The sequence below is a fragment of the Bos indicus genome, chromosome 5 (genome assembly GCF_029378745.1).
Source record: "Bos indicus isolate NIAB-ARS_2022 breed Sahiwal x Tharparkar chromosome 5, NIAB-ARS_B.indTharparkar_mat_pri_1.0, whole genome shotgun sequence".
Taxonomy (NCBI): Eukaryota; Metazoa; Chordata; class Mammalia; order Artiodactyla; family Bovidae; genus Bos; species Bos indicus.
This window is the reverse complement of record NC_091764.1, coordinates 20,482,842-20,554,930: the sequence shown is the minus strand read 5'-3', so window position 1 is coordinate 20,554,930 and position 72,089 is coordinate 20,482,842. Positions and strand designations below refer to the sequence as shown.

The following is a 72,089-nucleotide window of genomic DNA, read 5'->3' as shown; positions in this document are numbered from 1 at the left end:
CCTAATCATGGTGTACATTTAGAGAAAAGCTCCTTTTTGTCACCTTTTCATCAAAATCATACTTGAGAATATGAAACAAGAAAGGTTAATGTAAGCATTCACCATTTGTACTACTTACCCAAGCCAAATTTGTAGCTTTCACAGTCTAGTAAGCACTCCTTGGCTCTGTCTCCTCTTAAGCAACATGAAGGTGAAAAAGATATGCATTATTGTGAGAAATTATTTGGATCCAATAGGATGCATGTAACCAAGTCAGTAACTTAGCATCATTAAATTCATTTCTTTATTTATTCTCTGAGCTGGTAAAATGAGTGTTTGGGGAGATGTGGATCTGACATCTGTTTCATTCAATTTCATTATATAAATGAAAAAAGGAAAGCAGGGAAATGGGCTTACCAATTACAAATTGGTGCGATGTAAATGTTCTTTGGAAGTCAGTTATTTGGAATTTGACAGATACATTCACATAGACACAATATTGTACATAATGTTTATTATCCATTAGGCACAGAAAAATCTATTTAACTCATATCATGAGTCCAAAGTTTAGGACTCTATTCAAATTATTGAAAGTGTTACCAGAAAGAAAATCAATGCCAATTTTACTTTCGGGGCCCACTAAATGGGTCAAGAACTTCTGTCCACAGCCTTTCAGTCTATCAAGCATGAGGTGTAAGAAGTCTCCAAGTACAAACTCTGGTTTGTACTGACAACATGTGGGATTAAGAATTCAGCAGATAATTTAAGAATTAGCAGCTGGAGTGGTCAACCCTCTGATGAAAGAGGACCTGAGGAAAACATCAAAGAAAAAAGCTTTAAGAGAAAAGGTCTAAGGAATTAAGAGTCTCAGGGACCCCTGATAACAAGTGCCTCTGTCTTGACATTGTTTAGCAGTCACCTCCTTTCTCTTATTTCAATTGCTTTAGGCATTGGTCTAGGATGTGCCTATGCCTATTTCATTCTTTCATTCTTCCTTCTGACAAATGTTTCTCAATCAGTCTTTCATTGGAGTAAAGAAATCAGTCTGATTATATAGCTCATTTTCAGGGTTGAATTCAAGGGCCATTTGACAAAGTCTCCATGAATGAAATATTTCAAATTTAGACTTCCACTTTTATCACCAAACAAGTTTATGCATACAGTCATGAGAACACATTGAAAGGATTGAAAGATGGTATTCATAGAATTTTGTTAAATTTAAGTTTTTAAAATATATCATTGTATTTATAATATTGGCTTGTACTCCCTTGGTTTTTAATAAACTTGGATCTCAAAAGTATGCTTGAAGACCAGTTCTTTCTTAACTTTGAGAAGGCCTGACCACACCTCACCGCTACTAAAAACAAAAAGAATTGCTTCTTTGAACTTTCTTTTTGCAGTAAAAATGTTCATCCTACTCATGTTATGTTTTTGAAAGAAAAACTCTTGGTATGAATGCCATTGCTTCTCCTCCTGCAACTGAGAAACACATCCCTAAATGATGAGGATGTGCCTTCTTGCTGAGAATTATGCACTGGTCTCAAGTCTTTATAAACATAGCCTTCCAAAGAGTCACTAACAATTTATCTGGTAGCAAGTAGGGTGAACTATACTTGCGGCTTTCAATGTAATTCCTATGGGTACAATCAAATCAAGAAATTCTCTAAATTGAGTTTCTGAGTATACAAAGGACTGAAGATTAATTACATCAAAGAAGAAAAACAGGAATTCTGTCTTCCTAGGACATCACTGCAGATGGTGATTGCAGCCATGAAATTAAAAGACGCTTAGTCCTTGGAAGGACAGTTATGATGAACCTAGATAGCATGTTAAAAAGCAGAGACATTACTTTGCCAATAAAGGTCCATCTAGTCAAGGCTATGGTTTTTGCAGTGGTCATGTATAGATGTGAGAGTCAGACTATAACGAAAACTTAGTGCAGAAGAATTGATGCTTTTGAACTGTGGTGTTGGAGAAGGCTCTTGAGAGTCCCTTGGACTGCAAGGAGATCCAACCAGTCCATCTTAAGATGGACCCAGGAGATCAGTCCTGGGTGTTCATTGGAGGGTCTCTGATGTTGAAGCTGAAACTCCAATACTTCGGCCACCTGATGTGAAAAGCTGACTCATTTGAAAAGACCCTGATGCTGGGAAAGATTGGGGGCAGGAAGAGAAGGGGACAACAGAGGATGAGATGGTTGGATGGCATCACCGACTCAGTGGACAAGAGCTTGGGTAAACTCCAAGAGTTGGTGATGGACAGGGAGGCCTGTAGTGCTGCAGCTCATGGGGTTGCAAAGAGTCGGACATGACTGAGAGACTGAACTGAACTGAAGACATCAAATGAGCCAAATATGAAGGAATGCAAGATTCAGAGAAATGTTAAGGGAATATGCGTGAACTGAAAAAAAAAAAAACAAACTAGTATAGGGTATTGAATATGCTACCCTGAGAACTTGTAAGTGGGGAGGAGAGGTGTTGCGAATATACTTTTTAGTTTACTTTTATTCTCCCTTATATACTGTCTTCCAAACTATCCTGTTCTTCCCAAAGTAACATCCTTCAGGACCAGCCCTGCATAATATTAGGATATTAGGGTTGATATAAAGGTAGGGGCCACTTAGAAGTAGCAGGCAGAGGAGAAGGAAAAGAAAATCCCAAAGAGCAATGGCAAAGAGAGAAGTGTAATCACAGTGGTCTTGGGAACAACTTTTCATAGTCATTCATAGATAAATGGCACATGTTGTTGTTCAGTCGCCAAGTCATGTCCAACTCTTCATGACCCAATGGATGACAGCACTCCAGGCTTCCCTGTCCCTCACCATCTCCCAGAATTTGCCCAAGTTCGTGTTCATTGAATCAGTGATGCCATCCATTTATCTCATCCTCTGTCATCCCCTTCTCCTTCTGCCTTCAATCTTTCCCAGCATCAGGGTCATTTCCAATGAGTCAGCTGTTTGTATCAGGTGGCCAAAGCATTGGAGCTTCGGCTTCAGCATCAGTCCTTCCAAAGAGTATTCAGGGTTGATCTCCTTTAATATTGCCTGGTTTGATTGCCTTGCTTTGACCCTAACCCTAACCATAACCATAACCCTAGACGATATGTCACTTAGATAACATATACAGGAGGATGAATACTTGTAGTGCCTCGGAATCTGAATAAGTATAGTATTCTTTATTGATTTTAATAAATTTCCTAAACATAATATACTATGTGTATCTTTCTTGCTCTTTCTGAAGTTGAGGAGAGACGCCCTGGGATCGTGTAGCGTGGTCCCTGGTGGCACATGTTCATCTTTAAAGGACAGGACAATCCCCTGACACAGAGGGTTCTTATAGCTGCTGCAGGAATCTGAAAAGTACTCATTGTATCTTATGAGCACTGAAATTTCTGGCAGTTTCCACAATTGATAAATTAGGACAATACCACAACAGACAAGTAAGTAAAGAGAGAAAAAAATCTTTAAAATGTTGCTGTTATTTTAAAAAGATAATTAAAAAACTGAACAGCAAATTTGGGGTACTAACTGCTGTTAATAGGTAAAACCCAAACCACAGATGCTTAACACAAATGAAGTTTTATTAGTGGATAGCTTCCTACATGAGTATTCAGGAAACCTGGTTTGTCCATCTTGTGGAACACCATGTCCATGCTCAACATAGAGTTTCCAAGGTCACTTTGTAGGTCATCTTAGATAGCCTGCCAGAGGGGAAACAATCATTATACATTCACTGGGGAGGTCTTTATGGTCTAAATCTGTAAAGTGGTTCACATTTCTTTTGAGGCATTCCTTGGACTTAGTCATCTGAACACAACTAACCACATGATATGCTGAGAAATGCAAGCTAGTTGCATGTCCAGAAATAGGTAATAGACTTTGGTCTCTTCCACAACCTTGAGGCTGATTTCAAAATTTGGTCAATGGATCCCAAAGATCAGTCCATGGACAGCTGCAGTAAAATTATTTAAAGAGCCTGTTTAAATATAACTTGACAGGGACAACCCCTGGAAATTCTCATTCAGTAGCTTTGGGCTAAAACCCAGTGAAATATATTTTTAAAAGTTCCCTAGATGGTTCCAGATATGGGCCAGAGTTGAGGTCAGCTGTTCTAGGTTTTCCTGAAATTAACCACTGAATGGACACTCTGGGGACATGAAAATTATCAATAATCAAATTTATCAGCTTCTCAGGACCAAACTGGTAGCTCGATGATGATGTTTGAATGGTGGCAGTTGTCCATATGGGAGTGAACTGAAGGATATAGTAATTTCAAGTGACATTATTCACTGAGCAGCCCTGAAATAATAAGTTTGGTAACAACAAACAGATCATTACTCAGCTGGGTGGCATTTGAATTAGTATCCTAAAAAACTCCCACTGTTTTGTTTCCAAAGCTGAGTTTCTTTCTTAAAACACCGTGAAAATTGGTATGACTGGAATGGTTAGACAACATTTTTCTAATTTCTCCAAACTCAAAGCATACACTATACACAGCCATCTTCCTCTAGATTTGAATGGGAGTGTTACTCATGCAGTTGTGTCCGACTCTTTGCAATCCCATGGACTGTAACCCACCAGGCTCCTCTGTCCATGGAATTCTCCAGATAAGAACACTGGAGTGGGTAGCCATATCCTTCTCTAGAGGATCTTCTCAACCCAGGGATTGAACCTGGGTCTCCTGCATTGTAGGCAAATTCTTTACCATCTGAGCCACAAGGGAAGCCCTATTTTTTAGTTATACTAAAAATCCTGGAGAAATGCAGAAACTTTGTTAAAGAATATTTCCTGTTTTGAGCTCTTTGATGTTAGTGTAATCTCCCACTGTTAATCTTCACAGTATATCTGAACTCTTAATCTAACATTGTTCTGTGGCAATTCAAATAGAAAATAATTCCTTAGGATGAATTCTGTTAGTCTTTGTGAGAAGCTCTAGCAGTAAGCATAAAAATGCACCCTACAGTTTGAAATTAAGGATTAAAAAGGCTGAGTGCCGAAGAATTGATGTTTTCAAATGTGATGCCAGAGAAAACTCCTGAGAGTCCCTTGGGCTGCAAGGAGACTAAAACCGTCAATGCTAAAGGAAATCAACCCTGAATATTCACTGGAAAGACTGATGCTGATGCTGACGCTGAAGTTCCAATACTCTGGCCACCTGGTGCAAAGAGCTGACCTATTGGAAAAGACCCTGATGCTGCGAAAGATGGAGAGTAAGAGAAAAAGTGGCTGGCAGAGGATGAGATGGTTAGATAGCGTCACCAACTCTGTAGTCATGATTTGAGCAAACTGCAAAAGATAGAGAAGGATACGGAAGCCTGGTGTGCCGTAGTTCACGGGGGTCACAAAGAGTTGGACATGACTGAGTAACTGAACAGAAACAACATATGTAATGCATATACATATATGAATGTATAGATAGACTCTAAATTGCCAAACATAAATATATTATTGGAGAGTGCATACACCTTGAGATTATCAGCTATTCCTTAAAATTACTTTAAACTTATTGAGCTACAAAAATACAGGAATAGGAATAATTTACATAGTTCTCTCCATTTAATTTCAAAAGGGTTCAGCAAATTTGGAGGTTTGCTATAAGACTCACTCAGCACACACATACGTGTGAGCACATTTCGGGAATACTTAATATATGCCATTATTTGAAATTACAGATAGCTCAGTTAATAAAAATGCAAAATCTGCTGTTCTCTTTGTCTTTTAAAAATTATTTCCATGTGTTGTAATTTAGTATGGTGCAATTTGTTTGGAAAATTAAAGTAATAAAACCTTAGTTTGTTGTGTGTCAGAATGGTGGCAATGATTGTCTCAGTGGGTGGCTGCAAATGTGGGGAGAAGTCATTGTCAAGATATGCAGACAGAATAAATACTATTTACTAAGGGCTAATGTATAAGAACTAATAATAGACATATTGTTGCATGAAAAATTACCTCCCTAGGAGAGCTTGAACAGTTAGTGTCAGTGCAATTAGCATGCATATGTTTTTCCTTCTAAACCACTAAAATAACCTGCTGGAGAAAAGAATCCAGAGCAGCCATCTCTTTGTCACCTTTTTATGTCACGCTATCTGGGGTTATGTGGTAGACTATGAAGCTAGTAGTAATTAATAATGATTATAATTGTTGGATATTAATATTTTAGAAGCATGAAAATGATTATTGTAATCATAGGAAGCACCATAAATACATGTAATTGTGATAATGCTGGCTATCATTTTAGTAATTTAGAAAATTAGTGCATAAAAAGAGATTAGTGAGGGACAATTCAGAATGAGCGTGTGAATATGTCTGTAAGAGGAAAATTATTACAGGGAAAAGCTAATCAGCTGGACAAGAAATTTTCCAGAACTGTTCATTCTCAAACTTTCTTCAGTAGGGAAATTTGAATTTTCCCAATGTATGATCCCTTAAAAAGCATGATATTTTTGAAAAAAAAAATGCTTTGGATCTATAAAGTTCTAATTACAAGGCACAGAAATTAGATCCTTAGTCAAAAGGATCTAATGTACTGAGATTTTAAAATATCAGCATGGATCAAAGACAAAGATGTACTGCTCTAAGTGTATCCCATAAATCTTTTTTTCTGTGATGAATTCTTTCAAAACTTCAAATGAGCTTGTCTTTGCTTTGAAAGAATCTCATCAAAACTGGTTATCTTGATCCTCTTGAATGGTGAATACGTGAAAGTGTCGGACTCCTCTAATAAGCAATTTATGTTGAATTTTTCAATTAATACAATAACCCTATGAGATCAGTAATATTACTATATCCATTTTACCAAAGGAGAGCGACAAAGAGATGTTGAGTAGCTTGTCCAAGGATGCACAGTTGGCAAGTAGCAAAACTGCTATCAAACTCAGGATGACTCTAGAATTCCCAAGCCTAAGGCCTGCTGCTGCTACTGCTAAGTCACTTCAGTTGTGTCCAACTCCATGTGACCCCATAGACGGCAGCCCACCAGGCTCCCCCGTCCCTGGGATTTCCAGGCAAGAACACTGGAGTGGGTTGCCATTTCCTTCTCCAATGCATGAAAATGGAAAGTGAAAGTGAAGTCGCTCAGTCGTGTCCGACCCTCAGCAACCCCATGGACTGCAGCCCACCAGGCTTCTCCGTCCATGGGATTTTCCAGGCAAGAGTACTGGAGTGGGGTGCCATTGCCTTCTCCGACCACTTCTCTATATTCCTGTGCATGGAATTTAAAAACTACATAGTCAGGGAAGCATATATGAGTTTTATAGTTTTTTTTTTTTTGTCTTTTTTTAAGGGGTAGGGTGTGCGGTTATTTTTATTTACTTATTTTTGGCCATGTCGCGGGACACAGAATCTTGGTTTTGCATGTCCCCTGCAGTAGAGGCAAGAAGTCTTAACCTCTGGACCACCCGGGAAGTCCCAGTTTTATATTTTTCAGCTCCTTCTTTTGCAAAGGCCATACGTGGATAGTGTCCCAGATTATAGGGCTGGTTCGGATTAAGATACACAATGGATATGACATGAGAATAAGTATTGGAATATTATATTGGAAGATGATTAAGGATTAGTAGCATGATATTTGTAACATACACTAAATCTGAGAGGTTAAAAATAAGGATCCAAGACAGAAGCCAAGAACTAGAAGAACAGAGGTATGTGTAAGCAAGATGCAATGGGAGACCAGGAGAGGGGGTTTCTAAATGATTATGTATCATAGGGGCTAGTATGAGAGAGGAGCATACTTATAAAGTGTACTCTTTAGGTGATACATAGGTGCATTAATAGCAGTGTATAGTAAAATAACAGGTAGTTAAATACATGGTTAAACATTGCAATTCATTTCTCATTATTGATATGTATTCCAAAGTTATCCCTGATATTATATATATATATGCTGCTAAGTTGCTTCAGTCGTGTCCGACTCTATGCGACGGCAGCCCATATATCAGATGCTTATTTTAAAGCACAAAACCTATGATTGTATAATTAAATACTATGAATACTAGAAAAGCAGGACTTAGCAGTTAATTCATGTGTGTTATCAGTGGACAGCTCTTAGAAATCTGCAAAATCATAAGTAAATCAGAAAAATATAATTTTTTACTTTTATTCTTTTTACCTTTAGTGTACTTTTGTTATTGGAAAAAACTGCATACTCTTCCTTTAGATAATCTATTTATCTTCTGCATCCTTCTTCACAACTATTTCCTTACATGAATGTTACCTTCCTTCCTCACAGAATATCTTTGTCCCTGCTGTTTCCAGTTTCCAGATCAAGTTAATACTTTTCAGGAGAATATTCCCTTGATTATTCCAATGCAGACTAACCACTGTTTCACATGAATTTTAAAAGTAACACCAACTTGAAACTTAAAAAATTAAATATTTGTATAATTTATCTTTTCAACTGAATTGTAAGTCTTTGAAATTAGAATTTATTAGATTTCTTTCTTTGTGTGTGTGTGTATATATATATATATATTGATTGATTGATTGAGGTAAACTTCATCGAACTACTTTAATCAACTATCATTTACTATCATTCACCATACACCAGTGTTTAGATGCTTAGATTAGAAGGAATAAAGAATTAATGATTGAACAAATACATGGTCCTTTTCTCAACCATCTCATCATTTGCTGGAAGGAGAGTAACAGTCTGCATAAGCTTAAGTTTTGCTGCCACAACAAATGACTACCTAATTCTGCTGCTGCTAAGTCGCTTCAGTCGTGTCCCACTCTGTGCGACCCCATAGACGGCAGCCTACCAGGCCCCTCCTCCCCTGGGATTTTCCAGGCAAGAGTACTGGAGTGGGGTGCCATTGCTTTCTTCGACCAAATTCTAGCTTCTGACAGATAAAAGTAGTTTGTATATCTCACACAGTACACATCCATTGATATTTAGCTAGTCTCTGCCTCATAATCTGCACTCCAGGATCCAAACTGACAAAACAATCTGGTCACGACACAGAGGTAAAGGAAATCGCAAACCATGTTCTGGCTTTAAAGCTTCTCCCCAAAATCACACACCAAACTCACGCCCACATCTTTTTGGCAAATGTTAATTACATTTGTGCTGCTACATTCTATAAAGGTGGAATATATCTTCTCGGATCGGGGTGGGTAACTCAGAGAACGTTTAGTGAATTGTAGTACAAGTTACCTCAGGGAGAAAGAGGTAACACATTAATGATAACCGTTGTCAGAGAGGTTATCTATTTTGCTTTCTGGAAGCTTCCCACGGTAGAGACTGTCAAATCACCTGCTAGCAGCATTGGAAAGGATGTTAAAACTCATCTAATTCACCAATCTAATCAAGGCAATCAATAACTGCATGTTGATGGAGATTAAATAAGTGGGGAAGTCAATAAATATGCAGTGATACCATGGGATCATTTCACCCAGAGAAGATAAATTTTTGTGAATATGAGAAAACAATATGTGAATGAATAATCTACTCCAGGAAATTGTTTCAGAATTCTACACACAATAGGTATAGATAGTGGCACTGTGAAGTTTTTTACCCCACGACATCTTATTGGATCACTGTTTAGATCTGAAATTTCTTTACAAAAGCACAGATGATAATTTAATAATTCTGCCAACACATAAAAGCTTATGTAGCTGAATTTTAAGGGACTTACTAGTACCTTTCTTATGCTAAAATTAATCTGTCTTTCAAAGAACAGAGTTAAATCTGAGGATCTATTTTTACTATTTTTCTATTTTATTTCAATCTTACTACCATCCATTTTATATAATAAAACAAGCCATGCTTTTTATATGATATATTACTCATCTGTAATCTGTTCGTATTAATTTAGTGGATCTTTCCTATTAATTTGCTAATAGTTTGTCCATGTAATATAATATGACAAGTTTCAATATGTGTAGTAAAGATATTTCTTTTTATAATACTTATTTTAGCAATTTAGTAAGGGCTAAATTAAATAAGAAAACAAACAAGCAATAAACAATTGCATTTCTATATACCAGCTAAAGGAAATGAAATTTCTAGGAATAAACTAGTACGAGTAAGACTTCAGTACAAAATCTTTAAGGTGTTATTAAGAAAAATCAAAGACAGAAAAAATAGTGGAACATACCATATTTATGTTTGGAAAACTGTTTTAAGTATGCCAATTCTACTCAAATATATAAAATACAATGCCAATCAAAATGCCAGAAGTTTGGGAGAAAGATGATGATCTAATTCTAAAATTTATATAGAAATGCAAAAGCCAAGGAAGTCAAGACATTCTAAAAGATGGGCCAAGTGGAAGTACTGTTCTGCCAGATATTATAAAACTACAGTAATTAAGTTAAGACAGCACATAATTAGGCAAGAGACGAATACATAGACCAATAATAATAAAGAACAGTGAAAGGACTCATGCATCAGATGACTTTTTTTCTATATGAAATTAGTTGAATACTTAAGAAAGGCTCAATGAAGTTAGATTTCTAAAATATATTGATACTGATTTAGGTGTAGGTGGTGGTGTTTAGTTGCTAAATTGTGTCTGACACGTTTGTAACCCCAGGGACTGTTGCCCGCCAAGCTCCTCTGTCCATGGGATTTCCCAGGCATGGACACTGGAAGAGGTTGCCATTTCCTTCTCCAGGGAATCTTCCTGACCCACAGATCGAACTCATGTCTCTTGCATTGACAGGTGGATTATTTACCACCGAGCCACCAGGGAAACCCAGGTATAGGTGAAATACATATAAAAGATATGGGAGAGGGAGAAGGTGTGATGACGTGAGAGAGTAGTATTGACACATGTATGTTACCATATGTAAAGTGGATAGCCAGTAGGAATTTGCTATGTGATGCAGGGAACCAAAGCCAGTGCTCAGTGATAACCTTGATGATGGGATGGAGAGGGACATGAGAGGGAGGTTTAAGAGGGAGAGGACATGTGTATACCTATGGCTGATTTATGCTGATGTATGGCGGAAGCCATCACAATATTGTGTAGTAATTTTCTTTCAATTAAATATAAAAATTTTTTTAAAGATATGGAAAAAATAGTTAAAATCTGGGAGAAGTCTGTCCTAAGATTATTTCTTGTCTCTTTACATTCTGGTTTCTTTTGAGTAAAACCCACACTGCAAATTATACAGAATGGATTATGGCTGGGTTTATAATTGAAAACAAAACCAAAAGACCTGATGTAGAGCTTTTGTCAGAAAATTCATACATATTTATATTCATTCATATTACTTTGTCAGGTCAAATTTTTGGACAATAAATACATAATTATATACTATAAACTAATTGTCACCCTGTTTATTTAACTTATATGCAGAGTACATCATGAGAAATGCTGGACTGGAAGAAACACAAACTGGAATCAAGATTGCTGGGAGAAATATCAATAACCTCAGATATGCAGATGACACCACCCTTATGACAGAAAGTGAAGAGAAACTCAAAAGCCTCTTGATGAAAGTGAAAGTGGAGAGTGAAAAAGTTGGCTTAAAGCTCAACATTCAGAAAACGAAGATCATGGCATCCGGTCCCATCACGTCATGGGAAACAGATGGGGAAACAGCGGAAACAGTGTCAGACTTTATTTTTCTGGGCTCCAAAATCACTGCAGATGGTGACTGCAGCCATGAAATTAAAAGACGCTTACTCCTTGGAAGGAAAGTTATGACCAACCTAGATAGCATGTTCAAAAGCAGAGACATTACTTTGCCAACAAAGGTTCATCTAGTCAAGGCTATGGTTTTTCCAGTGGTCATGTATGGATGTGAGAGATGGACTGTGAAGAAGGCTGAGTGCCGAAGAATTGATGCTTTTGAACTGTGGTGTTGGAGAAGACTCTTGAGAGTCCCTTGGACTGCAAGGAGATTCAACCAGTCCATTCTGAAGGAGATCCACCCTGGGATTTCTTTGGAAGGACTGATGCTAAAGCTGAACTCCAGTACTTTGGCCACCTCATGCAAAGAGTTGACTCATTGGAAAAGACTCTGATTCTGGGAGCGATTGGGGGCAGGAGGAGAAGGGGACGACAGAGGATGAGATGGCTGGATGGCATCACTGACTCGATGGACGTGAGTCTCAGTGAACTCCGGGAGTTGGTGATGGACAGGGAGGCCTGGCGTGCTGCGATTCATGGGGTCACAAAGAGTCGGATACGACTGAGTGACTGATCTGATCTGATCTGATCTGAAGTTTATAGTGTTACTGTTTTTTCTGCTTTATTGTTATTTTTTATTAACTAACCTCCAGCACTGAATTTAAGGTATCAAAAGGTTTCTACTGTGCTTCTTATCATGTCTTTTTATATTTATAATAAAGAAAAGTTTACAAAGAACGAATTTAGTGGGTTTCTTTGGGGACATCTACATTTTGTACTTTGGACTGCATATTAAGCATACGAAATTCTATTTCTTCCAGGACAGGATAATTGGCATGGAGAAAAATATTTCCTTTGAGTTCAGTTCAGTTCAGTCCCTTAGTTGTGTTCAACTCTGGGACCCCATAGAGTGCAGCATGCCAGGCTTCCCTGTCCATTACCAACTCTCAGAGCATGCCAGGCTTCCCTGTCCATCACCAACTCTCAGAGATTACTCAAACTCATGTCCACTGAGTCAGTGAGTGGTAGTTTTCAGTAAGATATGGGTAAGATATGATTTAATTTTCAATAAAACAGTACTTTCTTATAACTAAGAACTCTAAACACATATACTTAAAGGGTCAACTAATAAGAATTGCTATTACAAAACCATTTTACTTCTCATAAAATAGCATAATCTCATGCTTCCTTTAAACCACAGTCCCCCTGCCTCCTTATATTTTATCTTATTTAGTTATATCCTCTGTTAATTAAGAAATGATTTTTTTAAATAACTTTTTTTCTAATGCCTTTACTTTTCTTAGAATGTTGAGGAATGTTTACCAGATGGAGTTCATTTTTTCTCAATACTTTTTAAATGAAATAAAATTTATTTTATATTTTATTAAAATAATGTAGGTATATGGCATACATATATAACTTGAAAAATTAAAATATGCAGAAAACTATATTATGCCTGGTTCTATGGCTCGAAGGGAGAAGGAAATGGCAACCCACTCCAGTACTCTTGAGAGCTGGACACGAGTGAGCAACTTCACTTCACTCATTTCACTCACTTCATACTTTATCACTGGAGAAGGTAATGGCAACCCACTCCAGTGTTTCTGCCTGGAGAATCCCATGGACAGAGGAGCCTGGCTGGCCATGGTCCCTGGGGTTGCAGAGGGTCTGATACGACTGAAGTGACTAAGCATGCACGCATGGCTCAAAGACAACCACTTAATACTTGCTGCAAATAATTTTAATGTTTTATTTTTACATACATTTTATTTTTTACTTTTTTTTATTTTTTGACTTTACAATATTGTATTGGTTTTGCCATATATCAAAATGAATCCACCACAGGTATACATGTGTTTCCCATCTTGAACCCTCCTCCCTCCTCCCTCCTCCCTCCCCATACCATCCCTCTGGGTCGTCCCAGTGCACCAGCCCCAAGCATCCAGTATCGTGCATCGAACCTGGACTGGCGACTCGTTTCATATATGATATTATATATGTTTCAATGCCATTCTCCCAAATCATCCCACCCTCTCCCTCTCCCACAGAGTCCAAAAGACTGTTCTATACATCAGTGTCTCTTTTGCTGTCTCGTATACAGGGTTATTGTTACCATCTTTCTAAATTCCATATATCTGCGTTAGTATACTGTATTGGTGTTTTTCTTTCTGGCTTACTTCACTCTGTATAATAGGCTCCAGTTTCATCCACGTCATTAGAACTGATTCAAATGTATTCTTTTTAATGGCTGAGTAATACTCCATTGTGTATATGTACCACAGCTTTTTTATCCAAATTTAACAACCTTTGTCATTCATGTGACATTTATCATAAATGGTTTACTTATAAATTTAAACAGAAAAAGATAATTTTACCTTTAGTATTTCAAAATAAGTGTATTCTAGGAGAGCTTAAAATAAGTTTGTGTATTGAAACATAAAGATTTTTGTGATTTGATAAATTTAAGCACAATGTCACCTTGAAAGTGAGAAATTACTGTAAAATGAGAAATTTTTCTACCAAAGATTAAAGCCTTCTTGATTGAAAAATGAATATGTATCCTTTTCAATCTTGATTAGAAAATTATGCTTCTTCTGCACAACCCCTGGCATGAAGAATATAAACATATTACATAGGTTTTGTCAGTTGAATGCTCCACTACTTATGGCAAAAGCCATAAAAGCAAGGACAGTTTAAGGTTTATTCCAGTGGAGAAATCTAGCATATTTGGTCAAGAGTAATGCTGGTAGTGGAACTGGGAGTCTAAACACAAAGATAAAATTGTCTGACGTGAGTAAAGCCTGCTCAACAGTCTAACTAGTTCTGACACTCTCTGGGGTAGTATAAGTCTATGTTTTTGGCTCACTGGAGTCATTTTTCCCCAAAGTCATTTCCTTAGCTCTGTTACACAGCTATTTTTGTTAAATCTGTGAGCTACCCCATTATAAATGTTTTTATACTGAATCTAACCAGCTTTAGTTTCTGTTTTGCAACCAGGAACCCTGAGTGGTACAGAATCACAGGGCACTAAAGTTAGACTCTGTCTCTGGCAAGTGCTCCTCAAACTGACAAAATAAATAAGCAATCTTCAACTTGAAATAGTTATTCTCTGGCAACTAAATGTCTTATATCCCTTTATAAATGATAAAATAATCTCTAGGATGGCTTCAATCTGTGTTTTAAAATGTTTAAATTACACAGTGTGGGTAGGAAAATGATTACAGTTGATATAACAACTAAGCTTCATTCCTCCCCATACCTCCTGAGTTATGAAAAGTGACTATTACATTTGGAGTTTCCAAAACAACCATTTTAACTGTACTGATGTCAAATTGTATATCTCTTTATTAGCTTCACCAATGTTTTTATTTAATTAACCTGATACATACAACCATTATCTAATCATGTTTTACAAATTAAGGGTGTCATGTGTTATGAATCTTGTAAAGATTATTTTTATTGTTCCTTATTTGTGGCTTATCATGCTCTAAGACCATTACTAGTTATCTTTCAATTAGATTTTTGACATTGAGAAAAGTATTTTATTTCTCTGTGCTGATATTATCAGGGTAAAATCATGATGATACTTTTAATCTAATTCATTAGGAATTTGTCTATCATACAAATAGTCCTTAGAACTATAGGGAAAGAAAAGATAAATAATACTTAGATTATGTCTCAAAAGATGTAGAAGAAGAGATGGTCAAAAAAATTAAGATTAAAAAAAAAAGTTAAGATGAAAGGCATGTAAACACATGCTTTTATAGAGCTCCTAAATAAGGCAAACTTCCTAGAGGAAGTATTATTTGAGCTGGGCTTCAAAGGGTAAGATTTAAATAGTTAGAGACAGAAAAAGGTGTTCTTAGAATTGGGGATTACATTTAAAAGGTGAAGATAAGAAGAGAAAACATTTTATGAACTGTATAGTGTTTGCAAAAGGATATAAAAGTATAGTTTAGAGAAACTGAAAAGAGATTAAAAAAATAACACTTGATATTCCGCTAACCAAATGTATCCAGTTAATTGTTAAAACTCTTCATCTCTCAAAGCATTTGTTTTACATAATTAGAATTACAGGATACCTGGTATTTATTAAACTTTTTCTTTTCTTAGCAATTTATCTTGGATTTTTATAACACCAATCAATGTATGAAGTGAAGTCGCTCAGTCGTGTCTGACTCTTTGCGACCCTGTGGACTGTAGCCCACCAGGCTCCTCTGTCCCTGGAATTTTCCAGGCAAGAATACTGGAGTGGGTTGCCATTTCCTTATCCAGGGGATCTTTCCAACCCAGGGATCGAACCCAGGTCCCCCGCATTGCAGGCAGACGCTTTAACCTCTGAGCCACCCCATCCCTTTTATGATAAAAATAATAATAAATAATAAAAAATAATATAATAAATGTATATCTGTTATCAAAATTTTAATAACTGCATAGTTTTCCATTTTAAGTGTGGATAATATTAGTTTACCAGTCCTTTTGGTTTCCAATTAATTAATATTAAAAATGCTGCTATGATGAAACCTTGGCATATCTTTTATCTTTCTAAATACTAGCTCCTAAGTTTAACTAGAAGTTAGAACGCTATAATATACATAGTATACATTTTGTTTCATATTACCAAACTGTCTAGTAATAAAGGCCTTTAGAATGGACAATTTCACCAAAAATGAATGAAAGAATACGTTGGAGGGCAGTTGATACTTCGAAGAAAAATTTGTGCCGTGTTTTGTAAGCTCTGGCCTTAAATTCCTTGGAAGGAAAGTTATGACCAACCTAGATAACATATTCAAAAGCAGAGACATTACTTTGCCAACAAAGGTCCGTCTAGTCAAGGCTATGGTTTTTCCAGTAGTCATGTATGGATGTGAGAGTTGGACTGTGAAGAAAGCTGAGTGCCAAAGAACTGATGGTTTTGAACTGTGGTGTTGGAGAAGACTCCTGAGAGTCCCTTGGACTGCAAGGAGATCCAACCAGTCCATTCTGAAGGAGATCAGCCCTGGGATTTCTTTGGAAGGAATGATGCTGAAGCTGAAACTCCAGTACTTTGGCCACCTCATGTGAAGAGTTGACTCACTGGAAAAGACTCTGATGCTGGGAGGGATTGGGGGCAGGAGGAAAAGGGGACGACAGAGGATGAGATGGCGGATGGCATCACTGACTTGATGGACGTGAGTCTGAGTGAACTCCGGGAGATGGCGATGGACAGGGAGGCCTGGCGTGCTGTGAGTCATGGGGTCGCAAAGAGTCGGACACGACTGAGCGACTGAAATGACTGACTGACTGACTGTAGGACAAGTTATGGGGGTGGTGTATGGTGACTGAAGTTCCAAAGAAATTCTGCTACATTTCTGGCCTGAGAAACCATAGAACAAAGAACAGGGTGTTAGTCACCAGAGAGTGAGGGTCAATACTGGGCATAAAACAGCCAGAATAGGAGCATCAGTGTAAAGTCAGCCAACTCTCTAGTTGAATCCTGAACTAGACATATTCAGAGCACAATCAGAGGGATTCAGTTAAAGACAAAAGACCTGAAGCTGATTCTCTAAACATCAGTTTCACAATTTGCATACAGAGGAACCTGGTGGGCTACAATCCATGGGATCACAAAGAGTCAGACATGACTGAGCCACTAAGCACAGCATAAGTTAATTACCTAGCAAAATAAAAAAAGAAATAACCTTCAGAAAAATACAGTGGAATGCAAAGTTTCAACAATGTCATGCTGTTAAATATCAAATATAATCAAAAGAAGGAGACACCAGGGACACCCGTATGTTGGATAAAGTTTTTATCATACAAGGACTTTAAAGGAGCTTTTACAACTAAGAAAAGGAAAATAAGTTTGAAATGAATGCAAAAGTCATAAATTTGAGCAGAAAAATAAAAGGTTCATCAGATGGACTTAAAAGCAGAATGGAGATAACGAAAGAAAAAAAATCAGTGAAATTAAAAAAGAATCAATGGAGACTATACAATGTGAACAAAAGAGAAAAAAATTATAATAAAACAGTATTTCAGAAACTTGAAAGACAATCTCAAAAGGTCTAATAGAACTACATGGAGTCAAAGGTGGAGTGGGCCAAAAATATACAGAATAAATACTAGAAAAATTTATGCTGAAAAATTTCTCAAATTTAGTGAAATAAATTTATCTATTCAAACAAAACATCAAACTTTGAACTGGAAACATACAAAGAAAACTAAGCTAATTCTATAGTTCAATTAACATATAAAAAGAAAATATTGATGATAAAGGACAAGAGAAAACATAAATAAGACCAGTTACAAAATGCTCACATTTTTAAGACATTGCCCCAAATTAATCTTGAGTAGACTGTGAAGTTTAAGAGGCATACTGTATAACCTCTAGAGCAAGTACAATAGTAGTAATGCAGAGATGTATACAAAAAAAAAAAATCTGTAAAATGTATTGTGATTAACTGCAATGTGCTAGCACAGTGGGTAAAACTATAACCAGTTAAACATAAATATCAATAACTGTAAAAACCAATTTTTTTGCTACAGATGTAGGAGTAACAAGTTATATGAAAACAATAACTCCTAAATCCTGTCTTTTTCACTTATTAGTCAACATATATAGAGACAGCTCAGAGAAATCAGATTTGGAGAGTTAAAATAAAACATACATTACCATGGTGTTAGGAGTGGTAAGGGAATTTACTTTTGTTTTCATTCTATTTGGAGATACATACACGTAAGTTTATGTATTTACATGTATTTATATGTATTTACATGTATTTACATGTATAATGTTCTGTATATACCATTTCAAAAATTAAGATGAGTGATAAGTGTCACATAAAAGACTGAGTAATAATTACATGATGAAATATACAACAATGCAATTTAATTGATTAATTGCTGGGTCATACATTTAAAGAATAAGTTCAAATGGGTCAAAGGCCTAAATGTAAGACCGGAAACCATGAAACTCCTAGGAGAAAACATAGGCAGGGCATTCTTTGACATAAACCATAGAAATATTTTTTTTTGATCTTTCAGGAAATAAAAGGAAAAATAACAAGTGGGACGTTAAAAAATTTTGCACAGCAAAGGAAACCATAGATAAAATGAGAACACAACCTACTGCATGGAAGAAATTATTCCCAAATTACTTGATCCATAAGGGGTTAATCTTCAAAACAAGTAAACAGCTCATACAACTCAATATAAAAAACAACCTAGCTTAAAAAAATGGGCAGAAGAATTGTTTAGATATTTTTCCAAAGAGGATTTGCGTGCTGATGTCTAACAGGCACATGAAAATATGTTCAACGTAGCTAATCAGAGAAATGCAAATCAAAACCACAATGAGAGATCACCTCACACCTGCCAGAATTACTCTCATCAAAAAGAACATAAATAACAAATGTTGGTAAGTATATGAAGAAAAGGGAACCCTCCTACACTGTTGGTGGGAATATAAACTGGTATAGTCACTATGGAAAACAGTACGGAGGTTTCTAAAAAAACTGACATAGAACTACCATACAACACAAAAATTTCACTCCTGGGTATATAACCAAAAAAACCCCAAAACCAAAAAACACTAATCTGAAAAGATACATACACCCAATGTTCACAGGAGCATTACTAACAATGCCAACATATGGAAGTAACCTGTGTCCATCAAGAGATGAATGGATAAAGATGTACATACACACACACACACACACACACACACACCCTAATGGAATACCACTCAACCACAAGAGAAAAATGAAGTTTTGCCATTAGTAGCAACATGGATGGACTTGGAGGGTATTATGCCAAATGAAGTAAGTCAGACAGAAAAAAAAAATGCTGTATAAAGTATGAAAGTTGCTCAATCACCTCCAACTCTTTGCAACCCCAGACTGTGGCCTGCCAGGCTCCTCTGTCCATGGAATTCTCCAGGCCAGAACACTGGAGTGGGTAGCTGTTCCTTTCTCCAGGGGTTCTCTTCTCCAGGTGATTTTCCCAACCCAGGGATCGAATCCAGGTCCTCTGCATTGCTGGGAGGTTCTTTACTGTCTGAGCCACCAGGGAAGCCCAAGAATACTGGAGTGGGTAGCCTAACCCTTCTCCAGGGGATCTTCCTGACCCAGGAATGGAACTGGGGTCTCCTGCATTGCAGGTGGATTTTTTTACTAGCAGAGCTACTGGGAAGCCCCACAATGTTGTATAATATCACTTATATGTGGGATCTATAAAACACAACAGATTAATGAATATAACAACAAGAAAACGGACTCACAGACTTGTTGAATTAAGACTCTGTGAAGGCACATATAGTAATAGGATGGCAAGCTAGAACTTCCAGAAAAGAGGAGTCCCCAATTTGGATTATTCGAGAGCAAGAATAACCACAGATATTTAAGAAAATTGGCATCTTACATGTGACTTTAAAGTATTTAGCACTTTGTGTAACAGACTATTTTACTTCAAGAAATTGCTGACTTTGGGAAAGAGAAAAAACTTGTTCTCATGTTTTCATTATCAAAAGAGAACTAAGACATATGTTTACCTATGGCTGATTCATGTTGATATGTGGCAGAAACCAACACAATATTGTAAAGCAATTATCCTCCAATTAAAAATAAATTAAAAAAAAAGAACTAAGAAATGGGAGAATTGTATGGTGTATGAATCACACCACCAAAAGGCTATTAAAAATACAAATGAGAACCAAGATATCTAGAATAACTCACAGATCCAATTTCAAGACAGTACAAAATAAATAAGGACTGCTGCTGCTGCTGCTAAGTTGCTTCAGTCATGTCTGACTCTGTGCGACCCCATCGATGGCAGCCCACCAGGCTCCCCCGTCCCTGGGATTCTCCAGGCAAGAACACTGGAGTGGGTTGCCATTTCCTTCTCCAAAGCATGAAAGTGAAAAGTGAAAGTGAAGTCACTCAGTCGTGTCCGACTCTTAGTGACCTCCAGCCTACCAGGCTCCTTCATAAGAAGCATCAAATAATAGGTAAGTTACAAGAGCAAATTCTCCCTAGTATCCATGAAAATACTGGGAAGGATGGTTGACGTCCCATAGTTTTAAGTAGGAGACTTCCCAAGTTATTTTACCCAAATAATAAAAGGAATGATAGCTCTACAATGCTAAAATATTGAAGATAAAACAGTTATTTTGGATGACCACAAAAATTAAAACTTTTAGTAGTATATAAATGGTATAATCCTACTTGATTGATAAACTTTCCTTGGTACACAATACATATTTTTAGGGTTTTTTAGACACATAGGTTTTTAGAGGAGAAAACTTCATAAAAATAGATAACAGTTGTGCTAACACTGAGTAAGTAAATAAGCAAAAATGTATTAATTGAATTCTGGTTTTTAGTTTCTATATATTCACCTAAATATGCTAGCAGAATATGAATTTACAAAGTTGTTAAGTGATTACTAAAGCTTTTTTTAGAGTGAAATCTTTCTTGAGTTTGAAGAGAAAGAATTCAGATCATGAATAAATATAACAAAAAAACAGAGCAAAATTAGCTGTCTTCAATACTTTACAGAATTCTCTGGAGAATGAGTGAAAGAATGAATGAATGACTAAATCAAAGGAAAATAATAAATTTTCAGTAGGTAAAACGTCGTGTGAAATTTCTGTTATACCTTATTAAGTGCAGATTAGGTTATAAATTCAGGATTTCCATATGACTAAAAATTGAGGAGCTATTTATAAGATACTTTTTCAGAAGAAATTAAAAATGCCATGTAAGTCGTATACATTCGAATAGAGCAGAAAATTGTAATCATTTTTTTCTAGAGAACCAACTATTTGTTTAGTGACCTTGCCCTCTTTTTAGTTTCAGTTATGTTCTCTGCATCTGTGTGTGTGCATGTGTGCTCAGTCGTGTCCTGCTATTTGTGATCCCGTGGAGTGCAGCCCTCCAGGGTCCTCTGTCCATGGGATTTCCCAGGCAAGGATACTGGAACAAGTTGCCATTTCCTTCTCCAGGGCATCTTTCCCACCCAGAGATTGAAACTGCATATTTTGTCTGTCTTGCATTGGCAGGCAGGTTCTTTATTAACGAAGCCACAGGAAGCCCCTCAATTATGCTAGTCATTGTTATCCTCAGATAGAAAGAACAGATTTTCTTATTTCTTTTCTTTTGTTTCATCACTTTACCATTCAGTTCAGTTCAGTCACTCAGTCATGTCTGACTCTTTGTGACCTCATGGACCTAGCACGCCAGGCCTCCCTGTCCATCACCAGCTCCTGGAGTTTACCCAAACTCATGTCCATTGAGTCAGTGATGCCATCCAACCATCTCATCCTCTGCCATCCCCTTCTTTTCCTGCCCTCAATCTTTCCCAGCATCAGGGTCTTTTCAAATGAGTCAGCTTTTCACCTCAGGTGGCCAAAGTATTGGAGTTTCAGCTTCAGCATCAGTCCTTCCAATCAACACCAAGGACTGATCTCCCTTAGGATGGACTGGTTGGATCTCCTTGCAGTCCAAGGGACTCTCAAAAGTCTTCTCCAACACCACAGTTCAAAAGCATCAATTCTTCTGTGCTCAGCTTTCTTTATAGTCCAACTCTCACATCCATATATGACCACTGGAAAAACCATAGCCTTGACTAGATGGACCTTTGTTGGAAAAGTAATGTCTGTGCTTTTAAATATGCTGTCTAGGTTGGTCATAGCTTTTTTTCCAAGGAGCAAGCGTGTTTTAATTTCATGGCTGCAATCATCATCTGCAGTGATTTTGGAGCCCCCCCAAAATAAAGTCAGCAACTGTTTCCCCATCTATTTGCCATGAAGTGATGGTTTGGATGCCATGATCTTAGTTTTCTGAATGTTGAGCTTTAAGTCAACTTTTTCACTCTCCTCTTTCACTTTCAATCAAGACTCTCTCTAGTTCTTCTTCACTTTCTGCCATACGGGTGATGTCATCTGCATATCTGAAGTTATTGACATTTCTCCTGGAAATCTTGATTCCAGCTTCTGCTTCATACACCCCAGCATTTCTCATGATGTACTCTGTATATAAGTTAAATAAGCAGGGTGACAATATACAGCCTTGACATACTCCTTGTCAGATTTGGAACCAGTTTGTTATTCCATGTCCAGTTCTAACTGTTGCTTCCTGAGGGCATTACATACTGAAAATTTCCATAGAGAAATTGCTTTCAGCATGTTTATTTTTCCTACATATTGTGGCTCAGCTGGTAAAGAATCTGCCTGCAATGAGAGAGATCTGGGTTCGATCCTTGAATTGGAAAGATCCTGGGGAGAAGGAAAAGGCTACCCACTCCAGTATTCTGGCCTTGAGAATTCCACGGACTGTATACTCCATGGAGTGGCAAAGAGTTGGACATGATTGAGCAACTTTCACTTTCACTTAAGTTCTACCTCTGAATAGAGACTGAAACAAGGCTAGAAATGAAGGAGTATAAGGAAAAATTTATATGGAACATTAAATAATGATCCCATAGAACAGCTGTCCAACCGATCTAGTACTCTGAGGTATACTGATTTAAAGCTCTATTGTGAAATCATTCTTTTCTAAGACATAACAGAAGAGTTTATTGGCATATAGCATTATTTCATTTAAGACTTGCTAATATTTAAAGACTGTAGTAGCGAGAATTTATGATCAATATTTATTATTTTAAAGGTGCCAAAAACATATACCTAATTTTTAAAAGTCTTTTATATTAAAGCAAATAGAGCTTGTTCTCCTTTCCATAAGATGTTAATGAGATGCTAACAAATGCTTGGCATTTTTAACATAATTAACAGTAGGTTATTTTGAATCTTTCAAGCTATTTTGCAATGTGCCTTTTGTTTTTTAATCTCCTCATAACTAGACATAATAGAACAGTTTAAAATATGAACAAAAATAAAAGCCTTTGAATTTTAATGGATTTTGAAGATATCCTATTGTCCAATGCCATAACTCTCCCAGAAAATGTAGGATGTCATGATCATGTCACAATAACAAAGAAAGTTCCGTGGTTGCAAAACTTAAAGAAGGCATCTGAAGACAATGATTTTAATCAACTGAAGCTAAAAAGCCTCTTGATGAAAGTGAAAGTGGAGAGTGAAAAAGTTGGCTTAAAGCTCAACATTCAGAAAATGAAGATCATGGCATCCGGTTCTATCACTTCATGGGAAATAGATGGGGAAACAGTGGAAACAGTGTCAGACTTTATTTTTTGGGGCTCCAAAATCACTGCAGATGGTGACTGCAGCCATGAAATTAAAAGACGCTTACTCCTTGGAAGGAAAGTTATGACTAACCTAGATAGCATATTCAAAAGCAGAGACATTACTTTGCCAGCAAAGGTCCGTCTAGTCAAGGCTATGGTTTTTACTGTAGTCATGTATGGATGAGAGAGTTGGACTGTGAAGAAGGCTGAGCGCCGAAGAATTGATGCTTTTGAACTGTGGTGTTGGAGAAGACTCTTGAGAGTCCCTTGGACTGCAAGGAGATCCAACCAGTCCATTCTGAAGGGATCAGCCCTGGGATTTCTTTGGAGGGAATGATGCTAAAGCTGAAAATCCAGTACTTTGGCCACCTCATGCGAAGAGTTGACTCATTGGAAAAGATTCTGATGTTGGGAAGGATTGGAGGCAGGAGGAGAAGGGGACGACAGAGGATGAGATAGTTGGATGGCATCACTGACTACATCGACGTGAGTCTGAGTGAACTCTGGGAGTTGGTGATGGACAGGGAGGCCTGGCCTGCTGTGATTCATGCGGTCACAAAGAGTCAGACACGACTGAGCGACTGAACTGAACTGAACTGAAAAAAGCCAAAGTAGATCAAAATATTAAATAGCTAATTTAAAACTTGGGGCCTTGGCAGTAACTCACATGCATAAGTTGACCAAGTCAGATGGGAAGACCACGAATTACAGGGTCAGGATCCCAGGAGTCTCAGCTTATTCCCTACCTCTCTGACCTCATTTCCACATCTATTAAGAAAAGGGTTTTGGGCTGCATCCTCAGTGACTCTTCCTCTCTAGATTTTACGGTTAAACTACTACAACCAAAACATACATTCCCTCTACAGGTTTCTATTTCCTCACATTACAAAAATTACATAGATCTTGGATATTTATGTTATTGGAATCCTGACATTTGTTCTGACTTACTTTTAATCAGAATACCTCTGAAGAATACTGGATTTATACACAATTGTCTTCTAATGCAATTTATGAAAGTCCATTGAATATTTACACACTGAAAAAGGATTTGGGGCTAGTGCACTGGGACGACCCAGAGGGATGGTATGGGGAGGGAGGAGGGAGGAGGGTTCAGGATGGGGAACACATGTATACCTGTGGCGGATTCATTTCGATATTTGGCAAAACTAACACAATTATGTAAAGTTTAAAAATAAAATAAAATTAAAAAAAAAAAGGATTTCAATGGTATAAATATGAAAACATTACATTTCAGGCCAATATTGGGAGATAAAGTATTACATGGATCAAGTGTCATCCATGTTGCTATGTATCGTGTTGTATCTATATCTCTAATACAATGGAAAAATAAGCACTCCCTTCTGTCTCAGGGGCAGTTAAAGGAAGATGTGCAGAAAATAGTTTTGTGAGCCTTAGGTTGTTTAAATTAAAAAAAAAAAGATTTTTGAGATGCATAAATTGGAATGCAATAGAAGAAGCTACAGATTTGCAGATGAATGGTTATAAAATTGCAGAGTTCAGATTATGGTGAATTGTAAATCACACAGATTATATTACAAATCAACCTGATGGCTTTTCCCAATCTATGGTCTGACTTTGAATGGAAGGTTATCTTTCTTTTGTTTTCCTTTACAACTAATGGTCATTAATCCATCCATATTCTTCTTAGGATCCATTGTAACCAGCAATATGCATTTCAAGAGAGGAAACAGGATGCATCTTCAATGATTAAAGAGTTATTTATATCACAGTTAATTGCATTTAAAGGACTTGCCCTTGGTCCATCTACCTCCTGTGACATTCTATGGTAACTGCTTGGATTTCTCAGAGAGAATTAAGATGTCTTTTTTGTTTTGACCTTTGGTTCCCTATTTGTTTATTCACTTAATAAATATTCAAAGAGTAACAACTACATGTCAGACTTGTTTTAAGCAATAGACACACATTGATGTACAGAGCACAAACCAGAGGCCTCCCTTACCTGGATCAATGGATGATGCTGACAGCAGTGAACAAAATAGGTCTTACTGCACAGAGCTTATAGTCTAGTGGTAGAGACTAGCATCAATTTACTCTGTCATGACTACTAGAGTTGAAAGACCCAGAAAAATGCTTCTCTATAACTCTTGCTCTACATCTTTGAGAAAAAGGCAACTGCATCCCAGGACTGTGACGATGTATGGATTGTATTTTTACCTTCATGAGTAAAAGACATTGCTTTGGAATATGGGAAAATTTGAGTGATGAAAACCTTTGGGTAGAGATTGATTAATTAACTCATAATTAATCATATTAATTAACTCAAAATTCTTCCACTGAAATTACATGAATGCAATACATTTTTACACAAAATGAAGTATCATTTTACTGAAGTGTTGACTATTCTTGTGTCTTTCTCTTCTAATTTACAATTCCAGGGGTACTCAAGAATTAATGTGACGTTTCAATATTTGCATATGGTGTTTGAGGACTATTTTACAATATTAAACAATTCATGTTACTCTTAAAATCTATGTTGTTCCAGATTTAGCATGCATGAAACATGGTATCTATACTTACATTGGTTTTGATATCTCGATGTTGCTTCACAAGGCTGTAAAAGTTGTTATATAAATGGCAATAGTTTATATGATAAAACTACCATTTTTATAACATATGCTATGATAAAAATAATTTACTTTATGCAACCTCATTTTAATGTTTAAAAACTCCATGTAAAAACTCTGGTTCATTTCCAAGTTTTATTTAAGAATTTTGTTCATATTCTATTTGCCTCTACTCTAGTAGTCCAAAGTTTCTCTAAATGAAGTTTTAAAAATTATCAGAGAATTACGAAGTCAAGGAAGATTAATTTGACATTATTATCAATAGAACACAGATTATGTGAAAATCTTGATAATAAGCATATGATTGATTTTGCTATAATGGAGCAAGAAAATTAGAATAAATATGTAATAACTTATGAATTATATATTCATCAATCAAACATTTCTGGCTCAACCATGCAACACCAAGATATATATATGTTAGGTAGGTAGAATAGGAAACAGGAGTCCAAAATGGCTGAGTCTAAAAGACAAGGACCAGAGTGAGGACTTCAGGTAGAACAAACAGCACTCCTGGCTAAGCCCAATTTACATAGGGCAGGCCCAGGGGGAGGAAAAAACATATAAAAAGAGGAACAAAAGGGCTGGTGTGTATATATATATAGTATGTATTCATTAAATTTCTACTGAACGAGCAAATGGATTTTCACCTTTGAGTTTATTAATATCAGCAGTTTCTTACATGTAGTACATGTTTTTGGCATATGATCTTTTCATGTTTAATACATATCTACATTTACTATCAGTCCTTTCCTTCCACAACTTGCCTAATCAAAACTTTTAACTTTTCAGAAAAGGTGACTTTATAGCTATATAATTATTGGGTTAAAATATTTTGCCCCTTAAAGCTCTATAGACATTACTTCTTTGTCTTATGAAATTTATTGTTTTACTGAAGTCTCTTACTAACCTAGTTCTTTGTGGGTAATTTATTTTTCTTGCTTGGATGTGTTCAGAGTCCTTTCCTTACTTTTGACATCTAAAACTTTCAGATGTGTTTCAAGATAGGTTCGGTTCAGTTCAGTTCAGTTCAGTTGCTCAGTCGCGTCCGACTCTTTGCAACCCCTTGAATTGCAGCACGTCAGGCCTCCCTGTCCATCACCAACTCCCGGAATTCACTCAAATTCATGTCCATGGAGTCAGTGATGCCATCCAGCCATCTCATCCTCTGTCATCCCCTTCTCCTCCTGCCCCCAATCCCTCTAAGCATAAGAGTTTTTTCCAGTGAGTCAACTCTTTGCATGAGGTAACTTCTTTTATTCATTTGTCCTAGAAATAAGTTAAGGCTTTTACTATATAGACCCAGAATCTTTTCCTTGTCATTCCCCGCCCCCAACCCCCAATGTTCTGGTACAGCTTTCTTCTTGGAAAAAAAAAAAAAAAAAGAGTTTGCTTATTGCCTTATATTTGTTTTGCTCTATTTTCTTTTCTTTTTTTTTTCACTTTTCACTTTCATGCATTGGAGAAGGAAATGGCAACCCACTCCAGTGTTCTTTTTTTTTTTATTTTATTTTTAAACTTCGCATAATTGTATTAGTTTTGCCAAATATCAAAATGAATCCATCACAGGTATACATGTGCTCCCCATCCTGAACCCTCCTCCCTCCTCCCTCCCCATACCATCCCTCTGGGTCATCCCAGTGCACCAACCCCAAGCATCCAGTATCATGCATTGAACCTGGACTGGCATCTCGTTTCATACATGATATTTTACATGTTTCAATGCCATTATCCCAAATCTTCCCACCCTCTCCCTCTCCCATAGAGTCCATAAGACTGTTCCATACATCAGTGTCTCTTTTGCTGTCTCATACACAGGGTTATTGTTATCATCTTTCTAAATTCCATATATATGCATTAGTATACTGTATTGGTGTTTTTCCTTCTGGCTTACTTCACTCTGTATAATAGGTTCCAGTTTCATCCACCTCATTAGAACTGATTCAAATGAATTCCTTTTAATGGCTGAGTAATACTCCATTGTGTATATGTACCACAGCTTGCTTATCCATTCATCTGCTGATGGACATCTAGATTGCTTCCATATCCTGGCTATTATAAACAGTGCTGCGATGAACATTGGGGTACACGTGTCTCTTTCCCTTCTGGTTTCCTCAGTGTGTATGCCCAGCAGTGGGATTGCTGGATCATAAGGCAGTTCTATTTCCAGTTTTTTAAGGAATCTCAAGTGAAAGTGTTAGTCGTTGAGTCCGTTCAACTCTTTGTGACCGCATGAACTGTAGACCTCCAGGCTCCTCTGTCCATGGAATTTTCCAGGCAAGAATACTGGAATAGGTTGCCATTCCCTTCTCCAGAGGATCTTCCCAACCCAGGGATCAAACTTGGGTCTTCCACATTGCAGGCAGATTCTTTACCATCTGAGCCACCAGAGAAGTATTATTCATGTACAATAATTTACTTATGGTGAAAGATGCAATGTAAATCATTTGAGGAGAGAAATAATCATTTTATATTGTCACTGGATTCCACACCCAAGACATATTCTAGTAGTATAATACATACAGGTTAATAATAATATTATGGTGACACTCAAAATAAAAAGTAAAATAAAATATATACCAAGAAGCTCAAGGAAGGATGTATTTACCTGTTCAGACTTACATTTACAATCAGCCTTGATGATTCAGTTGTTCTGTTCTCTGGTCTGGTTTACCCAAATGAGCCTCATGTGACTCTTTCCTGTCCATCATCACACATCTTTCTGTCTTTATTTGCCACGTATCCTCAACAGAACTTCCACCCTAACTGAGTAGAAAGTCTATGGCCCTACAGCCTCACACGTTCTTTTCTATATTTTAAATGTCCTTTCCCTTGGATCATTTGATGTGATAAATTTTACCTTAAGTACCTCCTGCTGTTTGAAAACTTCTCATTACTGAAGCTACAAAGACCATTCCGTCTTTAGCATTCTATACAACAGATTGTTTCATTATCAGGCTCTGATAAGCATGTATGGTCATAGAAGTAATGATTGTGTGGATACATATCAGTGGATTTCCTATATCCACAGTAGAGATGAACAAAGAGGTATGAGTAATGACTTTGCCAAGGCAACACCATCACAGCAAGCCCTTATCAGCATAATAGGTTCAATCCTGGCTTGGTTCTCACATTTTCCAATCTAATCTCTTTAACTGACTGTATCATCAACCATGCAAACACTTCTTAGGTGTGTGGGATGCTGCTCCCCATGCTTTTACTTCTCTTACATTCAACTTATATTCAACTTATTCCCCATTTACTATCTGCTACTTTCAGTTTCCTGTTGCATTCCATAGTACTCCTAAACAGAAGTCTTGTGCTTTGTTCAGCAATTTTTGTTCACTTATTACTATTCAGTGCACTGCAATCTTTCCACAGCTGTGCAGTCTTTGCATCATCATAGACCCCAATCATGGCTGTGTTTGGGGACTGCTTGTCCTCAATTCTTTGCACAATCCTAGGAGATCATATGTCTCATTTCTCCAAAAGAAAGGAATTTGCTTTCTTGTGGACAACCCCAGTCCTATTTCCATCTTCACTTCTCCTCTCCATATTTCCTCCTTTATCTTCAAGTTTACATTCTCACTTCTGTTTATCTACTGACCTCTTCCAATATATGCTTTCCCTTCCTATCTGCTCCTCAAGTGAAAGAAGATCTACAAATTCTGTTGTAAGTCTGAGGTGTTAGGTTCACTTTGAAAGCATTTTATCACAAATTATTTAAAATCTTTTTCTGAAATTTTCCTCAGCCTGGGTAAAAAGAAAATGTACTCCACAGTGGTTTAGGGAGTTTATATTAAAAGAGCATACTGCAAGACCTCAATTTTATTGTCTTCTCTTCCAGTTTTAAAGGACAATAAGTCTGAATTTAATTTTATAATACAACCTGGTTTTCTCCCTGAAATTTAGTATCAGTATTTAAAACCATGATGGACAGAAACAAAGTAAATAGTAAAGAAGCATGCTAGCTTGTATTAAAAGTTTTGGTGCCAAAAAAGTTAGAGATATGAATTCAACTCTGAAGACGGCTGTTCTCCTGTGTTGTTAAAATCACCTTAATGTAGCTTTTAGCTATAAAGCTGCAAACATTCTTTTGAAATGGCAGTTTGTGAAATTGTGGCACCAAGGAGCTAATCCATTCTTGGCAACATAAAAGAAGAAACAATTCTCTTTGTAGTCAGTTATGTCTCTGTAGATTATGTGCCTCTTGTTTTGTTTTTTTTTTAATGTGTCTTTTAAAATTTAGATTTTACTTTGCCTGAAAACTATGCTTTTACATGTATAGGACTGCGTATGTAGATGTGTGTGTTCTTGCTAAAGTGATTGCTTAGATTGTGAGGTGGGACATGAAGACTATGACAATCGATGCTCACCTCACCTTGGCAGAAGGATAGTAAACAAGACTAGAATTCTGGACCTGGCAGACTCTAACTCATCATGCACTGGGCTATTGAAGTTCTACGCGTGTTGTTGTTTTCTTCATACACTATTGTATTGCTCAACACTCATTCCCAGCAAATTTGCCTCTTGATTGTGACTTTCCATTTATTCAAACTAGGAGTGGCCACATGGTGCTGTTTAGGGCCATAGGACATAAGTGGAAGTGTAGCAGAATGATTCTTCAGGAAATGTGTTTGCTCTACTCATAGAAGAAACAGAGGCTCCATTCCCTGCAACTTCATGATTTCAGTGTAATTATATTTCTGTAACTGAGACAGCTATTCAACCACCATGAGAAAGCATCTGAAAGAATGACAGAAATGCTGTACTTGACATCGTTGAGTCTTTGAAACATTAATGGCATCTTCTTATCTCCTGACACTAAGAAATATAAAACTTCACTCCCATTCATGGACCATGAAACTTCCCTGCATGGTAATGAGTATAACTCTGTCAAATATTCTAAGACACTGTGTATCTTGGATAGAAGTTAAACAATGGATGTTGGACTTTAGACTGGGGGAAAAAAAAAAAAAAACACTTTCTGGGTCATGTCCCTTGAGTCTGAAGACAAAAGACCAAATAGATTTGGTATATCCTCAGTGGTAAAAGACCTGGTACCAAGTACACAGGGGCAGAGGAGAGACTTAGCAGAGTATTATTTTCTAGGTGACGCTAAGGATGAACTGTGACTTTTGAACATGCCCTCATAGAGCAATGGGGAACTTTCTCAAGTGCTCTCCTCTTCTTTCATCCATTATCACAGAAGCTTTAGTAAAATATTGTTGAATGTTGAGTCTGGAGTTAGTTGGACCATAAAAGAAAAAAAAAAAACTATTTCCATGTCTGATTTGCAATGATAAATTAGTCCATGGTGATCACAAGAGGTAACAGTGGTGTTTACATGATGGCATTCTCATCACTAGAAGCAATGACATGTCAGCTTAAACAAGTGTTCAGGGGAGAATGATGTGTGGGATATGCTGCTGAACACAGTCACATAACACTCTCAAGAACCTCAGAACTAGAGACATTCTGTGATGTGCTCAGAATGGGAAAGACCCTCTGTCACCAAACACTGGGCATTCATCAAAATTCAATTTAGGGCTACCCTGGTGGCTCAGTGGTAAAGAATTCGCCTGTCAAAGCAGGAGACATGGGTTCATTCCCTGGTCCGGGAAGATCCCACGTGCCAAGGAGCAGCTAAGCCCGTGGACCACAACTATTGAATCTGTGTTCTAGAGCCCAGGAACCTCAGGCACTGAGCCCTTGCATTCAGCTACTGAAGCCCACACAACCTTGAGACCATGGTCCACAAGGGAAGCCCTGCGATGAGAAGCCCAAGTGCCACAACTACAGAAAAGCCCATGTAGCACTGAAGACCCAGCAGAGCCAATAAACAAAATTATTAAAAATTCCTTTAAAAAATTCAATTTAACTGTGATGTCCGGAGCTAGTGAGTCCAGGAAGCAATTCAATTAACAGTGCTTATATTAGTTTAAATTTTTACCTACTTGCAAGAAGTAAACACATTCTACTTCTCTTCTTCAGCATTAGATGTGATGCTATAGCTTCCAGTGCATTCATTCTGGAGAAAGAAAAAGACTTAACTGAAGAGTGCTGAAATGGCCCAACAAGTCCAATATCCAGGAATTTCTTATCTTTGCTTAATTTTATAACATTTGTGAAAAGAGACTCTTATAAACATTGGATTCAGTGAAACATTATAATTTTTGAAGTTAGTTGGAGCACTACCAAGGAGAGATGTCTAATGAAGTGATTTGGCATAATATTACTTGTGTAGTAAATAAACTAAAAATGTCTCTGATCCACTAATCAGTTTGATTTTGCCTCTTAAGGACATATTTAGTGATGAAGGTGAATTGATGATTTTTACTCTATCATTGCTGGTACTTAAATTATCATCACACATAAAGAGTGTTAGGTAACTCATAGGCTTGAAGACAATAGTGGTATATTCAACTATCCAAATTTATTTCATTGTCATAATTTTGTTAAGCACAAAAGAAATGCACCTTGTGGCTTGTAGTTGTTGATAGAGAATGATCCAAAAATGCAAGAAAAAATTTACTAAACTAATTGCTCATGTCATCAAGATTAAACAATGAGCTAATCGGTTCAGTTCAGTAGCTCTGTTGTGTCTGACTCTTTGTAACCCCATGGACTGCAGCACGCCAGGCCTCCCTGTCCATCACCAACTCCTGGAGTTCATTCAAACTCATGTCCATTGAGTCAGTGATGCCATCCAACCAGCTCATCCTCTGTCATCCCCTTCTCCTCCCACCATCAGGGTCTTTTCAAATGAGTCACTTCTTCACATCAGGTGAACAAAGCATTGGCGTTTCAGCTTTAACATCAGTCCTTCCAGTGAATTTTCAGGACTGACTTCCTTTAGGATGGACTGGTTGGATCTCCTTGCAGTCCAAGGGACTCTCAAGAGTCTTCTCCACAGTTCAAAAGCACCAGTTCTTTGGCACTCAGCTTTCTTTATGGTCCAACTCTACATCCATACATGACTACTGGAAAAAAAACGTAGCTTTGACTAGGTGGACTTTTGTTGGGAAAGTAATGTCTGTGCTTTTAAATATGCTGTCTAGGTTGGTCATAACTTTTCTTCCAAGGAGCAAGCGTCTGTTAATGTCATGATTGCATTGAACATCGGCAGTGATTTCAGAGCCCCCCAAAAATAAAGTCTGTCACTGTTTCCATTGCTTTCCCATCTATTTGCCATGATGTGATGGGACCAGATGCCATGATCTTAGTTTTCTGAATGTTGAGTTTTAAGCCAACATTTTCACTCTCCTCTATCACTTTCATCAAAAGGCTCTTTAGTTCTTTGCTTTCTGCCGTAAGGGTGGTGTGATCTGCATATCTGAGGTTATTGATATTTCTCCAAGCAACCTGAGTTAATTAATATTAGTGAGTTAATTAATAATAATGAGTTAAAATCTAGCTGTAAATATGTGAATTATATGAATATGTGAATAATTTTCACATATCCAGTTGTCTACCATTTGTTTTAGACAAAGTCTTTCTTCATTAAAGACATTTGACAATGTAACACTGAATTTGAAAACTTTGACCAGGATCCTTTCCAACAAAGCAATCTTATATTTGTGTATCATGAAGTAAGTTGTTCTAAAGTTCCCATTTCATTTTCTTACAAACTTGTTTAGAAAGGCATATATTCAAACAACTGTTTTTAGGAAACTTATTATTATTTTGTCACCTTGAGATAATCAAGGGGGCAGACCTTTGGAGAAGAGATATTCCAGAGAATGATGAAGTAACTTGCAGTGGCTCTAACGCTGGCTCGGTGAAAGACTGGGCACACCAGAATTTCCTCCATTGTGATTGTCATGTATCTCGTTCCTTATGACCATTTGTCCAACTTTTTTTTTCTAATTTATACCAGGCACATTTATGAATTCATAGGCTGTTGAAAATATTTTTCAATGGTTGTAGTTATTTTAACACTTTTTATTTGCAAGGCATTGTACGTAACATTTCACCTGCTTTATTTCATTTGCACTTTCCCCTGACATACACAAAGACACATACACAATATAATAAAAATAAACAATACCTTAAACTCTAGCACTGAGTATCAGAAAAGTTTTCTATTTTTCACAAAGTGGTTAAGTAACATTCCCAACTCTTCTCTGTTAATAAGTGGCATAGTTGGGATTTGAAGTCACAAATCTAACTGCAGAGATTCCTCTGTCATTGTACTCATCTGACCATCAAGAGATTGAATAATCAGTTTATCTTCATATAAAATATCTTTAAAAATACTTTAATCAGTGGTCAAGAATGCTGCAAAAGCCCTATTTTCTCCTTCTATTACAAAGAAGTCATTCAAAACCTCGAGAGTTTCCCTGATGAAATCAGAAATTGGCCTTTGTACACAGAGGGCAAGGAGAGATTGGAGAAAGAGGCAGACCACTTCAGACTGACAGGTGGCAGGATTAATAAGCAGGAGAATTTAAATACACAGTTTGTCTGGTGTGGCCACAAAACAAGCAGATTCCAGCACCTGCCTGCCAGAATCTTAAAAATCTGTATGGAGGTCTTAATTGGGTTCAGTCATGTACACAGTCCAGAGGGTCTCAACACCACATTGCTCTGTCAAGGCTACTCCTACTGTGGGAACAATAGATAGAGCAGGGGAGGGAGGTGAGGAACCTCCGACTGCCTGTGACCAGCTCTCATGTCAATCAGCATTATGTCTTCTCAATGACCTTCTCCAATGAAAGCAACAAATTGTAACTGTTAACATATTATAAAATGTACTATTTATATCTTCAATAGAACCCATTATTTTGTATCAATCGATAGAAGAATATTTTACATTTGGCTTCATCTTTTTTAAGCTTAAATTTAAGAGATAGAGATCATTTATCTCTATCTCATTCTAATTGTATGCTTCACTTTCCAAAGTAATTAATTCTTAAAGAGGATTTGGAGGATGCTTCTAGCAACATCTATCACTTGTTTATACATATTTATTTATATGTTCCTTGCCCAGAGTGTTTTGGATTTTTAAGTCGCAAACACTCTGGTCCTTTTTCTTAAATATTTCCATAATTGATTTTTGATCATATCATTAAATTTAAAAAATGTCACCTTTTTTCACCCACAATAATGCAAACTATGTTTTAAGGAGTGATCTTGGAGCTGCTTGTCCTTTCATAGATTGATGGCTGCAGCTTACTTCTGATTGGCCAGTTGTGGTGCTGGACAATGTCATACCTTTAAATAACAACAAATGATTTGGGGTTATTACAAATATCCCTTATTATCCTGAGCATTTCCATCAGATTGTAGATAAATATTTCAAGTTACTGTCTCTTAGTAATTAAGTCATCTTCCTAATTAAAAACACAGTCTTTAAATGCTAACTTGCAGGGCCTCTAACACTGGCTGGGTGAGGGACTGGGGACACTAGAATCCTCTATTGTGATTGTCATATATTTGGCTCCTTATACTTGAAAGGTGTATAAGCAGATTGTCATTTTAGTGGATGGTTGTTCATTGTTAGCTGTCTGCCTTCAATTCCCCATTTTTCAGTGAAGCCTAATATCCTTTGGGAAAAATTCATGCACCTTCCCTCACATTGGGAGGCCTGAGAATCATGATCACGGCCTCCTCTTTTCCTTTCCTCTCTGGTCTACAGAGCAAGCCTATGAGCTGAGCTTGTGATCAGGCTACAAACAGACAAACATCTCAAGGATTTAAACTGAAAGTCTTGGCCAGGTTCTGAGGATGTCTACAAACTGCCCTCATGGTTTCTGTATAACTATATCTCTAGCTAAATTTCTTACATAATCTTCCAGCCTAACAAGTTCGAAGTCCTTATTTTCTTTCGTAGATATTCATTTCTATTTCCATGTTTTGTCTGTACTCCTTACTACTGCTGGATTTCTACTTAAAACATGTCTTTTTTCCCCTCCACCCATATATATTCTTATACAATTCATACTCCTTTTATTTTCCTTTTAACTTTCAAAAATTTCTCCCTGATTTCTCAACTCCATGAAAATATCTTGTGTCTTTGACCTTCTATAGAATTTATATTTGTAGCTTTGGGTGCTAGATTACATTGATTAGTGCCTTTGGGCGCTATATAACACATGGTTTTGTAACATCTGAGTCCATGTACCTCAATGAATTTATAAAATCCATAAAGACAAACGTCTTTTTCAGCAACCAAGATATTATGGCATATAAAAAAATAACTTCAAATATTTTTATCAAATAGAATATTACCATATGTTTTTTGGTCACTTCTGAAAATCTGAGAGAGGTATTTTAATTCCTTAGTATTTATAGCTTAATGACTTTTGTACATTTAATGTGTGAAATATTTCTGGCCCAGAACAAAGACTAAGATGCCAAAAACTGTCTGAACTTTGTATATAAATGCAAAGTCTATGTGTCATAATTTCTAAACCTGAAAATGTACAAATATTCAACTCAACTCATGAACATAGTTCATTTTATGGGAAAGAAGGCAATATCATTACTCAAAATGAAAGTTAAGATTATTCTGTGAGTCTTCTGATTCCATAACTAGTCCTTGGATGTGTCTATATACACATGCCATGACAATTACAATTCAAGCAGTCTAACAAATATTTCTTAAGCACTGTGAAAGCCTCTATGAAAAGTGCACTGTGAAAGCCTCTATGAAAAGTGCCAGAATAAGATACAATTGCTACATGGAGAAGTTCACAGTATGTGAGAATAATATCTCACAAAGATATAGTTAAACATAAGAAGTACAATAAGAGCTGTATGCATAGAGTGCTATGATTACATAGACCAGAGTATACTGTGTAAATGCTACATTTAATTGAACCCACCTTTTAACATATATTTACAGCCGTCTATTAATGTGCATTTTGACCATTGTGCCCTGAACAGAAGATACTAATAGTGTTAGAAAGTCAGTAGTGTAGTAGCAAGTACACAAAATTGAGATTCATAATACCTGGATTTGAGTATCAACTTTACTACTTATTGTGTGATGTTGAGAAAGTTACAAAGTAATTTATGTCACTTGTTATATATTTTTTTAAAGTAGCAATATTTACTCAAGTTATCATAATAAAGTATTGGTTATAATTTTAAAATAATATTAACTGCAGTTTGTTTCTTGCTGTTTAATTCTGTGAGGTGAAGTAAAGGAAATATTGTGCTTGTTTACTGGGTTTTTTTTTCCTCTAAATGATCTTATTACATTCATTCCCCTCTCCAGCTACATACCCCATGCCTAACTCTTAAAAATAAGAGTCGTGGAAAAGGGAACCCTCTTGTACTGTTGATGGGAACATAAATTGATATAGCCACTATAGAAGACAGTATGGAGATTCCTTTAAAAACTAAGAATAAAACCACCATATGACCCAGCAATCCCACTAGGCACATACCATGGGGAAATCAAAATTGTAAAAGATACATGTACCCCAATGTTCATTGCAGCACTATTTACAATGGCTAGAACATGGAAGTAACCTAGAGGTACATTGACAGATGAATGGTTAAAGAAGCTGTGGTACATATATACAATGGAATATTACTCAGCCATAAAAAGAAATGCATTTCAGTAAATTCTAATGAGGTGGATTAACCTAGAGCCTATTATACAGGGTGAAGTAAGTCAGAAAGGGAAAAACACATATTGCATATATTGCATAATGCATACATATGGTATCTAGATAGTACTGATGAAATTATTTGCAAGCCAGCATTTTTAGTAATGTCAAATCTAACATCCTGAAGTGAGACTACTAAGATAGATAGCTCCTACTTTTATTCCCCAAAGAGTAGCCTTACTCTGATGGAGGTGGTGTAGAAGAAATGCGACAGGAACAGCTTAGAAGTGAGACTAATGTTCTTGACCATAAAGGGTGTTAACCTATCTCTAAGGAATTTAAATGATGTTATTTGAACTATTATGAGCAAGCAAGTGAAAATGGGCATCTATATGCATCAAAGAATAGGTTCCATAGGATTATCAACATTGAATCCATTGTTAATCTTACTTATCCCAGATAGAAAGGCTCAGATAGTGAAATTCTTACATTTCAGAATAAGGGGTGGAAGATTATAAGTGGGAACACTGGAGACCTTGACATCTTTTTTGTTTGTCTACTACTCTTTCCAGCGTGGGCCACTGGAGAAGGGAATGGCAAACCACTTCAGTATTCTTGCCTTGAGAACCCCATGAACAGTATGAAAAGGCAAAAAGATAGGACATGGAAAGATGAATCCCTCAGGTCGGTAGGTGCCCAATATGCTGCTGGAGATCAGTGGAGACACAACTGCAGAAAGAATGAAGGGATGGAGCCAAAGCAAAAACAACACTCAGTTGTGGATGTGACTGGTGATGGAAATAAAGTCCGATGCTGTAAAGAGCAACATTGCATAGGAACTTGGAATGCTAGGTCCATGAATCAAGGCAAATTGCAAGTGACAAACAGGAGATGGCAAGAGTGAACATCGACATTTTAGGAATCAGCAAACTAAAATGGACTGGAATGGATGAATTTAACTCAGATGACCAATACATCTACTACTGTGGGCAGGAATCCCTCAGAAGAAATGGAGTAGCCATTATAGTCAACAAAAGAGTCTAAAATGCAGTACTTGGATGCAATCTCAGAAACGACAGAATGATCTCTGTTCGTTTCCAAGGCAAACCATTCAATATCACTGTAATCCAAGTCTATGCCCCAATCAGTAATGTTGAAGAAGCTGAAGTAGAACAGTTCTATGAAGACCTACAAGACCTTCTAGAACTAACACCCCAAAAAGATGTCCTTTTCATTATAGGAGTCTGGAATACAAAAGTAGGAAGTCAAGAAACACCTGGAGTAACAGGTAAATTTGACACTGGAATACAGAATGAAGCAGGGCAAAGTCTAATAGAGTTTCCTCAAGAGAACACACTGGCCATAGCAAACACCCTCTTCCAACAACACAAAAGAACTCTACACATGGACATCACCAGATGGTCAACAACAAAATCAGATTGATTATATTCTTTGCAGCCAAAGATGGAGAAGTCTATGCAGTCAGCAAAAACAAGACTGGGAGCTGACTGTGGCTCAGATCATGAACTCCTTATTGCCAAATTCAGACTTAAACTGAAGAAAGTAGGGAAAACCACTAGACTATTCAGGTATGACCTAAATCAAATCCCTTACAATTCTACAGTAGAAGTGAGAAATAGATTTAAAGGACTAGATCTGATAGAAAGAGTGCCTGATGAAATATGGAATGAGGTTTGTGACATTGTACAGGAGACAGGGATCAAGAACATTCTCAAGAAAAAGAAATTAAAAAAGCAAAATGGTTGTCTGAGGAGGCCTTACAAATAGCTGTGAAACGAAGAAGAGCAAAAAGCAAAGGAAAAAGGAAAGATATGCCCATTTGAATGCAGTGTTCAAAAGAATAGCAAGGACAGATAAGAAAGGCTTCCTCAGTGACCAGTGCAAAGAAACAGAGGAAAACAATAGAATGGGAAAGACTAGAGATTTCTTCAAGAAAATTATAGATACCAACAGAACATTTCATGCAAAGATGGGCTCAGTAAAGGACAGATTGTACGGCCCTAACAGAAACAGAAGATATTAAGAAGAGGTGGCAAGAATATACAGAAGAACTGTACAAAAAGATCTTCATGACCCAGATAATCACGATGGTGTGATCATTCACCTAGAGCCAGACATCCTGGAATGTCAAGTCAAGTGGGCCTTAGGAAGTATCACTATGAACAAAGCTAGTGGAGGTGATGGAACCCTAGTTGAGCTATTTCAAGTCCTAAAAGATAATGCTGTGAAAGTGCTGCACTCAATATGCCAGCAAATTTGGAAAATTCAGCAGTGGCCACAGGACTGGAAAAGGTCAGTTTTCATTCCATAACCAAAGAAAGGCAATGCCAAAGAATGCTCAAACTGCCGCACAATTGCACTCCTCTCATATTCTAGTAAAGTAATGCTCAAAATTCTCCAAGCCAGGCTTCATCAATACTTGAAATTTGAACTCCCAGATGTTCATGCTGGATTTAGAAAAGGCAGAGGAACCAGAGATCAAATTGCCAACATTTGCTAGATCATTGAAATAGCAAGAGAGTTCCAGAGAAACATCTATTTCTACTTTTTTGACTATGCCAAAGCTTTTAACTGTGTGGATCACAACAAACTGTGGAAAATTCTGAAAGAGATGGGAATACCAGACCATCTGACATGCCTCTTGAGAAATCTGTATGCAGGTCAGGAAGCAACAGTTAGAACTGGACATGGAACAACAGACTGGTTCCAAATAGGAAAGGGAGTATGTCAAGGCTATATATTGTCACCCTGCTTATTTAACTTATATGCAGAGTACATCATGAGAAATGCTGGGCTAGATGGAGCACAAGCTGGAAACAAGATTGCCAGGAGAAATGTCAATAACTTCAGATATGCAGATGACACCACCCTTATGGCAGAAAGTGAAGAAGAACTAAAGAGCCTCTTGATGAAAGTGCAGGAGGATAGTGAAAAAGTTGGCTTAAAGCTCAACATTCAGAAATCAAAGATTATGACATCCAGTTCCATCACTTCAACAGCACAAACAGTGGCAGACTTTACATTTTTGGGCTCCAAAATCACTGCAGATGGTGATTGCAGCCATGAAATTAAAAGACGCTTACTCCTTGGAAGAAAAGTTATGACCATTCTAGACGGCATATTAAAAAGCAGAGACATTACTTTGCCAACAAAGGTCCATCTAGTCAAGGCTATGGTTTTTCCAGTAGTCATGTATAGATGTGAGAGTTGGACTATAAAGAAAGCTGAGTGCCAAAGAATTGATGCTTTTGAACTGTGGTGTTGGACAAGACTCTTGAGAGTCCCTTGGACTATAAGGAGATCCAACCAGTCCCTCCTAAAGGAAATCACTCCTAAATATTCATTGGAAGGACTGATGTTGCAGCTGAAACTCCAATACTTTGGCCACCTGATACGAAGAACTGACTCATTTGAAAAGACCCTGATGCTTGTAAAGATTGAAAGCGGGAAGAAAAGGGGATAACGGAGGATGAGATGGCTGGATGGCATCACCGACTCAATGGACATGACTTTGAATAAACTCCGGGAGTTGGTGATGCTGGGAGGCCTGGCATACTGCAGCCCATGGTGTTGCAAAGATTCAGACATGACTGAGCAACTGAGCTGATACTGATACTGATACTGATAATACTTTTCAGTCCCTTGAGTTAAGTTTGTTAAGTGTACATTTCTTTGTTAAAAATTGTATATAGGCAGGAAAACAATGAAATGTGAAAGACTGAAATTGGGTGACTCTAATTTCCTGAGATTAGTGAGGAACCTGTTCTTCATGTAATTGTTAAAATTATCACTATTAATCATTCCAGTGGTAAAAAATCTATATATATATATATATATATAAATTTATTTAATTTTTAGTAGAAGGATAATCATTTTACAGAATGTTGCTGTTTTCTGTCAAACCTCAACATGAATCAGCCATAGGTATACAGATAGCCCCTCCATTTTCAACCTCCTCCCATCTCCCTCCCATCCCACTCCTCTAGGTTGATACAGAGCCCCTTTTTGTTTCCTGAGACATACAGCAAATTCCCGTTGGCTATCTGTTTTACATATGGTAATATATTTGTAAAGTATTGATTTGTTGAAAAATAGTAAATGCTGACTTCCCATTTCTGATCTGACATTTAAAGAGTTTACAGTTGACACTATATTCTAACAATAAGTGAAATGCTGGAAAAAAATGAAAAAATGAATAACACTTCTTATATTTGTCAGAAAAGTGAAGCCACAAGTCAGATTACTTCCCTCAAAACTGGAGAGATAAATAGGCAAACAAAGAGAACCACAACATAACTGTAACAGAAGCTCACAAGCAGAAACCTCCACAACAACCAGTTCCAGGACAGGAAAGCCTGAACTGTAGCTCAGGCTACAGTGGCAAATTGCCCACTGAGGATAATTCTGAGAATTTAAAGCTCCAGTCACGGGAATGAGGAGTGACTTACACTGCTATGATTTTTATCTCCAGGAACTCTACTTGTTCTCACAATGAAGATAGAGGAAAGATCCCTTCATGTCTCCAGGAAGAGGAGAGGAAATGTTACCGTTTTGAAATACACCAGAGCATTGCCTTTCTTTACAAGTCTGCACTCAGGAGAAAAAAAAAAAAAACCTGCTAGAGTTTAACCGAATTTAAGTGACCTGAGGGAAAGGAAACATCCAACTCTACCCTTCCACTTAGGAAAAGAGAAATACCCAATTCAAGCCACCTCTAGCCATCCTTTCCCACCTGAAGTGAGGAGAGATATACTGAGAAGCACTAGCGAAGTTCACAGAACAAGGACATAGGCTCATCAAAAGACTACACAGCCACTCCTAGACCACTCCCCTTCCCGACAATTTACAACTGCAACCAGGAGTGCTATTTACCGCAGTTTGTTTACACAGTACATCATGTCCATCTTTTAGTAAGAAATTGCAAGACGTATGAAAACACAGTTTGAAGAGACAGAGAAAGCATTAGAACCAGACCAGATAAAGCAGGAATGCTGGAATTATCAGACCATCAATTTCAAAAGAATTGTAATTCATATATTAAAGGTTCTAATGGGGAAAAGTAGACATCATGCAAGAACAGATGGTTAATGTAAGCAGAGACATGAAAATTCCAAGAAAGGACAAAAATACTGGAAATTAAAAACATTGTAATAGAAATGAAAATGTCTTTAATGAGCTTATTAGTAGACTAGACATGACTGAAGAAAAACTTTCTGACCTTGAGAAAATGTTCACAGAAATTTGCAAAACTGAAAAAGCAAAGAGAAAAAAAATTTTTTTTTTTTAAAGCAGAATATCAAGACTGTGGGCCTCCCTAGTGGCTCAGAGGTAAAGAAGACCAGGAGACAAGGGTTGGATCCCTGTGTCAGGAAGATCCCCTAGAGAAGGAAATGGCAACCCACTCCAGTGTTCCTGCATGGGGAATCACATGAACAGAGAAGCCTGACAGTTCACAGTTCATGGGGTCGCAGGAGAGTCAGACACAACTAAACGGGCTTCCCTTGTGGCTCAGCTGGTAAAGAATCCACCTGCAATGTGGGAGACCTGGGTTCGATCCCTCGGTTGGGAAGATCCCCTGGAGAAGGAAAAGGCTACCCACTCCATTATTCTGGCCTGGAGAATTCTATGGATTGTATAGTCCGTGAGGTCACAAAGAGTCGGACATGACTGAATAACTTTCACTTTCACTAGTTACTAAACAAACAAAAATAAATCCCAGAATGTGTGACAACTACAAAAGGTGAGCACACATAATGAGAATATTCAGTGAAGAAAGAAAAGAACATAAGCAATATTTGAAGCAATAAAAGCTAAGAATTCCTCTCAAATTAATGTCAGAGTCTGAACCACTGACCAAAGAAGCTCCAAGAATAACAAGCAGTATAAACATACACACACACACACACACACACACACACACACACACACACTAACCAAGGCATATCATAGTCAAACTTCAGAAAATCAAAGTTGAAGAAAAAACCTTGACACAAATCAGAGGGGGAAAAAATCTCTTTATAGAGGAGTAAACATAGAAATTAAATTTGATTTCTTCTTAGAAATCACAAAAGCAAGGAGAGTAGCATGAAATATTTAAATTGTTGAAAAGAAAAAATCAATCTAGAATTTTTATCTTTATGAAATTATCTTTCAAAAGTGAAAGAGAAGTAAAGACTTTTTCAAACAAAGAAAATTTGAATAAATTTGTTGCCAGTAAAATTGCCTTGCAAACAAAGCTTTAAGTTCTTCAGAGAGGAGAAAAATGATATAGGTCAGAAACTTGGATATACGTAAAGAAAGGAAAAGCATCAGAGAAGGAATAAGTGATGGCAAAATAAAAAATATATATATTTTCCTTATTCTTAATGAAACAGATAATAATTTTTCAAAATAATTACAGCAACAATGTCACTGTGTCATTTGAAGGTGGACTTGAATTAACTGTAAATGTATATCACAAAACTAATAACAAAATGTCATAGACAATATGAATGGACTTATATCTATTAAACAATAATTAATAACCTTCCAAAACAGAAAGCACTGGGCCCAGATGTGTTCACTGGTGAATTCTATCAAACATTTAAGGAAGAAATTGTACCAATTCTATAAAATCTCTTTTAGAATAAGCTAAGGCATCTATTTCTACTTTGTTGACTATGCCAAAGCCTTTGACTGTGTGGATCATAATAAACTGCGGAAAATTCTGAAAGAGGTGGGAATATCAGACCACTTGACCTGCCTGTTGAGAAATTTGTATGCAGGTCAGGAAGCAACAGTTAGAACTGGATGTGAAACAACAGACTGGTTCCAAATAGGAAAAGGAGTACTTCAAGGCTGTATATTGTCACCCTGCTTATTTAACTTCTATGCAGAGTACATCATGAGAAACGCTGGACTGGAAGAAGCACAAGCTGGAATCAAGATTGCCGGGAGAAATATCAATAACCTCAGATATGCAGATGACACCACCCTTATGGCAGAAAGTGAAGAAGAACTAAAAAGCCTCTTGATGAAGGTGAAAGTGGAGAGTGAAAAAGTTGGCTTAAAGCTCAACATTCAGAAAACGAAGATCATGGCATCTGGTCCCATCATTTCATGGGAAATAGATGGGGAAACAGTGGAAACAGTGTCAGACTTTATTTTTCTGGGCTCCAAAATCACTGCAGATGGTGACTGCAGCCATGAAATTAAAAGACGCTTACTCCTTGGAAGGAAAGTTATGACCAACCTAGATAGCATATTCAAAAGCAGAGACATTACTTTGTCAACTAAGGTCCCTGTGGTCATGTATGGATGTGAGAGTTGGACTGTGAAGAAAGCTGAGCACCGAAGAATTGATGCTTTTGAACTGTGGTGTTGGAGAAGACTCTTGAGAGCCCCTTGGACTGCAAGGAGATCCAACCAGTCCAATCTGAAGGAGATCGGCCCTGGGATTTCTTTGGAGGGAATGATGCTGAAGCTGAAACTCCAGTACTTTGGCCACCTCATGTGAAGAGTTGACTCATTGGAAAAGACTCTGATGCTGGGAGGGATTGGGGACAGGAGGAGAAGGGGATGACAGAGGATGAGATGGCTGGATGGCATCACTGACTCGATGGACGTGAGTCTGAGTGAACTCCAGGAGTTGGTGATAGACAGGGAGCCCTGGCGTGCTGCGATTCATGGGGTCGCAAAGAGTTGGACACGACTGAGCGACTGAATTGAACTGAAGGGTTCACTTGTTAGTTCATTCTATGAGGCCTATGTTATCTTAACACCAAAATCAGAAAAATATATTAGAAGAAAAGAAAACGATAGATATCTGTCATGATATAGATGTAGAAATCCTCAAAAAAATCTTAGTAAACTGAATCCAACAATGTATAAAAAGAATTTCACAGGATGATCAAGTGAAATTTATCCCAGATACAGAACTCATATACTTTCCATTTTATTTTGCTTTGAACCTAAAACTACTCTCAAAAATAAAGTATATTAAAAAATTAGTGAATTTCAAATTTCTCAATTGTATCTATCTATTTTGCCCAGGACTATCATTTTAAAAGTTATTTTAAAAAATATATATACAGTATAAAATTCTGTTGATGTGTTAATAGCAAATAAATATTGGATGGTTTCATGATTTGAATTAGTCTCTTCCATATATTTACTTTGTTTCTTAGTTAACAGAACCCAATAATAATTAGCTACACATATGGCTTCAAATAAATTTAATTTAGGTTTCAAACTTACCTGGGAAAGTTAATATTGTCTTAGGATATGTACTTAAAAAAAAAAGAATGCTCTTTGGAAACAGGTTGTTTCAGATGTATAGACTCAAAATATTGGAAGGGTAGTCAATCAGCTGTAATGAAAATGGAATGAAAAAGACTTAAGTTTCATTTCTTAGTTGTGATTTTCACGATCATGTCAACTTGGGAAGGTTCTTAATTTTCATTTTTTGTTTTGTTTTGTTTTTTGCCCTTTTTTTTTAGATTCAAAGTCCTCATCTGCATAAGGTTCATCTGACATTCTTAATAAGATAATTACAGTGATAATTAAAAGTGCATCTTTACTGAGAGAGAGCAGGAAAAGAAGAGGAAAAGGGGGGAGTCAAGCCAAGAAACTGATAAATAGTAAGTATTCAGAAATGTTTATTCTATACTGAGCTCAGCATGTATCAGGCACTGCTAAATATTTTGTAAATGTTAATTACAACACCAATATGATGAAGGCATTAGCATAGTACTCAAAATCATGTCAGTCTGACTAATCAGCATATAGGCCTTCCCAGGGTTGATTGATAGATGAGAATTCATTGATATTGACAAGCAGATAAATAGTATGATCTAGCTCTCTCCATTAGAGTCTAACTGACTTGGCAGAAACTGAGTGAAAATCAAAATGAAATGGCCTATGTGATAGTCTGTGAATCTGAGGTGAATAGCAAGAGAAATATCCAGAAGTGAATTTATCTAGACAAGGGGAAAGGAGTATAAATAAGAAACATGAGGTTCTGCCTACAGTTTCCTTTAAAAAAAAATCTTTCTGGACTTTTTTTTAGGGGGGCAATATGCATTAAATAATGAGAAAGAGCTGAAAAGCATTAAACATTTCTGAACAGAAATTACTGAGGAAAGTGGTTGCCTAGCAGCAAAAATATACAGTTTTGACATTATAGTGAGGATTGATGAAACATTAAAATAGTTCATTTTAAAAGCTTACAGTTGCTTTGGAAATGTAAGGCCATCTGATCTTTTTTGGAAGTCTGTTTTTGTTTTTTTTTTTTTTAAATAGGCTTTTGTATTACTTTCTTTATGCGATGTTAACAAATTACTAAAAACTTAGGAGCTTAAAGCAACACTCATTTTATTGCACAGTGTCTGTAGGTCAGAAGTCTGGGCACACCTTAATAGGGTCCTCTGCTCAGGGTCTCAAGTCATATCAACTAGAATATGTTCTTATTAGGAATCTGGACTAGGAACAGATCAGTTTCCAAGCTCTCTCAGTTTTGGCCATAATTTATTTCCTTGTGACTGTAAAATTCCTGACTGCTTACTTCTTGAAAACCATAAAAAGAGAAAGTATCTCCTATTTAGCATTCTGCCTTCAGGAAAAGCCTTGATTCTCTTTTAAAGACTCACTTGGTTAGGTGAGCCCTACTTAGAATAAGCTCTTCTTTGATTACCTAAAGTCAACTTTTATATGCAAAAAAAATCTTCACTTTTGCAATATAACTTGACATGATTATAGTAGTGATAGCCAGTGACCCTTGTCATAGTCTATTGGTTAGAAGCAGATAACAGTTTCCACCAAAACTCAAGGGTGGATACTAGGTTTCAAAAATCATGGCGATACCTACAGGATATGCCCACCACAGGTATGAACTGAAAGCTCCATTCTTATCTTCCTTACCACAACTGAGACAAAGAAATAAAGAGCAATTAAAATTATTTCACGTGGTTAGCATTGTTTTACTGGACAAATTATCTTTATAGTATTTTTAAAAAATGATTATTTATGAGTTCTATAGAATAATTTCTTAATTCTTAAAGAATATCTCTCAGTGTATTATCTCTTTAAGTAGGATTTTTTTAAAAAGACATATAAAGAAGTGTTAAAAATTTAGCAGAGTAAAGCTTTTATTAATTTTAATACAATTTACTTCTAATCAATGCATGTTATTAGAAAAGTATTTATTTTATTAGATTTTCCATATCTTTCATGTGGTAGGATATGAATAGAACTAATGTATAAGAAGAAACTAGGAAACATTATACCACAAAAAAACTATCAACTTTGATGATTATCTATTTTATTTTTATTAAATGAAAGTATATTGATCTTACCAAAATTATTTTATATTAACACATCACATTAATGCTTTTCAAATCTCTAATTTTTGGACACAAACTATTCTAATAACCTGGACATTTTATATTTCTTTCTTGAGCAGAATTAATTCATAATTCTGTGTAGATTCTTTCCTATAGATGAATCTTACATAGCTTGGTAAATTGTATTCATCTGAAATACCAGATACCAGTGCAAAAAATAATTCTCCAATTTTAAATGCAGTCAAAATCACTCAAGCAAAAAAAAAATCACAGAACCTGGTTGAATCAGTCTAATTGCATTACTTCAATTTCTTTTTTATTCACCATGTAGCTTCTGCTTTTTACAAGGTTTCTGGTTTCTAGATATTTTGGCTTTAATTAAAAAAAATGAATAATGTAACATATAATTAAACTTTGATGTTCATGAATCACTTGAATTGATCTTTTTAAATCACCTAACTTGGATGACATATTCACTGAAATCCCGATATATGTCGTTACAAAAAAGTACTACTGTAAGTCCAAACTGAGTCCTATAGCTTTCTGATTACATTTCTTTGATAAGTAAAATGAGTTGATTTCCAATTCCATATTTGAAGTCAATATCATTGTCATCATTCTGAGGATAGCAAAGGATAGTTCTTACTTTTTCTTAGTTTTTCTTATCACCTGTTCCTCTGATTTGCTGCTTCACTCCTCAATTCTCATTTCACTGACTCTCCTTTAACATTTTTATTTGCAGTTTTATCAGTTATTTATGCATATAGTTTAATGAGACAAATACTATAACAAGACACGTATGAAAAATAGCAACCCTGTACACTCAAACCCAATTCTAACTCCCCTGTGACAACTTCTTTCAAGAATTCAAGCTTACATTTTTTGTGTTTACCTATATATCAGTGGCACCCCACTCCAGTGCTCTTACCTGGAAAATCCCATGGACAGAGGAGGCTCGTGGGCTGCAGTTCATGGGGTCGCTAGGAGTCGGACACGACTGAGCAACTTCACTTTCACTTTTCACTTTCATGCATTGGAGAAGGAAATGGCAACCCACTCCAGTATTCTTGCCTGGAGAATCCCATGGATGGGGGAGCCTGGTGGGCTGCCGTCTATGGGGTTGCACAGAGTCGGACACGACTGAAGTGACTTAGCAGCATATATCAGTTGAAGGCAACAGTTTTATGCAGGAAGCCCTGTATTCCCACAAACAGACATGCTAGAGTGCAGACCATAAGCATACAATTAGAGTAGTAGGTAAGGAAACTAATTTTTTACTTATGTATCAAATTACTGTTGACTATGAGAAATTGATTCCTTTGAATCTGTGTTTTCACTACCTATTGATCAGAGCTAATATAGAATTGCTGCATTGCATTCTAATCATTTTTATAAGCTCTCTTCTCATTTAGATCATTAAGTCACTAAACATCTTTAATATTGCATTCTAATCATTTTTATCAGCTCTCTTCTCATTTAGATCATTAAGTCACTAAACATCTTTAATATCCTATTTAAAGCTACACATATTTTCTAAGCAATATCTGCCACATAGTAGGTTCCTAATAAATATTTAACTAAATCAAATTTTAAAAATTTTAGATGTTATCTGTTGTATGTTGTGTATTCACCTGCTATTTTACTGGATGCTTTGAGGATCTAAAATTCTTTTCAGTATCAGAGGCATGAAGCCCCATTCAGAGTGACCACACTAGCCTTTACTGTCTTTTTGCTAGAACGGTGACCCAGTTTCCCTCTAAGTCACTCTCTCCCATCAGGAAGCTTCCATAAGCCTCTTATCCTTCTTCATCAGAGGGCAGACAGACTGAAAACCACAATCACAGAAAACTAACCATCTGATCACATGGACCACAGCCTTATCTACCTCAATGAAACTAAGAGCCATGCCATGTAGGGTCACCCAAGACGGACAGGTCATGGTGGAGAGGTCTGACAGAATGTGGCCCACTGGAGAAGGGAATGGCAAACCACTTCAGTATTCTTACCTTGAGAACCCCATGAACAGTATGAAAAGGCAAAAAGATAGGACACTGAAAGATGAACTCTCCAGGTTGGTAGGTGCCCAATATGCTACTGGAGATCAGTGGAGAAACAACTCCAGAAAGAATGAAGAGATGGAGCCAAAGCAAAGACAACACCCAGTTGTGGATGCGACTGGTGATGGAAGCAAGGTCTGATGCTGTAAAGAGCAATATTGCATAGGAACCTGGAATGTTACGTCCATGAATCAAGGCAAATTGGAAGAGGTCAAACAGGAGATGGCAGAGTAAACATTGATATTTTAGGAATCAGTGAACTAAAATGGACTGGAATGGATGAATTTAACTCAGATGACCATTATATCTGCTACTGTGGGAAGAATCCCTTAGAAGAAATGGAGTAGCCATCATAGTCAACAAAAGAGTCTGAAATCCAGTACTTGGATGCAATCTCAAAAATGACAGAATGATCTCTGTTTGTTTCCAAGGCAAACTTTTCAATATCACAGTAATCCAAGTCTATGCCCCGACCAGTAATGCTGAAGAAGCTGAAGTTGAATGGTTCTATGAAGATCTACAAGACCTTCTAGAACTAACAAACAAAAAAGATGTCCTTTTCATTATAGGGGACTGGAATGCAAAAGCAGGAAGTCAAGAAACACCTGGAATAACAGGCAAATTTGGCCTTGGAATACAGAATGAAGCAGGACAAAGGCTAATAGAGTTTTGTCAAGAGAACGCACTTGTCATCACAAACACCCTCTTCCAACAACACAGGAGAAGACTCTATACATGGACATCACCAGATGGTCAACACCAAAATAAGATTGATTATATTCTTTGCAGCCAAAGATGGAGAAGCTCTATGCAGTCAGCAAAAACAAGTCAGGGAGCTGACTATGGCTCAGATCATGAACTACTTGTTGCCAAATTCAGACTTAAATTGAAGAAAGTAGGGAAAACTACTAGACCATTCAGGTATGACCCAAATCAAATCTATTATGATTATATAGTAGGAGTGACAAATAGATTCAAGGGACTAGATGTGATAGAGTACCTGAAGAACTACAGACAGAGGTTTGAGACATTATACAGGAGGCAGAGATCAAGACCATCCCCAAGAAAAAGAAATGCAAAAAGGCAAAATGGTTGTCCGAGGAGGCCTTACAAAGAGCTATGAAAAGAAGAGAAGTTGAAAGAGACACGTGTACCCCAATGTTCATCGCAACACTCTTTATAATAGCCAGGACATGGAAGCAACCTAGATGTCCATCAGCAGATGAATGGATAAGAAAGCTGTGGTACATATACACAATGGAGTATTACTCAGCCATTAAAAAGAATACATTTGAATCAGTTCTAATAAGGTGGATAAAACTGAAGCCTATTATACAGATTGAAGTAAGCCAGAAAGAAAAACACCAATACAGTACACTAATGCATATATATGGAATTTAGAAAGATGGTAATGATAACCCTGTATGCGAGACAGCAAAAGAGACACAGATGTATAGAACAGTCTTTTGGACTCTGTTGGGGGTGGGGGGATGATTTGGGAAAATGGCATTAAAACATGTATAATACCATATAAGAAACAAATCACCAGTCCAGGTTCAATGCAGGATACAGGAAACTTGGGGCTGGTGCACTGGGATGACCCAGAGGGATGGTATGGGGAGGGAGGTGGAAGGGGGGATCAGGATTTGGAACACGTGTACACCTGTGGTGGATGCATGTTGATCTATGGCAAAACCAATACAATATTGTAAAGTAAAAAAAAATAATAACAATAAAAAATTAGAAAAATAAAAAAAAAACATTAAAAAAAATTTAAAAAGAAGAGAAGTGAAAGGCAAAGGAGAAAAGGAAAGATATACCCTTTTGAATACAGAGTTCCAAAGAAGAGCAAGGAGAGATAAGAAAGCCTTCCTCAGTAATCAATGCAAGAAAATAGAGGAAAACAACAGAATGGGACAGTCTAGAGATTTCATCAAGAAAATTAAAGATATCAAGGGAACATTTCATGCAAAGATGGGCTCCACACAGAAATGTGTGGATCTAACAGAAGCAGAAGATATTAAGAAGAGGTGGCAAGAATTCACAGAAGAACTATACAAAAAAGATTTTTGAAACCCAGATAATCATGATGGTATGATCACCCATCTAGAGCCATACATCCTGGAATGTGAAGTCAAGTGGGCCTTAAGAAGCATCACTATGAACAAAGCTAGTGGAGGTGATGGAATTCCAGTTGAGCTATTTCAAGTCCTAAAAGATGATGCTGTGAAAGTGCTGCACTCAATATACCAACAAATTTGGAAAACTCAGCAGTGGCCACAGGACTGGAAAAGGTCAGTTTCATTCCAATCCCAAAGAAAGGCAATGCCAAAGAATGTTCAAACTACTGCACAACTGCATTCATCTCACATGCTAACAAAGTAATGCTCAAAATTCTCCAAGCCAGGCCTTAACAGTATGTGAACCATGAACTCCCAGATGTTCAAGCTGGATTTAGAAAAGGCAGAGGAACCAGAAATCAAATTCCCAACATCCATTGGATCATTAAAAAAGCAAGAGAGTTCCATAAAAATATATGTTTCTGCATTATTGACTATGCCAAAGCCTTTGACTGTGTGGATCACAACAAACTGGAAAATTCTTCAAGAAATGGGAAATCCAGACCACTTGACCTGCCTCCTGAAAAATCTGTATGAAGGTCACGAAACAACAGTTAAAACTAGACATGGAATAACAGACTGGTTCCAAATTGGGAAAGGAGTATACCAAGGCTGTATACTGCTTATTTAACTTATATGCAGAGAACATCAAGAGAAACGCTGGGCTTGATGAAGCCCAAGCTGGAATCAAGATTGCCAGAAGAAATGTCAATAACCTGATATGCAGATGACACCAGCCTTATGGCAGAAACTGAAGAGGAACTAAAAAACCTCTTGATGAAAGTGAAAGAGGAGAGTGAAAAAGTTGGCTTAAAACTCAGTGTTCAGAAAGCTAAGATCATGGCAGCCAGTCCCATCACTTCATGGCAAATAGATGGGGAAGCAATGGAAACAGTAACAGACTTTATTTTTGAGGGGCTCCAAAATCACTGCTGATGGTGCCTGCAGCCATGAAATTAAAAGACGCTTACTCCTTGAAAGGAAAGTTTTGCCCAACCTAGACAGCATAGTAAAAAGCAGAGACATTACTTTGCCAACAAAGGTCCGTCTAGTCAAGGCTATGTTTTTTCCAGTGGTCATATATGGATGTGAGAGGTGGACTGTGAAGAAAGCTGAGCACCGAAGAACTGATGCTTTTGAACTGTGGTGTTGGAGAAGACTCTTGAGAGTCCCTTGCACTGCAAGGAGATCCAACCGGTCCATCCTAAAGGAAATCAGTCCTGTAAATTCATTGGAAGGACTGATGCTGAAGCTGAAACTACAATACTTCGTCCACCTGATGCAAAGAAGTGACTCATTTGAAAAGACCCTGATACTGGGAAAGATTGAAGGCAGGAGGAGAAGGGGACGACAGAGAATGAGATGGTTGGATGTCATCACTGACTCAATGGACATGAGTTTGAGTGAACTCCAGGAGTTGGTGATGGACAGGGAGGCCGGGCATGCTGCAGTCGACAGGGTTGCAAAGAATCGGACACGACCGTGTGACTGAAGTGAACTGAACTGAAAGGTACATCAGGTTCATATACTGCAAAGGAAAACATACAAAACCATTTTCTTCTTGTCATGAAGTCTCTTAGTGGCAGGATAAAATGGAGAGAAAGACTGGTCATCCCAGAGAGCAAGGGTTATTAAGCAAACCAAGCTAGAACTGTTGCTATTTGCTTCCCTACAAGTATGTCAATGCCAATTTTAATGGATCATGGAATCTAGCACCAACAATCTGTTTTACAGCTGGTAATTTTAGGATAGACATCCCATCCATACACAGCTCTAGTATAGCATTTAATATTTGTCATGAAATATACAGTCTAGAATATGAATAATTACCATTGTAAGAAAGAATATTTACTATGTGGAAAACATTTTAAATAGATTATCTCTAATCCTTTTAAAACCTGACACAGAAGATATGTTAGTTATGATTGGCTGCAAGTGGTAGAAAGCAATTTGATCTAGTTAAGAAAACTAGGGGAATTCTTATAAGGAGACAGGAGTGGCTAATGTAGGCCAAAGACAGGCATATAACCAGAACTAATAAAGACTGAAACCAGGCTCTGGTTGTCAGAAATTCTGTGTTTCTTCATTTTTCCTGTATGCCGCCTGACTTCAGTTTATAAGCCCAGTCCACACTAAGGAACTTGGAATGTTGGTGCAGATCAGCTTAGGAATTCTCCAGTGTAAGTTGGCCTTGCGTATATCAGAATAATATATAACTGACCATAAAATCATATTAGCCTTGACATCCAAACAAAAGCCAGAGACCTATGACTTAGGTTGTAGAAATATCAATACAGGGGATTATCAGTGTTACAGTTTAGAGCACTGTTCAATTATTAGCACAAGTTCAGTTCAGAGAGAAACATTTCTTAATATTATACCCAATATGACTGTAGATATTCAGCTAAATACAATCTTGTTTTTTTTTTTTTCAGTAGCTAAAATAGTAGAATATAGCCATTGTAAAATTGATCTAAGTCTTGCATTTGGTTTGTCCCCTGAAGGCGTAAATTTTTTTAAAAGGCTATTTTCAATGTCATTTCATGAGGTTTGTGATATTTTTTGTTCTTTCTAATTTGCAGAACAATCATAGTTATTGCTACTCTTATAATTCGACTCATGTTGGAACACAGAGAATCCTCTGGGTACTATTTTTTGTAATTTGAAAAGTATATTGCATTATGTTCAAGACTATTTTAAACTGTATTAATTATAAAGTCAAGCAATATACATTTAATGAAATAAAATAAAATGTTTATATAATATCATTCTGTGACAAAATGTTTTTCAGAAAATATTAAGCAGGTGAATTTAAGAATATACTTTTCAAAAGTTTTGGAAGATTTTAGAGTTGATATTAACAAAACTAATAAACGTAATGTTGAAGCTGTATTTAATGCTTTGTAACTCATAAAAGTATTTGTCATTCGTTAAAAAATACATGGTAAAGTGATCATAATATAAATGAATTTAGGATTTATCAACAAAATGATTGACTACCTTCATCTTGGAATGTATCAATATGTATTAATATTTTGGACAAACTAACATTGTTCATTTAACTGAATAATAATTTATTAAATATCTGCTATGTGTCTAATATAATAACAAGTTAAACAAGTGTGAGATAAACAATGTATTTCATAAAGTCAAACAAATAAATAACTGGCTTTAAAACACAGATGTAACAAAAACTTTAGTAGAGATACTGAATAAAATACCTTAGAGACAGAAGGGAGTGATTCTTTTTCCTTGAAGTACATCAGAGAAGAAAAGTGAGATTACCATTTATTTTGTAAAACTGTTTTTGTTTTTAAGTCCATTTTACATGTGTGGAAATTGGGTTTCATATTTCACAAAAGAATCTTCTAAGATTCAATCACAGAGATAGTGTGAAATGGCCATCTGATTTTGCTTCATTGTTCCTGTCATTTGCTGCTCTAAAGAACTCTTCAATAAGAAAATATATTAAACAGAGAAATAACGAATAAGGAATTTATATTAGGAACAAAGTTAAAGGGAGAAAGAACAGTTACTGGAAAATGAAGAGCAACTGGGAGTAAAATGTAGAATGTAACATTTGTAGGAGAGTGAGGAGGGTGAAAAGATATTTAAATTGTAATTAGACTTTAAATCATTCTAATTAAGGTATCATGCTGAATTTTGGGCAAGACAAGGGAAAATACTGAACAGATACATATGTTAGTAAAATAATTTCAAGATCATTAAGGAGAATTAAGTGCATAAGAAAGAAATGGGATGCAGAGATCAAGTGATCTGCTGTTGCTTTGAGTCCAGATTAGAAATGAAGCAAGTCAAAATAGGGAAGGCAGGGGATGGATGAATTAATGAAATACTAAAGATTAAATCATCCCACTGGGTAAGTACAGAGAGAAGATAAATAAAGGGTGAAGAGGAAGGGATGAAGTCAGTAATTCGATCTTTTTATTTATAAAATATTAAATTGATAGATTTACTTTATATTAGCATTTATCTGTGTTTACATTAAGGGTGCTGGAACATTAAGATTTTAAATGTTAGAAAATTTCTATTATAGTGTTATGGGGTTAGACAATGCATAGAGTACTTCAGATTACTTTTTTTTTTTTTTGAAGAATGGCACAAAGACGTTAATTTAAAAAGTGAAAATATCCTCTTTCATTCATTTGCTTCACCTTCAAAAATTGGTGAGGCATTTATTTCATAATAAGTTATATGCTAGTCAATTTATACACAATAGCAAGCACAGTAGACGCAGTGGTTGTCTTAGAGCATAGTGGGTGGAACAGATTCCACCCAAACAATTAAAAAGCAAAGGAAAAATTGCTAGGAAAATGTAAAAGGTTCTGTAAGATATTTTGTTAGGGGCAGTTAGGCTCTCAAGTAAGCATCAACCTTCAGAATTTATGATGAGAATCTGAAGATGGCATGGATTTATCTGAGTGAAGTAAGGAGGAAAGAGAACTCTAGGTGAAATATAATTCTTCTGTTACTTCTAATGATTGATAATACCATTACAACAGTGAACTAGGAATTGTGCTAGTGACTCTCTATCCTTAGATAATTTGGTGTGTGTGTGTGCTAAGTTACTTCAGTTGTGTCCAACTTTGTGACCCTCTGTGACTATAGCCCACCAGGCTCCTCTGTCCATAGGATTTCCCAGGACAAGAATACTGGAGAAATCCCAGGCAAGAATGCTGGAGTGGGTTGTTGTGCTCTCCTCCAGGGGACCTTCCCAACCCAGAGATGGAACTTGTGTCTCTCATTTCTCCTGCATTGGCAAACAGGTTCTTTACCACTAGCACCACCAGGGAAGCCCAGATAATTTGGCATATCTTTGCAAATATCTTAGTCATTTTGACATGACTTTACCATTAATAAGTGAAAGATAAAAGTAAAAAATAAATAAATGAAACTAATAATTTATAATTCCTTTTTAAAGCCATGTTTAATATACACACAAGTACATGCACACACACACACACGCACACAAACCATTCCAGAACAATGAGGCTATGAATATGAATAGCAATTTTTACTTAATATACTTGTATTTTTTTAATTATAGTAGATGTTAATCATGTGTTAAACATGCATTTTCCTATATGCACTTGTAAGCATGATTAATCAGATATAATGCTATTAATTATACTCAGTATTTTTTTTAATCTGGGACAATATTATGAATTTGCAATTAGCAGGGTTTTTTTTTTTTTTCCTATTTCTTAGGTAATGTTTTAATTCACTGAAGCTGGGATAAAATCCATTTTTTTCTAATGTAAAGCAAGAATCATCTAGTAAAATAAATTTCAAAATTGGCTTGAAAAACTTTTCTATAGAGAATACAAGTGATGGAAGTGAAAACACATAACTTCCTTCTTGCTTTTAAAGAGATCTTCTCAGATGGAATCATCAAATTTTATACCTGAAAGAAGGCAGGGATCATTTGATTAAATCTCCACATGTTACAGATGTGACCATTCTGTTTTTAAAATTCTGTTTTTTTCCCTTCATTCTTTCATAGACTTTAGTCTCTATCCATGGACTTGTGAATAGTGTCAAAGAAACTCATATTTACCTTCTATTTTAAAGAAACAGGTTATTATTGCTATGACATTCAAAATATTTTTTAAAATTTAATAGTACAAGGAAGAACATTCCAGTACACTTGCAAATCATCGTCTCATTTTATATATTCAATTTTCCTTTCAGCCAAGTGAGTGGGATAGAGGAAAGAGGAATCAGAAAGTCATCCGAAAGTTCTCACTTTTTCCTTGTAAGAAGATGAAAATCAACAGTTGAAGCCAAAAATTGATTCAGATGGGTGAAGTAGACAAGAATCTCTCTATTGAGGAAGAGTAGCAAGAATCATCTCAGTCACATGTTTAGTTCATAAAATGACCTATTTCATGAATCTACTCATTTTAAGTCGAGTTTTATAACTGTTCTGCAATAAAGTGTGAATGTTGAACCACTGGCTTTGCATGCCTTCACCAGTAGTTTTTTTTTTTTTTTTTCTCAACTTACCTAATTCTTCTTCTTTCTCACTCGTAACTGATTGCTCATAGCCCAGAAAAACTGGCTTGAAGGTGCAGAAAGAAACCCACCTGGAGATCATAATTTCCTTAGCTTAATGAAACTTGCAGCATTTTATGGAAAACCAGTTGTGTGTAGTTAATATTACCTGAAGCTTTAATGACATTCATGCTTAGATATGTATACAAGGGACAAGGTCGCAGGCATCCTGTTTGTGTGTGTATCTGTGTGCACTTCTTTTGCCTATCCAGCAGGTAGTCCTTATATTCCTTCCCCCACATCTCCAGCTTTATTCAGGTATTTACTCTTTTTGAATTGGTCATCAACCCTGGAGAATGATTACTTCATTCACAAGCAAAGTATGTCTTATTAGTCTAAAGGCAATCTCATTTCCCTTGCTAGCTCTTGATTCACAAAAGAACATGGTATCCAATTTCCATCAATGGGATCTGAGGAAAAATTTACGGAGGAAAAATTTGCTGGGTTAATAAAAAATTTTCTTCACTGCTAGGGGTGATGTACAACCAGTGATGGAGTCCTCTTTTTCTGGGCATTATCATGGAAGGAACTGATGTAGCCATCTTGCTACTAGCCTAAAGAAGGAAGGTATCAGATGTGAGAGAGGGAAGAAAACGGTTTTACATCATCATTAAATTTCTTATTTAAACAACCTATACCTTAAATTGCCTCTGAATTTCTGATATGTGAGATAACACATTTCCCCATTGTTTAAGCAAATTTCAGTGAAGTTTTCATTTCCTGAAGCAGAGATTGTTCTAAGTGGGATGGGATAATTATTATTTAGCTTAAAGTTAAAGAATTTTACTTAACATAAATTTCTCCATAAGAACTGGCCTTAAGCAAATTATTTCTTGATATGAAGAAATACTTTTACATTAATAGCATATATTTCTGTGAATGGTGATTTCAAGAAAAATATAGTGTAGGTCTGTATCTATTTCACTGAATTGATTCATCTGCCTATGTATCTGAAGTGTGGCAAAAAATAATTTAAATCAAAAAAACAGGTTCTTCAAATCCTGACTGTATTATTTGGAGAAGAGACAGCTATTTGCAAAGTTCTTTTGGAACAATATTTTGGTGACATATGAAGTTAAAACATGTGGATTAAATTTACCAAAGATTAGTTTTAGTTTTTAAACTAATGAAAATGATTAGAAAATATTGTTTTAATAAAAAAACAGATATCCCAAAACTATCTCTGAAGATATCCTGAATTTTTTTCTAATCTCAGTCAATTCCCTATTAAATTTTAGAAATTTAAGAAAGAGCTATAAATAGCTAAATTCAAGGTCACAAATGTGTATGAAAAAACTTGGCAAAGTCACACCAAAATATAGAGTGAGCCTTGGTAAAGAGCCATACTTCTCCTTATACTAAGAATTAAATGTAAGCAAATTTATCATCACCCTCTGACTCATAAATTTGGAATGCAGCTCTTTTGAGATGTTTGTGCAAAAAGAAAGACTAATTGTTTTCACTTTTAAATGTTAAGGTATGTTCCTTATTTCCCTTGGGACACATTGCAGCAGAACAATAGGTAAAGATAATACATTGTTCTCAGGATATCCTCTCAGTGTAGGCTGGCATTTTGCAGTTCATAGCCCATACGCAACAGTACAAACAAGATGAAATATAGCCATCCTCAGAACTGCCAAAAAGATGTTTTGTATTTTCAAGACCATAATTATTAAATGTTTCATTAAAACTTTCTTGCACTTCTTTCTTTTTTTTCAAGACATGTTTGAAATCACTCACTTTTAGCTTTCTCACTTAAAATTTAAACAAAACTTGACTTATTTGTGTGGTTACTTCAAATAGATTAGAATTTCACTCATCTACTTATTAAATCATTCGAGCTGAATTTTGTAAGCACTTAAAATGTGACAGGTACTTTAGTTATACAGAATGCATGATGTGGCTCAATATGGACACTATGCCTGCCCTCAATATAGTTTGTCTTTGAGAAAGACAGAAACTTAAAGAAGCTATCTCAAACTATGTCAAGGGCTATAATATGCAAAGTAAAAGTTCCAGTAGAATTACAGAGTAAGAACATCAAGCTAGTGTAAGGGTCAAGGAAGACTCCTCAGAGGAAATGATCTTTAAGCTGTGTTTTTCAGCTTTGAAGTTGGGAGACCAATGTAAACCAATTAGAGTAGAGTGAATTGCAATAAAATGCACTAATATTTTTTCAAGAAATATTTTCAACTGTGTTTGTGTCTATGTGAGACAGAGATCTGGGTTGGATGTAAAATGTATTATTTAATATGGGTGATGACCAAAAATGTGTTTGAAACCCACTAGCCCAAAGGATGAATGGAAATTAGCTAATTAAAAACGATAAGAAAGCTGTGGTACATATACACAACAGAATATTACTCAGCCATTAAAAAGAATACATTTGAATCAGTTCTAATGAGGTGGATGAAACTGGAGCCTATTATACAGAGTGAAGTAATTCAGAAAGAAAAACACCAATACAGTATACTAACACATATATATGGAATTTAGAAAGATGGTAATGATAACCCTGTAAGCGAGACAGCAAAAGAGACACAGATGTATAGAACAGTCTTTTGGACTCTGTGGGAGAGGGAGAGGGTGGATGATTTGGGAGAACGGCACTGAAACATGTATAATATCATATAAGATATGAATTGCCAGTCTAGGTTTGAGGCAGGATACAGGATGCTTGGGGCTGGTGCCCTGGGATGACTCAGAGGGATGGTACAGGGAGGGAGGTGGGAGGGGGGTTCAGGACAGGGAACACATGTACACCTGTGGCAGATTCATGCCAATGTATGGCAAAACCAATACAATATTGTAAAGTAATTAGCCTCCAATTAAAATAAACAAATTTATATTAAAAAAATTAAAATGAGGATTAAGAATTTTCCTGGCTGGATCAGGAGTTTTTCTGCAAAGATATATATGTGCAAATGCCCAGAGGCATAAAAGTCTGTGTAATTCTAGGAGTTGAGAGAAGTTCAGAAAAACTGGAAAAGTTGGGTGTGGAGAAAATGGAATTGGTTGTCTCCATAAACACCAGGGATGGAGCTTAAATCATGATAAAAAGTAGCTATCAAACTTTTTACAAGCCATGCCATGAAGTTCGCATATTATTTTGAGAGCAATAGTTAGTTGTCTAGGGGCTTTCCAGGTGATGCTAGTGGTAAAGAACCTGCCTGCCAATGCAGGAGATTCAAGAGAAGGTAGTTCCATCCCTGGGTTGGGAAGATTCCCTGAAGGGCAGCACGGCAACCTACTCCTGTATTCTTGCCTGGAGAATCCCATGGACAGAAGACCCTGGCGGGCTACAGTCTATTGCATCACAAAGGCAGACACAACTGAAGCAGCACAGCACACATGATTAGTTAGTTGCCAAATAGTTTTAAGAAGGAGGATATGATCACGTTTGCATGTTACAGAATGGCTCTGATCATATTTTACAAATGGGAGAGACAGAAATCAATATTAAAGGCAGGAGGGTTGCAGTAATTCAGATGGCCCAGTCAAGCAGAGTGATTTGGAGGATATAAAGAAGTGGACAGATGTGAATCCCCAGTGGACATGGAGGACTAGTATTTGGCTGTGGGAAAGAAGGGAAATGGAGGCGCCTGGAATGCCGTCGAATTGCAGGCAGGAGCTGTTAGATGGAGAGTGCCAGTACTAATTGAGCCAGGGAAACAATGGAAAAGAAACAACAGATTTGGTGGATAAGGAGGACAAAATTTGTCAGTTTGGGATAAAGTCACATCTGCTCATTCTCAGCCATTCACAATAAAGAAATTTCAAAAAGTTTTCATTAAGGGTCAATTCCTGACAAAGACCAGAGAAGGCAATGGCACCCCACTCCAGTACTCTTGCCTGGAAAATCCCATGGACAGAGGAGCCTGGTGGGCTGCAGTCCATGGGGTCACTAAGAGTTGGACACAACTGAATGACTTCACTTTCACTTTTCACTTTCATGCATTGGAGAAGGAAATGGCAACCCACTCCAGTGTTCTTGCCTGGAGAATCCCAGGGATGGGGGAGCCTGGTGGGCTGACGTCTATAGGGTCACACAGAGTCGGACACGACTGAAGTGACTTAGCAGTAGCAATAGCAGCATGACAAAGACAGATGCAGCTATGGAATATTTTCTAAGCAGAAAAGAAATTTTCCAGCTTCTATCCATTTCAACACAGGTTCTGCCACCCTGGTTTAATTACCATGATTCAACAATAATGTTGTCAGGTTTCAGTATACTAGTCTTTCAAACTTAAGATTCTATTTCATTTCCAAATGAAAATATATTTTTTCTATAGAAACATTTAAAGTTAGCAATCACTATCATAACAAGCGTGTGTGTGTTTAGTTGCTAAGTCGTATCCAACTCTTTGCGAGCCCATGGACAGTAGCGCCCGAGGCTCCTCTGTCCATGAGATTTCCCAGGCAAGAATACTAGAGTGAACTGAAATTTCTTTCTTCAGGGGATCTTCCCAACCCAGGGATCAAACCCACATCTCCATGTCTCCTGCATCGGCAGGCAGATTCTTTACCACTAAGCTGATAGTATGTGCTGATAAATTACCAGAAAATGAACCCAAGCAGGACATTTCATATCACAGTTTTTCTACATTGGAAATGTCTCCCTGAGAAAGTGAATGACCCAAGAACAGTATTCTTATGAGCCTCTTCTACTCTTCCTTAAGATAAAATTGGGATAAAAATAAAATTAAAACTGGATTAAGGTCTACATAATGCAAAGAAAAAAATTATTAGAAAAAGGACATAGAACGTAGCGGGCTGTGTGTGTGACATGGTACGTATCCTATGCCCTGCTTACATACTTGCCTGGACAGGCTGTGTACTATACGTGGAAACTGCACGTTCCTGTTCCAGAATCCGAGTTTTTGTTTTGAATTATTTCCTTCTCTGGAAAAGTAAGATTCTTGAAAATGAAAACTTCTGGTTTTCAATACTATAATCACTGCTATCATTTAATTTTTTTAGTCATTTTGAAAGGTCAGAGAATCCACTCTCCTATCACTCTGCTTCTCCAGCAATGGAGGCGCCTGAGTATGTGTGAGAGGAAACCTCAGAGATGACCTTAGTTTCACTCTGTCCATGAGCAAGGTCACAGTGGACACGACTTGTGGCAAATCTGATTGTCAGTGTTTACTAAGGACCTTAAAAATGCCACTGTCCTTATGCCCACTAATTTTATTCCCCAAAATTTGTCTCTCAAGTTTTTATAATTACAGTTTATTACAGCATCACTTACAATTTAAAGACTTGTTCAAAACAAAACAAAACAAATCAGAAAGGACTTCCCTGGCAGTCCACTGATTAAGACACTGTGCTTCCATGGCTCGGGGCACAGGTTCAATCCCTGTTCAGAGACCTAAGATCCCACATGCTATGCAGCACAGTCTACAAAAGAAACAGAAAAAAACCTAAAAGTCTAAAAATAAGGACTATAGAAACCATTATTCCATTAAGTATTTATGTGTTTACAAAATAAATATTTTGTGACTTACAAATAACTATATTGATGTGAAAATACTTATATCATAAATCAAGCTAAAATAAGAAAGATATACCATTGTAAATAGTTTTCTGAAAAGAATCAGTGATAAATATACAATACAGACTTAAAGGAGTTTTACCACCACAATACAGTATTCATTTCTGAAAGATAGTTTCACAAATAAATTTATTTTTCTTTCTTCTGCAGTTTAAACACATTTTAAAGTGAAACAGATTGCTTATTAGTGGGAAAGCTAAACTATTAATATTTTTTCCTTCTTCAAATGCATAGTTCATAGTATTAGCCAAAGTCTATCCATAAGACACTGAAGCAAGTAATTTATCTATGCCAAGACAAACCTGAAACTATTTAACCATAAGTTGGATTTTGCGAACTAAGATAACTTCAGCTTAGGTGTATCTCCATCTATGTGCCAGAATTTTAATTATTTATCAATATCAAGATGCCTGTCAGTATGGTTGTTGTTATTAGCTTATGTCTTATGCTACCATTTGGTAGGAGAACACTGTCTTTGCAATAGTAAAATTCATTTCAGTAATGTAATTGCAATTCATTTTATTTCTCTAAAAAGTCTGCGACATAGAACTAGATATTTATGAGATAGATTTTAAAATCTAGGTCCAAAGATGCACAATAATAAATACTTTCATATCTGGATCCAAGGGTTAGATATTTAAGTATGTGTGTTAGATAGCTGAGATAGAAAGGCGCAAAGCAGTGCAGAAAACAATTTATGCGTGCATTTTACATCTTGGATGTTACCTTTCTCCCACGGTAGAGAAGTATATAATCTCTCTCACTTGCTCGCTCTTTTTTTTGTTTGCATGAAACCCGCTTTGCAGCTCCCAAAGCTGCAATCCAATCAGAAACATAGAGTAATTCCCTGTTTCAATGCTTCTTCCTTTAGTCTGGTTCAGAATACAAATGCGGACAATATTGCTTTCCCAGAGGCAAGCCAGAAAAATCTTTTTCTTTCTATAATAGAGGCAGAGAATAAACATTTCAAGACTGAGATGCACTCATCTGTAAACAGAAATGACATGGCTGACATTTACTGAAAAAAAAAAATAAGCAGAGATTATCATTTCATAGCCTGCAGTAGAGTGAAACTAGCTGAAAAGCAAATACTTCTTTTAGCCCACCGTTTCCTCTGTTTGATAATGGGTGTTGATCTTTGTGTTGCAGCTCTTCTAATTGCTTTGCTTTTATTTTTAATGAACCTCCATTTCACTCACTCATCAGCCACATAAGGGTGAAAATGGATGGTGATACACAATCATTTACAGGTGCACTTTCATTAAAGATAAAAAGCCTCTGGGACTCCAGTCTTAGGAGGTAAATGGTTTCATTCTTTCTTCCAGCCTTTTTCAGCTGTATCTTTCAAGTTCTATAAACCTTCATAAAAAAGGAAAGAATCTACAATGTGCATAACATAAGGATCCCCTGAGTAATTATTATTTAACATGTATGAATTCTCCTAGGAACTGAGCATATTGATTGTGTCTGCGTCTTCATGCCCTGAAAATTGGGGAGGGTGGCACTGAAGGAGTAATGTAGAGTTCTGGGCATGTTATTAAGTATCTGAATTACCTGAGAACAAAAGTTATGTGTGATTAGGTACTTTCAGAAGGAAAATAGAAACACTCTGTCCAGAGCTTGAAACCATAAAAATCACTGAGCCAGGAGATCAGAGAAACAACCTGGATGAGACCTTAGAGTGGGGAATAGAGCATAAGCTTTAGAGTCAAAGATTGGATTGAATGCTTGCTCAGTTTGGTGAGAGCTAATGGCACCCCACTCCAGTACTTTTGCCTGGAAAATCCTGTGGACGGAGGAGCCTGGTGGGCTGCACTCCATGGGGTCACTAGAGTCGGACACGACTGAGCGACTTTACTTTCACTTTTCACTTTCATGCATTGGAGAAGGAAATGGCAGCCCACTCCAGTGTTCTTGCCTGGAGAATCCCAGGGATGGGGGAGCCTGGTGGGCTGCCATCTATGGGGTCACACAGAGTCGGGCACGACTGAAGCAACTTAGCAGCAGCAGCAGCTTGACCTTAAGTAAACAATTCTGAGCCTCAGTTTCTTCACATAGAAAAGGGAGGCACCAGTACTGTTTGCTGAGCTCACCTCAAACAGTACCATAGCTAGGATTAACCAAGAGAATATAAATGAAAACCATAAGAATCTGTGGCTGTGTCCATGAGGATTTTGCATAAAGGGGACATTTCACATCAGTGAGGAAAGGGTGCCTTATTCAATTAATTTCACTGAGACACCTGTACATTTAAAGAGAAAAAAGAAAATTAGATCCCTAGCTCACACTTTTCAGAAAAATAAATTATAATTGTATTCAAAACTTAAATGTATGCATCTTAACCCACAACATACTAAATAAAATAAATGTTTATGAACTTCAAGTAAAAAAAATCTTAAATCAGATACAAAATGTGAAATCCTGCATGAAAAATATTTGTGATATATAACAATTATAACACATGCATATTCAGAAATATAGAAATATAAAGGATATATCTTTTGAAAATAATAAAACATCCCAATTGAAACTGGATAAATAGGCGAATGCATGTATAATGCATTAGATATAAAACTATGAAGTGGCAAAGAAGGTAAAGTCCACAGGGCCAGACATAAAATCAAAGTTTTTAAGACACACAAAGAATCAGGAAAATATGAACCATAATGAGGACAAAATTAGTGAACCAAAACTGATCTATAACTGACATAGATGGAAGAATTAAACACTGATATTAAAATAGTTCTTGTCATTGAGTTTTATGTCTTCAAAATGTGTCCACAAAATCCTTCAAAGTATGAAGAAGAGCACAAAAACAATATTAATTAAAAGTCAAAATACTGTCTTTTTAATTTTTCTTTTATTTCTTTATATCCCAAATATTTATTGGGCACTTATTCCTTATAAAGCTGTATGTTAGGTAGTGGTCATTCAGCAGCAAGCCCAGAAGACAGAGGGCTTATAGTTCAGACTAATCAAAAATAATGACAATGTATTTTGGGGTTTATGACATAGATAGCAGTAAAAAAAAAAGAGGGGAATTATGAAAGTATACTATTTTAAGATTCCTATACTTTACATGATATGATATAATATCACTTGCAGGTAGAATATGGTAAGTTAAAGACATGGAATCTTAACTACAATAGCAACAAAACAAGGATTTTTAACTAATAAACCAACACAGAACATAAAATGTATCATCAGTTCAGTTCAGTTGCTCAGTTGTGTCTGACCCTTTGTGACCCCATGAATTGCAGCACGCCAGGCCTTCCTGTCCATCACCAACTCCCAGAGTTCACTCAGACTCACATCCATCCAGTCGGTGATGCCATCCAGCCATCTCATCCTCTGTCGTCCCCTTCTCCTCCCACCCCTAATCCCTCCCAGCATCAGGGTCTTTTCCAATGAGTCAACTCTTTGCATGAGGTGGCCAAAGTATTGGAGTTTCAGATTTAGCATCATTCCTTCCAAAGAACACCCAGGACTGATCTCCTTTAGAATGGACTGGTTGGATCTCCTTGCAGTCCAAGGGACTCTCAAGAGTCTTCTCCAACACCACAGTTCAAAAGCATCAATTCTTTGGTGCTCAGCTTTCCTTATAGTCTAACTCTCAGATCCATACATGACCACAGGAAAAACCATAGCCTTGACTAGACGAACCTTTGTTGGCAAAGTAATGTCTCTGCTTTTGAATATGCTATCTAGGTTGGTCATAACTTTCTTTCCAAGGAGTAAGCGTCTTTTAATTTCATGGCTGCAATCATCATCTGCAGTGATTTTGGAACCCCCCCAAAATAAATTCTGACACTGTTTCCACTGTTTCCCCATCTATTTCCCATCAAGTGATGGGACCAGATGCCATGATCTTAGTTTTCAGAATGTTGTACTTAATCCAAAAAGTGGTATAAAAAAATGAGAAAAAATCAACAATAAAGAGCAAATGAGAGAAACAGAAACAAACGGCAAGATAATAGACTGACACCTAATCATTTTCCTAATCATATCAAATGTAAGTAGTTTGAACACCTCCATTATAAGGAAGAAATACGCATATTGGATATATACAAACGAGACTCCGTTATATGTTAAAGGAAACTGAGTTTAAATATAAAGACACAAATAGAAAAATAAAAGAACAAAAGTAAAAGAGTAGAAAACAATATGCTCAAACTCATCAAAAGAAAGCTTGAGAGGCTACATTACAACAACAAAGTAAGCCCCAGAGCAAAGACTATTACAATGGACAAATCATTTTATTTTGTAATGATAAGGGGTCAATTCATCAAGAGGAACCAACATTTATTGAGTAGTGAAGTTTTGATGATGGCCATTCTGAGTGCTGTGAGGTGATAATCCACAAACAATAAATGCTGGAGAAAGTGTGGAGAAAAAGGAAACTTCCTACCCCATTGGTGGGAATTTAAATTGATACAGCCATTATGAAGAACAACATGAGTTTCCTTAAAAAACTAAAAATACAACTACCAAATGATTCAGCAATCCCACTTCTGTGTATACACTGGGAGAAAACCATAATTCAAAAAGATACATGCACCTCAGTGTTCACTGCAGCACTGTTTACAATAGCCAGGAAATGGAAGCAACTTAAATGTCCACCAAGAGAGGAATGGATAAAGAAGATGTACATATATATATATACACAATGATATATTCAGTTCAGTTCAGTTCGGTCACTCAGTTGTGTCCGAATCTTTGCGACCGCATGAATCGCAGCACGCCAGGCCTCCCTGTCTATCACCAACTCCCAGAGTTCACTCAGACTCACGTCCATCGAGTCAGTGATGCCATCCAGCCATCTCATCTGCTCTGGTCCCCTTCTCCTCCTGCCCCCAATCCCTCCCAGCATCAGTCTTTTCCAATGAGTCAACTCTTTACATGAGTTGGCCAAAGTACTGGAGTTTACTTGCACATAAAAATGAATGAAACTGTGCAATTTACAGAAATGTGGATAGACATAGAGACTGACATACTGAGTGAAGTGAGTAAAAAAGATAAAAACAAATGCATAATATTGCTTATATGTGGAATCTAGAAAAACAATGTAAATGAATTTAATTGCAAGCAGAAATAGACACAAAGGTAGAGAACAAATGCATGGATACAGGGATGGTAAAGAGGGAGCGGGATGAATTAGGAGAATGGCTTGACATATACACACTTGTTAGTCACTCAGTCATGTCTCACTCTTTGCGACTTTCCTTCACCATCTCCCAGAGCTTGCTGATACTCATGTCCATTGAGTCGGTGATGCCATCCAACCATCTCACCCTCTGTCATCCTCTTCTCCTTCTGCCTTCCATCTTTTCCCCCATCAGGGTCTTTTCTAACAAGTCAGCTCTTCACATTAGGTGGCCAAAGTATTGGAGCTTCAGCTTCAGCATCAGTCCTTTCAATGAATAGTCAGGGTTGATTTCCCTTAGGATTGACTAGTTTGATCTCCTTGCAGTCCAAGGAACTCTCAAGAGTCTTCTCCAGGACCACAGTTCAAATGCATCAGTCCTTCAGTATTCAGCCTTCTTTATAGAACTCTCACATCCATACATGACTACTGGGAAAACCATAACATTGATTAGATGGACTTTTGTTGCCAAAGTGATATCTCTGCTTTTTAATGCATATCTAGGTTTGTCATGGAGAAGGCAATGGCAACCCGCTCCAGTACTCTTGCCTGGAGAATCCCATGGAGGCAGGAGCCTGGTGGGCTGCAGTCCGTGGGGTTGCTAAGAGTCGGACACGACTGAGCAACTTCACTTTGACTTTTCACTTTTATGCATTGGAGAAGAAAATGGCAACCCACTCCAGTGTTCTTGCCTGGAGAATCCCAGGGACGGGGGAGCCTGGTGGGCTGCTGTCTATGCGGTCACACAGAGTCGGACACGACTGAAGCAACTTAGCAGCAGCAGCAGGTTTGTTTTTCTTTTCTTCCAAGGAGCAAGTGTCTTTTAATTTCATGGCTGCAGTCACCATCTGCAGTGATTTTGGAGCCCCCCAAAAATAGTCTCTCACTGTTTCCATTGTTTCCCTATCTATTTGCCATGAAGTGATGGGAGCAGATGCCATGATCTTCGTTTTCTGAATGCTGAGTTTTAAGCCAGCTTTTTCACTCTCCTTTTTCACTTTCATCAAGAGGCTTTTTAGTTCCTCTTCACTTTCTGCCATAAGGGTGGTGTCATCTGCATATCTGAGGTTATTGATATTTCTCCTGGCAATCTTGATTCCAGCTTGTGCTTCTTCCAGCCCAGTGTTTCTCATGATGTACTCTGCATAGAAGTTAAATAAGCACAGTGACAATATACAGCCTTGATGTACTCCTTTCTTGATTTGGAACCAGTCTGTTGTTCCATGTCCAGTTCTAACTGTTGCTTCTTGACCTTCATACAGATTTCTCAGGAGGCAGGTAAGGTGGTCTGGTATTCCCATCTCTTTAAGAATTTTCCACAGTTTGTTGTAATCCACACAGTCAGAGGCTTTATTTTATGAGAGCCTATAATGCTAAGGATATAATTCACAAGATCTTTGAAAACTTTTCAATTGTATAGTCATTCAATCAACATATTTTTTAATGGAGCACAGAGAAGATATTATCAATTACCCACCAATATCCTCTCAGAACTCACTTGCTAAAGGCTGCTACTGGGAATTTCTGTCCTGTCTAGTTTTTTTGGTTGTTGTTGTTTTTTATTTAATGTTTTTATTCTTGTTTTACCTGAGGATCATATAAGGCTTCACACAGTGCAACCTGACATACAATAGAGTTAACTTCTTGGAAGCAGTCCTCAATAAATGACAGTCAGAGATGATAAATAAACACCCTTATTTATAAATAAATAGATGAGTGCTTTGTGGTTTGAATGGAATGACTGAGGCATGTTCTGCAGTATCTTTCTTGCTGCACCACAGTACTGAATTCTCATACTGCAGATTGACAACTGCCTGGTGTCACGTTGTTTTTGACTTTCTTCTGTTCCCTGCCTCACTTATTTTGTGTCTGGGTGTGTATTTATGATGTGTCTATGGAAAGAGATGTACAGAGGCACCCTCTAAGGAGGGATATGGGTCCCTCCGTATCTCACTTCTTAATTCCCCTGTCAGTTTTCTTGGATCACTTCTCAAACTATGGGTATTTTAATCCTTGCCTCAAGATCTAGGGAAACAGCAGCAAAAAAAGAAAAAAAAAAAAAAGATTACCTGACCTTGTAAGTGTCAGAAAACTTATTTACAACTTGGAAATAGGCAAAATTGATTACTGAGTGTCCTTTCAGTGCAGTCCTTGACTTGACTTACCATCAAACTTGGTTATTTTACAACTCTGTTGGAGCAGAGGTTAATTTGCAAATTTTGTCCAGTAGAGATCAAATAATTTCTGTCCAGTGAAATAGATAGTGCCAAAGGTTACATTTTATTTCCCTTTGAGACATTAATCAGTTCTGTGTATAACCCAGCAATTCTATCCTGACATTTCTTTATTAAAAATGCCCAGTTTCACCCAAGCTTTTGAACAGTATTTAATATTATTCTGGTTGCTTTATTTATAAAGAAATGGATAACATTTGGGGCATGTTTTAATTTTATATTTGTCTGAGATTTATATTTTATACACTTTGGAGCATTACACTTCAACTAAGGGAGATAAACAATAAATGAAAATAACTATATACATATATACATACACTTATTAAATAAGTCATGTCCTAATGAGTGCTATAAAGAAGAATAAAGCTGGGTAGAGGTTAGAGATTGATGGTTTGGAGGGAAAGCGCTATTTTATATAAAGTGATTGAGGAGGCCTCTGTATGGAGACAGGATGAAGGGAGACAGCTGGTCACATGGATATCTAAAGCAGAAGCATTCCAGGCAGGCAAACACACACACACACACACACACAGCGAATGTAAAAATTCTGAAATAAGACTTTGCTTGAGATATTCAGGTAACAGAAAGATCACCACAGTGGATGCTGAGTGAGTTATGATGGGGGAAAGGGAAAGGGAGCGACAAGTGATGAAGACAAAGAAGTAA

The 72,089-nt window shown here is 36.8% G+C and overlaps 1 long non-coding RNA gene across 1 annotated transcript; it reads right to left on the bottom strand.

The window, feature by feature from the left end:
* Positions 1-27,759: 27,759 nt before the first annotated feature.
* LOC109558667 (uncharacterized) lies at positions 27,760-49,758 on the bottom strand. The gene is made up of 6 exons (XR_002180641.2): positions 49,169-49,758; positions 46,157-46,268; positions 35,430-35,555; positions 34,057-34,239; positions 32,297-32,370; positions 27,760-28,717 (listed from the first exon to the last, which is right to left on the bottom strand). It is a non-coding gene; the product is annotated as an uncharacterized lncRNA (long non-coding RNA).
* Positions 49,759-72,089: the final 22,331 nt, after the last annotated feature.